The sequence below is a fragment of the Canis aureus genome, chromosome 30, assembly GCF_053574225.1.
Source record: "Canis aureus isolate CA01 chromosome 30, VMU_Caureus_v.1.0, whole genome shotgun sequence".
In the NCBI taxonomy this organism is placed as follows: domain Eukaryota; kingdom Metazoa; phylum Chordata; class Mammalia; order Carnivora; family Canidae; genus Canis; species Canis aureus.
The window spans coordinates 5,705,276-5,777,364 of record NC_135640.1 but is presented as its reverse complement, the minus strand read 5'-3'; the positions used below and the strand labels follow the sequence as shown (position 1 = coordinate 5,777,364).

The 72,089-nt window shown below is 38.1% G+C and overlaps 1 protein-coding gene and 3 long non-coding RNA genes across 8 annotated transcripts; 3 read left to right on the top strand and 1 right to left on the bottom strand.

Annotated features, from left to right (window-relative positions):
• Window positions 1-15,206: 15,206 nt before the first annotated feature.
• On the bottom strand, window positions 15,207-62,433 carry VGLL3 (vestigial like family member 3). 4 transcript variants are annotated; one of them, XM_077878751.1, is made up of 4 exons: window positions 62,235-62,433; window positions 48,943-49,228; window positions 39,926-40,459; window positions 15,207-21,391 (listed from the first exon to the last, which is right to left on the bottom strand). In XM_077878751.1, the coding sequence occupies exons 1-4, from the start codon at window positions 62,358-62,360 to the stop codon at window positions 21,348-21,350; spliced, it is 990 nt and encodes a 329-aa protein (XP_077734877.1). In that variant the 5' UTR covers window positions 62,361-62,433; the 3' UTR covers window positions 15,207-21,347. The 4 variants fall into 4 exon arrangements, with proteins under 4 accessions (XP_077734877.1, XP_077734878.1, XP_077734879.1 ...); XM_077878752.1 differs by having other exon boundaries at window positions 48,943-49,225; XM_077878753.1 differs by having other exon boundaries at window positions 48,943-49,060; window positions 62,235-62,429.
• Window positions 39,980-43,542, top strand: LOC144301708 (uncharacterized). The gene is made up of 4 exons (XR_013368437.1): window positions 39,980-40,118; window positions 40,576-40,592; window positions 41,173-41,218; window positions 42,281-43,542. It is a non-coding gene; the product is annotated as an uncharacterized LOC144301708 (long non-coding RNA).
• Window positions 44,717-57,086, top strand: LOC144301710 (uncharacterized). Of its 2 annotated transcripts, none has more exons than XR_013368439.1 (3): window positions 44,717-44,825; window positions 56,239-56,321; window positions 56,499-57,086. It is a non-coding gene; the product is annotated as an uncharacterized LOC144301710 (long non-coding RNA). The 2 variants fall into 2 exon arrangements; XR_013368440.1 differs by lacking the exon at window positions 44,717-44,825 and adding an exon at window positions 52,708-52,763.
• Window positions 61,393-66,400, top strand: LOC144301709 (uncharacterized). The gene is made up of 3 exons (XR_013368438.1): window positions 61,393-61,968; window positions 63,480-63,617; window positions 64,944-66,400. It is a non-coding gene; the product is annotated as an uncharacterized LOC144301709 (long non-coding RNA).
• Window positions 66,401-72,089: the final 5,689 nt, after the last annotated feature.

Genomic DNA, 72,089 nt, shown 5'->3' with positions numbered 1-72,089 from the left:
CAAATAACTGGAGACTCCAAAAAAAAAAAAAAACAAAAAAAAAAAAACACTACATTAAGTAAAATATAATGAATTATCTACAATATTTGTGCTGAGAAGACAAGATAATGAGATGACTCAGATTGGAAAGGGTATTTTCTTTTTAACCTTTTGCTTCTACATTTGTATTTAAAGTTTGATGTTTAAGGATTCTATATACTCCTTACTTCAAATAAAACTAATTCTGAAACTCTTTATAGTAGGTTTAATCAATTTTAGGGAGACTAACATATATTAAATGGGTTTGGCATTTTTAATTGCAAGGCATATTTTAATATTTAAGATAAACCCTTTTATCCATACAAATTCATAAATTTAGTTTCAGGAAGTTGAAATGCCATTTCCACTAACACTCAAATATCATTGCAGAGTTGAGATTGTGTCAGAAGCTAAAGAACAATATCCTTCAATTATTAGAATGTTTAGATATTGGAATGGTTCTAGAATGTGTTTGAAAGAAACTTAGAAGAGCTGTTCTAGTACTAGTAGAACAATTTCTGTAACTCTAGTACTAGTTATATAAAGAACTATGACTGGGACATATTAGAATGGTAAGTCATTGGCAAGATCTTATAATATTTAGTATCTTGAACCATAGAAGCCATGTTCTTGTCAAAAGTACAGATCATTTTAAACTCCAAAAAGTAAATTTCCTTAGTAGTTTAAAGTACATTAGATCTAAGGGGAAAAAATCCAGAAATACATTAATTCTTTATACTTTCTAGAAATTGTAATGCTTATCTATATTTCCAATAATGGTCATTCTAAATTTTAAAAAGTCCCAAGTAATTTAACCTTGCTTTGTAATAATCTAGCTGGTCACAGATAGTTCTTTAAAATATATGTATATACTAATAATGACTTTGGAAAAGTCATTTACAATCTAGAAATGTTCCATTTAAAAAGGTAATATGCCCCTTTTATAAAATTTCCCACGCAAATACAATCTTAACTCTAAGTAATTGAGCATGTAAAGCTAAGTGAAACAAAGACATGTGAAAAAAAACCCTTTGAGATAACAGTACCAAAATTATTTTCAAAGAAGACCTGTGGGGCACCTGGGTGGCTCAGTTGGTTAAGCATTTGACTTTGACCAAGGTCATGATCTTAGGCTCCTCTGATGGAGCCCTGCATCAGGCTCCCTGCCAGGTAGGGAGTTTGCTTGTCCCTCTCCCCCTGCCCTTTGCCCCACCACTTGTTCTCTTTCCCTCAAGTAAATAAAATCTTAAAAAAAAAAAAAAAGAACTGTAAGGAGTTTTCATATAAAATATCTGTGACTATAAGTTAGGTTCTGTAAGTCAGAAAAAAACTAGTGAAAGGTCAGATTTTACATAAAAAAAACAAAAGCAAGGATGATTTGCGTAATCAATGTAGGTGGTTAGCTCTAGACAGAGTATCTTCATTAACTGAGGGACAATTTTAAGGTGCCATCTGCAGAAAAATAATAGTTTATATGTGCATAGCATTTTAGTGTCTCAAAAATGTGGGACATATATTCGTTATTAATTAAGAGAAATGTATTAAGCATGCACAACCAGTAAGTGATGAAGACAAAGTGCTCAATGCACAAAGATGTTAAAATGCAATTACATATGGTTCTGTCCTTAAAGTCTAACAATAAGATAGTAAAATAAGACAGATATGAAAATAAGAATATGTCTACTTTATTTTTTTATTTTTTATTTTTTTAGAATATGCCTACTTTAAACTGTATACTAAAGAGCTATATCTTAAAGATGTTCATTTATTTTAAAATAAGTGTGAAATAATTTGAGGGAATAAAATGAGAATTTCATTTATGTTCAAGTCCTACTCATAGGACAAGTATTGGTAGAAGAATCTGTTCCAGACAGACAAGAAAAGTTTTGTCTAAATGAGGAGGATAAATCCTAATTTTTTTTAAAAAAATAAAATTTTAATTGGGAAAAATTACATGTGTTAAATCAAAATCATGAAATGGAGTCAGATCTACATAGCTCGTTATCTGGTATCTAGAAAATCAGAAGAAGAAGTGAGCTTTCCATGTAGGGCAATTCATTCAGCGGTCTTAATAAAAGTCTGAAGACCTTAAGGTCTCTTACACGATGTACAGTAAACGCAGCTTGCTTCAAGGACTGAGCTGAAGTGACCACAATGACCCTCTCAAGTTTGGCAGATAAGAAAGCGGAAAATTAGATATTCTCTCCTATTTTACAGATCCTGAGCTCCCATGAGATGAACTCATGCTTGAATCATGTTTCTTTCCTGGGAACTGACCTCAAGTAGCTGTAACTTCACAGACTCCCCACATAACGAGCACTAATGAGGGACGCCAGGGTGGCTCAGCGGTTAAACGTCTGCCTCTGGCTTAGGTGGTGATCCTGGGATCGAGTCCCACATCATGTTCCCTGCAGGGAGTCTGCTTCTCCCTCTGCCTGTGTCTCTGTGTGTCTCTCACAAATAAATAAACAAAATATTAAAAACAAAAAACAAGCACTAATGGTACCACGTCTGTGGTGCTCGGGGGCTATGTTATTTAACCCTTATGGCTGTTACTCTTGCCCTTGGCCTACACCTCAGATGGTCAGGTTTATCACCTACTGGGGTATCAAACCTACATTTCTGAAGGGTCTGAGTTCCCAGGCCCTGCCTCTATAGGTTTTGTATCATCTTCCATTGATCTTAGTATGAAATATGGAAATACTAAGATATATTCTCTAAGAATCCCCTGAATTCCATACACATTTCTTCTTACCACAAATTACTAGCAATCTATTTCCTCTTGGTTTTATAACCTTCCTCCATACCCATTGGTTCAGTACCATGAGGAGCTCAAAATAGCAAGGTGTTAGTCTCCACTCCCAGTTTAATAAAAGAACTCTTGCAGCCCCTGGTAAAAAAATGTTCCTTCATTAGGGACTGAGATCATCGCAAAGCAGCACTCAAATCTGTAGGAAGGTAAAGCAAAAACTTGTAAAGTGGATTTTTTATTGCAAAGAAGTCACAAATCTGCACCATGAAGAACACATGTGCTTACAGTGTATACAGAGAATTTATTAGATGTGTGTGTGTGTGTGTGTGTGTGTGTGTGTGTGTGTGTGTGTGTCTATGCTCTCATTGGGGAATAGCACTTATTGGGGAGTAGCTCATAATAGAGAAACAGTACAGCATACACTGCCTCCTGGATTTAGGAGCTTCTTCTGAATTCCACACTTAAGCAGGGTAGACATGGCCCGGATGCACCCTGATTACTGTCCCCCAAAGGGGACCTGCCAGGATAGAAGGCTGGAGGAGCAGAAGAGACCATGCCAAGACAGCAAATGAGTCCCAAGCCCACATCACATTGCACATTTATAGGTGAGTCTAAGAAGAAATAGGAAAAAACCTAACTAGACTGAACAAGAAATACATCAAGTTATCTCTGGGCCCAAGTACAACGTTACCGAGGAGGCATTAAAATGATTCCGAGGCCGCATCCTGAGCACCCTGAGAAAGTCTTGCATGCCGGGAGTGCACACATAGATTAAAGCCTTTCTTGTTTCTCTGTAGGCTTTTGCTCCTGCTGAGCCAGCTCTCTGCTAAGATACCAAAAAGGGAGCGCAAAGGAGCCTCTGGTCCATCTAGATTGGTCTCTTACCAGGGTTACTCCTGCTTCCCTAAGCTTCCGCACCAGTGTCTTCTGATGGTGGCGAAGACGGCACCACATAGGAGCTATGATTTCAAAGCAAGTTCAGCAAAGCTCGTGAGAGCGTGTTGTGCAGGTGGCCCCCACATGGAGCCCGTGGCCACTCCGCTGCTCTACCGCGCCGGTGGGTCCAGGGTTCAGTAGCTTCGGGGGCTGTGGCCGCGATGGTTTTCCCGGTTGGCAGCAGGGACCGGGGGCCGCGGGTCCCGAGGCTCTCCTGGAGGAAGCAGCAGGTGCCCCACTGGGGTAAGTCAGCTTGGGAACTATGTATCCATTTTTCATGGAAATCAATTTTGCTCCCCAAAAGTCATTTCTTCTCCTGAGAGATACACTGTGCAAGTTCCAACAAGCCGCCTTTCACCTTTGAACTTTCCGACACGCTTGCAGAAATGCTGCTGACAGGGCGGAAGTTGGAATCTTCACTTGTTTTGGTTCCTGCTCCCCACACACAAATAACTTCCTAGGTTTTAGGTCATGTCTGTGATGCCTTCCTCACCAGACGCAGGCGGCAACAGTGTCATGGACTAGTGGAGTGGACTGTGCTAAGGAATACCCTGGTCAAGGTCTTGAGGACTTTCTTATAAACAGAAAACAGGAAAATTCAAAAGCCCCAAGATGTCGCAGTGCCTGTACCCTAGATTATATATTTATACATTCTGTACACCGACATCCCCGACAGGTGAAATTCTGTTAATCCTTGCAAATTATTACGGAGAAGAAACAATCTGCCAGCCAGCTTAATAATTGTGCACTAAGTTCCAAGGGCTGCTCTGATTTATTGTGCTCAGGATACGCGCCTGGAACAGGCGTTACGACTGGAGCCGTCACCTGCTTAAGTTTATGACAGACCACAGCTGGGCTCCAAGGCCCCTCCTGCTTTTTGTAGATGAGTTAAATATAGGAGTCGGGAGAATTGCTATTGCTTCATCCTTTATTTCTTTGAAGGGAAAACTGATACATACACAGTTCCTCAAGAGTTAGGGTTTGGCTTCTCGTTAACTTTTTGAGTCTGGATGGGCCCTTCCATGAGCTGACAGGTGGCTCTTCTTATCAATGGCCACTGCAGGGATTCTGACATTTGCGTCTACTTTACCCAATTATGTGAGCAGGAGCCTGGATGGTAACCAAAGGATGGACCGAAGGATTTCATAGGCCCACTGTGAGGTAGCTTGGGGCCAAAACCATTCACCAGCCAACTTTCATAAGCTTCACATAGTGGTTCACATAGTGGCACTTCAGGGGCACAAGGATTAGGGTTTACTCAAGGTCAGTGCCTGGGATTTTTCCCTTTCTCCAGTGCAGACTGTAGGAAAAATAGCTATGTACCATATCAGGAGATGCTTAGATGTTTAAAATCTGTTCACATGACAGTGTTGCAAGGTTTTCTCAAGGGGGACCTAGTCTGTCCTTCAATCAAGGGGTTCAGGTTTACAGACTAGCTTGGGTGGAGGAATTGGGTAAGAGACCATGACTTGAGGCAGTGACTCCCATAAGATTTCTGCTCCATAAATTTCCCATAATATAGATCAAGTTATATTTTATTATTATTTATTTTCCTGGGACTCTGTAATCTATGAGCCATGCCCCAGATCCCTAATGGTTTTAATGTTTTACATTATGAATGTCAGTCCATCCCTACAGCAGTTACAGTAATTGAGCTGTTCCTATCTCTGATGGTTAAGTCCTGCCACCTGGCTTCTGTTGCTCTGGGATCCCACAATTCTCATTAAAATCATGTGAACTACGTCAAGGGTGGCAACTCCCACCATCATTCCCAATCTATGGGTGACAGCCAGCATCAAGTTTCAAAGATTCTGCTATTTCTCTCATAACACATTTCTCAATGCCCCAGGAATAGGAGTGTTTTCTGTAACTTTTAGGTAACATTGTCAGAAGGAGAGAAAGTAAGTTGTATGTAGTAATAAGTTTATCAACATTATCAAATTTGTGATTCTGTTGGATTCCTTACTTTAAATAATTGCAGGGAAGTTCTGGCATCTTGACCTCATTAAACCTAGCCCCTGTGGCATCCATGCCTTAGTCAGTCAGCCAAGCAAATTTTGGAGCCATTTCCAGCCAGTCAAGTTAGTATATGAAATCTGGTATCCAACAGATCTAGCCAACCTGACTTTCTATTCCATCTCCTTGGGCTAACATGCTAAGGATCCATTCTTTTGCATGCTTCTCAGTTTCCAAATGGTAAATATGAGCAAATTCTTACAATCCTTGTGATGTATAGGCTGTCTTCTCCCAGGATAACTAGCGATTCTCCCCTGGGTCTTAGTGGAATCTGAGGAATTGCTTCAAGTAATAAATGAATTTTAGGATTCAATTATGGAATTTATTTAATTATATGACTCCAGAATTTCCAGCTTCATCTAAGAACACCTAAATGTTTCAGCTGGCATCTAAAGGAATCATTCCTTCCTTACTAAATCCCCTAAGGTTAATGGAAAACACTTGTTAAAGTTGTCTGACCATTTTACTTCCTAATTCTCCAAACTGTACCAAAAGATTTTAGTCTTGATCATCAGCCATGCTTCCTCTGTGTCCATAATGAATAAAAACACTCATTTAAATCCGTCATGAAGTTTTCTGGGTTTCTCCCCTTGTATTTTGACCAACTCAAAAACTTGGTCCGTCCTTCCTTCCTTCCTTCCTTCTTTTTTTCTTTTCTTTTTATTTCTTTCTTTCATTTCTTTGGAAAACCTCAGTGCAGTCTCAAATACTTTTCTAACCTCTGCAGTACTGGTAACCATTGTCACTGCCATAGTAGCCAAGTTCAGCAGACTTCATTTCTTAGACTCGGGATGGTTCAAGTGCTTGTGATGCCATTGCATATCATGGATTACTAAAGTTCCTCTCTCTGCCTGCATGGGGTCATTCCTACACTCATGCTCTAACCTGGAAACTCTATGCCACAGATCTTTCTTGAGAATTTGTTTCCTGGGACTAATCCTTATAGGCAAAGTGTTCCTGCCACATTCCAACCAAGTAAGTAAAAACCACTCTGAGTACTTAAAATAGCAAATTCAACTTAGAAATATGGTTACACAGTAATAGAAGAGGTAAGGAGATGGTGAAGCAAACCAAAGAAGATCAATGTCAAGGCCATTCCCATGTGTAGAGGCAAGAGGAGAAGCAAAATTCAGAGAGCCTAGGGCCAGGGCACCTGGCAGGAGCTAGAAGGCTGGTGGGAGCTGAGGCCAGACAGGAGCCATAGTCATTGCCAGAGATGCAGCTACTGCCAGAGATGCTGTCCAATTGCACACGGCAGGAGGCAGCAAAATATCATGGCTTCTCTTCACCTCCTGGTTCCATGCTTTCATCTCCTGCCAGTGCCACGGGTCAATCCTTCTGCAATACTGAGTAGAGCATTGGAAGATCTAGGAAGAGATCTGAGAGCACACAAACATGCAAAAAACAATGTGGTTGCCCTTTCTAGACCTGAGTGGTTTGCTCAGGAGGAGAAAATCTTCTTCTTTCCACCTCAGAATACACTCATGGCTCTGTCACACAGAAAAAAAAAAAAGCACTGCCCAGTGAGGAGAGCATCAGGCTCCCTGTGTGCAATCTACCTACAATTAGAAGAGTGAAAACCAACCAATGATGCATTAGGATATTTACTAGGGGAAATAAATTTTTTTTTGTATATTTTCTTATTGGAGTTCGATTTGCCAACATATAGTATAACACCCAGTGTTCATCTCGTCAAGTGCCCCCCTCAGTGCCCGTCATCCAGTCACCCCATCCCCCCACCCACTCCACCCTTCCACTACCCCTTGTTCGTTTCCCAGAGTTTGGAGTCTCTCATGTTGTCACCCTCTCTGATATTTCCCACTCATTTTCTCTCCTTTAAGGGGGAGAAATTGAGGATAAACAGACATTGACTTATAGAAATGAAGGAAATAAAATAGGATTTATTTGGAAAAATTATTGATAGAACATAATGTGATCGAGATTCAAACAAATGGTACTTCCAGACCAAGGAAGTTGAAAATATTTTTAGGGCACAGGGACTGTGTTCATTTAACTCATTTTATCCAACATGAGACATGGCATCATGAGGAGATGTTAAATGATTTCAGATTATGGTGATGAAGCATGAATGGCTGTAGGTAATTACATGAAATTTTGGACAAGAGATTTAGTCAACAAATGTTTATTGATATTGAAGTGTATTCAATTATTAGTTTCCAGTGGAAATCATAGAAGCCAACATGGTTTGTTAAAATTAAGCTGGACATGTCACAAGGATTTTGTTTTTTAAACCATTCAGAGCTAAGTACAGGGTAAGACTAGATAACTTATTATGTCTTTAATGATATATGTCTGTAACTTCATCTACTGTGTTGGACATAATTAGTAATAAGAATGCTGTAAGTGAATTCTTTTTGATTTGTACATTTCTATTTTCCCCAACTGAATAATTCAAACCAGCAAGTGGAACACATGGGATGAGCAAAAACGTCTAAATTACACACAGGTTTGAATTTTGGCTCCTTGAGGGATAAACTGTGTTAGAAATACAAATTCCAGAATGTTCAATTTCTAGGGGAATTGTGTCTCTCGCTTAAAAAACAAAAACAAAAAAAAAAAACAAAACAAAAAAAAAAAACTTCAGATTTATATAAATACCAATGATTTGTTACAAAAATATTTTTTGGAATTTTTCTTTGTTCCACTCTGTACAATATTGTCATGATTGAATTTTTCATAGTTCAGACTTACAAAGTGACATCTGAAGAAGTTGTCAAATAATCTTTTCCAATTAGGTTGTTCTTTCCAAAGTATTTTAGCTCCAGGAAAATTTTAATTCTAATGTCTAAATAGGTTAATGTATTTTATTTAAAGAAAACACGTGTAGAATCTCAGAACTTTTAGAACTAGAAGAAGCTTTAAAGATTGTCTCATTTAATGTTGATTTTACAGATGAGAAAACACACCAAGGACATTTAGTGATTTTTACAGAAGCACATGAGTTGTTAATGATAGAACTAGGTCAGAAATTCATTTTTTTTTCCTCCAGATAATCTAAGAAAGCATTCTTTGCTTCATTATGCAGTAAGACTTCATTTTTTTGAACATGCTATATAGTGGTCATGAATAGTTGCAAACATCATATAGTCTTTTTTTTTTTTTTATTATCCTTAAGAAAAACAAGACTGTTTTTTCTAGGAGATAACTCATTCCTCACTGTTCTCAGCTTCAGGTTATTTGTCCATAAATTCTTCAGTTCAATCATCTTGCAAACTATTTTCTCCTTTGTTTGTCTATGTTGAATTCCTTCCAAAAAATTTCAGCTTTTTCTTCTGTCTCCCTCTCTCAGACTGAAGCCTTTTAAAATCTTGGTTATTCGGTATGGAACTCTTATCTTTGGATTTGTAGTTTAATGTACTGTAACAGATAGGAACCAGAAAATTAAAAGTGTGAAGCCACATATCAATGTTTTTGTAAGTAGGACTTCTTTTCTTTTTCTTTTTTTTTTTTTTTTTACCATGGAAACAAATTTAAGAGGTGTGATTTGCTCTAAGCTTAGGAGGATAAAGCTTTTGGGTCCTTTATTTGCACAGGCACCCTCCAAAGCTCTGAGATGAATCCTAGCATTCATCTTCACATAAGTTTTTGCAAATTAAAAAAAATAAGCTAGTTTAACCACAATCATATAAAAAAAAAACCTTTTCCCCTCGGATGTTCCCTCCACCACCTTTTCCTTTGTGGGGTGGGAAAGATCTACCAGATACATGTAGTTTGAATTTGGATTAGGGTTTAGTGGGATATATTTAGACCATTCTCAAACACTTACAGATATAAGTAATCATATTCTAGTGAAAAAATGGTGTCGCGGAATATTGTAATCCCTCACTATGTTGTTTCAAGAGCGGCTGAGAACATATTACTCTATAAACAGAACCTACCTATTCTACCACCAAATAAGCATGTTTGAAATATGCTAAGGTTAAAATGAAGATAAATGTGCTAGTTGCTGGAAGAGTAGTATGTTATGCTATCCATGTAGCTTAGGCACGTAGTTAATACAAATTCACATGATTTTTCTGAATTTTGTATTTATAGTATTCATCAACTTTTCAAAATTCTGTTGTCTCATACATATTCTAAATACATACTCACTTTCATAATTTAGTATGCTTTTCTATCTTCTTTCAAAGCTCCCTTCTGGCCCCCTCTCTTCCTCAGTGCTGCCTGCCGAGGTGGCAGCCATCTGCTACTGGATGTCATGGCTGCCCTCAGACCTCTGGTAAAGCCCACGATTGTTAAAGAGGACCAAGAAGTTCATCCAGCCCCAGGGAGACCGATACGTCAAAATTAAGCGCAACTGGCAGAAACCCAGAGGCACTGACAATAGGGTGTGCAGAAGACTCAAGGGCCAGATCTTGATGCCCAACATTGGTTACAAGAGCAAGAAGAAAACAAAGCCCATGCTGCCCTGCGGCTTCCCAGGTCTCATTGTCAAGGAACTTGAAGTGTTGCTGATGTTCAACTAATATTACTATGCAGAGATTGCCCACGATGTCTCCTCAAGAACTGCAAAGCCATTATAGAAAGAGCAGCCCAGCTGGCCAGCAGTCACCAATCTAATGCCAGGCTGTGCAGCAAAGAAAATGAATAGACAGCTTGTGTGCATATCATATTTGTGTAAAACCATAAAACTACAAAATTTAAAGCTCCCCCCTCCACAACTTTTATAGGTTTCAGATCCTAGATCAGCCCTTGGGTAATGAACTTGCCAAATTTAATCCTTTCTGCCTTCAGGATAAGCCTGGTCCTGACATGCTCCAGGAGCTAGAATTCAGTAGGCCTGGTGGAGGAAAGACCTATATGAACAACCAAAGAAGTCAAAACAGACAAAAAAACTTCTTCTGAGAAGTACAGGAAAAAGATCAACATCAAAACTATTGAGTTCTATTGACAGGTGTAAGGGCATCATCACGGGGCCAGGAAACACAGGTTAAGTTCATAAGCTTCACAGGTAGGCCCAGACATACAAGCAGAGAGCAAGAAGCAGTAGTTGCATCTAGGAATATTTCCTTGAAAAAGCTGGCTTTCTTAAGACTTTTTATGAATGCGCGCTGCCTAATAGGAAGGTAGTTTGGTTTAACTCAAATAGTACAGATGCTGTATCCAGTGTCAGCTGTCTAGGCTAAAGAATTTAATATCCATATAACTTCAAGATCATGGCCTCTGGGGATTGAAATCATTATTTTACTTGCATATAGTTGATCTTGTAGAAAAACTAGATGCAGAAGAAAAAAATATGTTACACACACACACACACACACACACACACACACGGTTCTGGAGTTCCAGGAGCAGAGAGATTTCTACTGCTCCATTTTCATAGGATCTGGATGAAAAAGAAAATGGGAATTATTCCAGTTGGCTAAGGAATTATTAAAAGATGCTCACAGAAAATACCTTCAGATATGACAAGAGCAAGAGTTTCAGAGGGTAGTGTGGTGGTTGTGGTGGTCTAAGATTCTTTCTTTATGTTTTGTTAAATCTGGCTTGATTTGGTTGGATCCCCTGCTCTGTTACTTCTAGTCAAGTACCCTTGGGCAAGGGCTTGACTATTTTCCTAAGTCCCTAAATTCCTAAAAAGTAAGATTAATAAAAAGATAAACAATAGTATTTACAATTTTATTTTATTTATTTATGATAGGCACACAGAGAGAGAGAGAGAGGCAGAGACACAGGCAGAGGGAGAAGCAGGCTCCATGCACCGGGAGCCCGACGTGGGATTCGATCCCGGGTCTCCAGGATCGCGCCCTGGGCCAAAGGCAGGCGCTAAATCGCTGCGCCACCCAGGGATCCCTGAAGTACTTTTAATATCTTCATTTGACCTAAACTGGCTTAAACTTAAAAGAAACTTAAAGAGGCTGAGGAAATTGTCGAAGGACATCCAGCTTCTAAATAGCATGCTTTTTATATTGCTAACTGCCTCCCAAATAGTGCTGTCTACATATTGCTATTTATGAGAATTCTTTAATATAAATTCATGCAATGCTCATGATATATAGAGTTTTAATAAATACCAATTCCTGTCTCTTTGTACAGTACTTTTAGTTTTCTCAAAATAGTTTACATTTATTTTATTTGATCTTTATGTTACTGATAGGGAAACTGACTAAATGATATCAACAAATTATGAGTGGAACTGGTCCTAGGTCCCAGGGTTTCTCGCTTCGCATTTGCCACCTTTTCATCTCCAAACTTGTCAAAATGCTGTAAGAAGAGGCTTTCATTTTTTGCCTCTTTTGGGTCCTCCCTTCCTTTTTTGGGCTGTAGGTAGAAAGGCATATGCTTATTTTGCTAAATGAATGAGTGCCTTGATGTTACAGAACCTGATAGCATGCATTTAAAATGATTACTTTGTGTTCTTTGGGAACATCATAGCAGAAAGGACACGCAAAACCAGACGTTCCCTCCCCTTGCAATGACAAGCCTTAATGGAATCTGGCCTGCGGAGTGTCTGGGCTGTGTGCGAGGCTGGTGTCAGAGCAAGTGCAAGCAAGTTGGCGATGCTCATCTTTTAAAACATCACGTAACTCAAACAGTCCTTCAAGGCACCACCCACCTTTTCCAGGGGGAATCTGCTGAAATGATTCTCTTGGAAGCAGCATGGAAATAGGGGGGAAGGGTGTGAAGTATGTGCTTTTATTTGTGGATGGGTGAGTGGGTGGGGACAGGGGTGGGGGTGGGGGTAAGGGAGATGGAAGCAAAGATGGAAAAAACATCCACCACTGCCACCAAAATATTCTGCTCAAGGATGGGGTTGTACACCCTACAGCTGTTAGCACTGTTTAGCATATTTTGCATATTTACATATACCAAGTATTTCCAAACAGCCTTGTATTTGTTTTAAAATCCCACACGAAAATGTCTGGTAAAGCTGTCACTGGAAAGCTTATTTTCTTGGTGATGTTTGGAAAACTGTTTTCAAGATTCTGTGTATATACATCATAAACCAAGCAGAAGAGTTAACTGTCATTACCAACATTATACTCTAGACTAGTCCATCTACTCATCCGACAACACTCAGAGCAAAATACCCATGTTCTAAGGCAAAGAAAACACCATTGGTTGAAGAGGATTTTTCACAATTACTTTTTTGGTTCTGTACAAAGTGAAACACAGAACATCACCCAGTGATTCTCAGTCTCAAAGCCACCAAAGTGTGATTTTCTTATTGCTATTGACTTTCATCTTTGATTTAGAAATGTTTTATTTTGGGGACTTTTTTTTTTTTTGGTAAGAAAGATGATTAATACTGGATGGATTTCTCATATAGCCATTTTTTTTTAAAGAAACATTAAACCACACATAGCCCATTTGAAAAAAATTAAGGAACTTCCAGCAGAAGGAATGGGGTAGTTAAAGGCTATATTTTCCTTCTAGCAAGATCCACAAGAAAAAGATAGAGTGTTGTGTTTAAAGGGGAACAGATTTTGTATTTTTTGGCATGATAATAAATCCTCTGTTGCTATATTTGGCTCCCTGCAAATAGTCTCTTTTACAAGTGCAAAGCAAAGATCAATGCTGGTGTTCTCCATTCAGCCATAGCCAGACTTGGGATGGAAAGTGAAAAAGTTGTGCTTGAGTGTTGTTTCTAAGACAATCTAGCTCATTTACTGATCAACAGCATTCCAAAGCATAGGTACCTACTTTACACCTTAAATGTATCAAAACATGTTTGCTTTCCGTAACGGTTGTTCCACTGCTTAACTGATAACAGATGTAATGATTCACTCTGGACAAAAATGTAAAAGCTTTACCATGTCAATGTGGTCATATATATTTTGTCAAATGTGTATAAGCAGGTCAAATGAGATGCTTGGAGACTGAGGACATCACAGGATGATCATACGTTCCCCAAAAAGGAAGCAAAACAATTAAATGGTAGTTGATTATCCCCAGAGAAAAGACACTTCAGCTAGGAAGAATCTGCACCAGATGTCCTGCTCTCCACCCCTGCGAGTGCTCGTCTGCCATAAATACCGCAGAGTCCTTTAGAGTCCAAGGCACTATAATAACCACATGATATGTTTGAAATAACAACAGAAAATCCCTTCGTATGCAATTATTTAAGTGAATGAAGATGAATCCTACACAAATGACCATTGCAAACATAGAATAAGCCTTGCTGGTTTCAGTGATATACTAAATACTCCCAGATGACAGGGCTGATGAAAAAATACGCCGAAATCTACTACTAATTGTGGTAGTAGAATAATGCCCCTTCCAAAAAAATTCCTAATCTCTAGAACCTGTAAATAGGTTACCTTATGTTTAAGGACTTTGCAGATGTAATTAAATTAAGAACCTTGAGATGAGGAGACAATCCAGGCAGACTCAACGTAACTACAAAGGTCTTTAAACATGTGAGAGAGGCAAAAGAGAGAGGGTCAGAGTGATGCCACGTGAGAAGGATCTGACCAGGGGCTAATTGCTTAGAAGATGGGGAGGAAGAGTGCCATGAGTCAAGGACTCCAGAAGCTTGGAACAGCAAGGAAAGAGATTCTCTCTTAGAGCATCCAGAAGGAATGCAGCTGACACTATGATTTTAGCCTGACAGCAGTGCTGAATGTCTGCCTACAGAGTGGTTAAGATCATAGATTTGTGTTGTTTGAAGCTATTACGTTGTAATTTTTTATAGTGGCCAAAAAACCCTCATAACACTAGTCTCGTTTAAATATAGCATACAGGGGCACCTGGGTGGCTCAGCGGTTGAGCATCTACCTTTGGCTCAGGTCATGACCCCGGGATCCTGGGATCAAGTCCCGCATCAGGCTTCCTGCTTGGAGCATGCTTCTTCCTCTGTCTGTGTCTCTGCCTCTCTACCTGTGTCTCTCATGAATAAATAAATAATCTAAATAAATAAATAAATCAAACAATTAAGAATGCCAAATTATATCTCCTGTATGTTGGAGGGTCTACTGATTTAAACACTTATTTCTAGATTTTTGCACTTTTATATGGAAGATTCCTCTAAGAAGAAAGTAGAGTCCACTGTAGGGAAACTCTAGCTTCCTTCAAAAATATAAGGTCTTGGAAATTTCTTCTCCAGGTGCAGTTCTTTGGTGCCAATGAATTGTTAGGAAAGTTTTTTTTTTTTTTTCCCATAACAATTACAGCAGGTTCTGTATCAAGTGTAAAAACAAAGCAACACAAAACTCATAAAGAGTCAACTGATAAACTTAGAAGCATTGTATTAAAAAATTCATTCTCGAGCTTCCTGCTGTTACGTAATGAACATAGCCCATTTCACTTGCTCTTCCATTATAAACACCTGTTTTATAACCCACTCCTCACTGTAACAACTAAATTCTTTGGCCTTAGAAATTAACCTCATAAAAACAGACAAGTAAAACACTAGATGTTTTAATTTCCAAAGGTATTTATAAATTGCTTAATTGGATAAGAAAACAGAGACTTAGTTAATTGTCAAGAAATGCAGACCAAAGCAAAATGCTACATTAAAATATAAGCATTAAATTCACATTATTTATTGAACAAATTGAAGATGACATTGTTTTTACTACAAAGTCCTCCACCATCTTTTATCATTGACACGTAGTTATGCGACCTGCATTTGAGGAGTGAACAGAAATATGAAAATGTCTTTTACCCTAACCCCAAGAAAAGTAGAAGAAAAATTAATATTTTATAATTAGCTTGTAAAGCCAAAAGTTTTATGAATTTTGTAAATTAAGACTGACAACATGGGTAAGATTAGTTAATTAGTCTTTCTTTCTGAAAATGTAAAATTAAGATAGCATAAAATTTGTTCATGAAACTAACAAGTCTGGAATTTCATTATATTTCAATGTTGTAAGATAATATTTCTATTAGTAGTTTTCAGTTTACCTAATCAAATGACAAATGTAAAGTCTTTCACACCGTTAATTTTTTTTATAAAATTACTTCACCTTACCTACATTTATATGATAAAAACAAATTAATTCATGTTTTCCCTTTCAATATATGCACTTTAAAATGATACAAAGAATTCACATGAAAACCTTTCCCTATATTGTATATCCAGAAAAATGTCTGGAAGAGTATTTTTAAATCCTATATAATATATAAGATTGTAAATATCCTAAGAAATTAAATCATGTGTGTAAATAATCATTATTAATTTTTGCCTTAGCCACAGCTTTAAAAAAATGCACATCACTATTAGTATAAAGGGATATCGTTAGAAAAGTTCACATCTTGTGCATACATCAAAAAAAAAAACCCTAAGAAATCTTATATTCTAAAAGTTATTCTTAAGTCAAGATTTAGTAGTCCAGAAATTGTTAAAAAGAAAGCTAATTGATATTAACCTGCCCTTTTCTAGAAGGTATCCTCACTTCCTTCTTCCTTATACAATGGAATTGGTAAATTACACTTAATTCAATTAATATTTCTTGGAACTTTAAAAGTAGATTCAGATAAATTTATTGGATCAAACTAATTTGCAATTTCAAGTGAACACTAGTTTGATCAATTATTTGAAACTAAAAATATTTTTCAAACAAACAAAAAAGCATAATGGACAATAAAGGAAATAAGAAAATCACGATATTTTAATAATAATGGCTATTTCTTTATTTTGGAAAAGTGGATAGGGTGAAACTCCCAGAGGCACTAAAAGAAAAAAGCCTGCTGAAAAATTCTAAAAGTTTGTTCTGTGATCAATGTCCACGACCATGTTGCCAACGTAATTAACGTTTTGAAACTCTTGAGAATGAGGCTTCCCTGCAGGGCCCACCCCATACCCCAATCTTTGATTATTCATTTTTGTATAATTTACACACTTGTCTTCCACATACATTTTTGAACTAAAAGTATAACCTTATTTTAATACTTTAATAAGATATTTAAAGAGCTCTTAGGCCATGTTTGTAGGGAATAAATTTGAATTTTTCAAAGAAGCCTTCAATTTTCTGAAAGATGTGTCTTTTATCCTGGAGGAAAGAAAACATAAAGCAAAACGAAACCGGGTCCTTAAGATCCTGTACATTAAAATCGGTAGGCTGATTTCAGTCTTGGTCTCATAGAGTTTCTGCTTTTCTGCTGTCTTTATGTCTGCTGTGAAGGTGATCGATCACAGGGATTCTAACTGACATCAATACTCTTTTGCAAATGCAATGGTTCAAGTGAACTCTTTCCATCTTCAATAACTGACACAGTGTCAACATCTGCTTCCAATAAAATTGTTTCTTTTTCTCTCAAGCAGAGTAAATCTGCTGAGATCGTAAAGGGATTTTTTTCCCTCCCCTTTTCATGCAAACGATTTTTTTCCACCATATTTTGCAATTTTTCCTCCAAGGCAAGTAAAAAAAAAAAAAAAAAAGAATAATTTCAAAAGAGATGTTTTCAATTCCAGGTGCTAAGGAAGACCACAATACAACTGCAAAATATAAACTTTGGTGATTTAGTAAAGACGTTGCCTTAATTTGGGAGAAAATACTACATAGGATCCTGGATGAATGAAATTTTGAAATATGTAAGAAAACTCACAGTTGGACCTACATACCACTAAAAGGTTAATTTATTTTACTTAATAAAGGACACACTAAAGTAACAGAAATAATTAAGAAATTTGCATTTTATCTTCAACAAATAGTAGTGGACAAAGATTTTCTTGCAACAATTTGTTATGAAAAAGCAGTCATATATCTATCTATTTGATTGCTGCAGAAAAGGATATGGTAAGTATAAAGAAGAGACATTTGGGAGCTCAATTTTATGACCTACTTACTTGACAGACATTTGTGGTACCTGTCATTTATTGAACATCTACTATGAAACAGATATGATTGATCATATACATATAGATAGGTAGATATGATTTCCACACTTTGCATCCTACTGGTTAGATACTATTATCTCACTTTACTCATAAGATAAATAAACCCCAAATGACACATATCTAATTGTGGCCAGGCCAAAATTCAGACCTGATGCACAAGCCAATGCTCTTTTCCATGAATTCATTCTGCTTCTCTATTCATCCCGCAGCCAACACTCCAATATATAAACTTTCCTTTTCCACCACTTAATGCCACTGTCCTATTGACTTAATGTGGCAAATATTATGTAACAAAGGGACACTCACTAAGAACAGAATTTAGTTTCTTGAAATAGAGTTTCTGACTGCAACTTTAAATGACAAGTATAACATTAAACCAGATAGCAAATGCAAAAACTAGATAGATCCTGCCCTATTCTGCAGGTCTTAGAATAGGAATAGGAAATATGAGTTTGCAAAATGAATAGTGAGCTCCTAAAGGGCATGTTTTATGCCAGTGCCTAGAATGTTTTTTATTTGTTATAAAGTTAAAAGAACTAATTCCTTAATTATTTGCAACCCACTGGTTCTCATTTGCAAAATGTAGAGTAATCCTGGACATTTTGGCTTAAAATAATAATGTAAATAATTTTAAGAGGACAAAGAAAGAAAAAAAATTGGAGATGAAAGTTAGGAGGGGAGAGTTAACCTTCTTAAAAAAAAAAAAACACTGGTTTTTAAAAACACTTAGAGGCTCTTTTCAAATAAACAATGATGGACAAAATAGCCTGTTGATATCTAAATTATCACTTTAATGCTGTTCCCTAACTCATGTTAGTTTAGTGGTCCAAGCCTAGATTAGAGGTCAAATAAATGAGATGATTTCATAAGGTCTAGCTCACAGACCTTTAAAAACCTTGAATGAAGTCTGATTTTTAAAATAGTCAAAGGTGGAGTGCTTCCAAATGACTTGGGGAGGAAACTAGTAGCCCTTGGTAAAGAAGTATAGAAGCTTCCAAGTTCAACAGCATCATTCTGATGTGAGAAAAGCAGACCCAGAGAGTGACAGCATTTTAAACTTAAAATAAATTCAGAATATCAAGCTAAATTGCAACTCATCCTCTTTCATAACTTCTGGTGGTAAAGGTAATATGATCGTAATAAGGGGATGCCAGGCAAAACAAATGAACCAACAAACAAAAACCAATAAAGAAAAAAAAAAAAAAAACTAAACAAGGGAATGCCAGGCAATTATAGAGACATTAAAGAGTCTTTTTACTTGGACTTTGATCCATTCCTTGTCTGTGCAAGGATCTAATCGTTGCAATAGGTCAACAATGTCTTTTCTCAACAGGAGATCCCACTTACAAATCTGTCCTGAATACAGCACAATTCAGGCCCCCAACTTTTCTTGGGCCCCAGAACCCAGGAATGTGTCACACTAGAGTTACCAGGGGTATCACAGAACACAGTCCAAATTCAGGGTGAAGTTATTAGCCAGTTGTCTGTCTCTCTCCTTGAATTCAATTCAATGGAGACTAAGGAAAGGAGCAGAGAATTAATAATTTTCTTCTCCTTTAATTGGGAAAATCCAGTTGAATGAACTGAATGAATTGGGCCACAACGCTGTTCTAAGAGAAACGGCAAAGGAAGTTAACAGGTTCCAAGGGAAGAGGAGGAAAATAAATAATCCCCAGTGAGTCATCCCTGGGAACTGCCGAATACTTGTCTTTGAAAACTTAGGAGTACACAAGAGGAAACCAGTTTAGAGATTCATTTAACTTCATGCTCCACGGATTGGGCAAAGGACATACAACCGTAACAAGTCAAATTATAGATCAAAATACAGAAAATTTAACCAAGCCACTCCCTAGAAATCTAAATTCATATCATTAGTAAGTTGAAAATTCCTTAAGTTTTGACCTCACATTAGGTAAAAATATGCATATTGTGTTAAGAAGAGTCTGATTAAGAAGAAGCAACTTATAGTGATAAGAACACAAGACAGTATAAAAAAAAAAAAAACACAAGACAGTATATAGACATAACTCACCAGAGGCACGGGAGGCGGGGGGGAAACTAATGTAAAAAAACAGAGATAAGGGAACTACTTTATATTATCTGTAAGAACCCTGCTTAGCTGAGCAGAGGTACTGTTCTTATACCTAAAATGTTTATGCACAAGATATACAAATTTAAAATGGAAAGCGGTATGTCATTAAACACTGTATTTCATATGGGCAAAGACAAGGATGGGGCACATTTAAGAAACTTTTACCGAACTAAAACTTCTATGTAACACTAACTTTTTAATGTGGCCCATCTCTGGAAGCAGCTGTAAGAAAATGGACTTTGCATCAAAATCCTTAAAATATTAGTAACTGCTACTTTTATAACCCTAATCTTTTCCTAACAGGGTCTTAATGATAATTCCAATTTCATCTTATTTAGATCCTGAGGGTCATGCCAAGTTGAATCCTGAGTTTTCAAGAATAAATTTCTAAGAATAAATAGTCAATTTATTATCTCAATTTAAGTACTCGTGGCATAAATTCCAATTTAAATTTCATTTTGCTCTAAACATTTTTCTTAAAAGAGTTTAATCTACTAAAACCAGATTTAAACAAAGAAGACGGGAAAAAACTTGCATTTAAAATATTACATGCAATATACTATTTTTCAATTTACAATGATGAGTAACATTATCAAAACTAGCCATTGAATTAAAGGCTTTGTGACGTGTCTAGTACCTTCCCAAATATTACCCTTCAAACCATCTCCAGGGGAAAAAAATCCACTTAAAATATGACCTTCAAAATTGCCATGACTGAATAATTAGAAACAAGGAAACTAAGCCATCGGCAATCAAAGGTAGCACGGATGGGTAAATGCGTTTATTTTCCAGTAGTTGGATACAAACTGGTTCCATTTATAAAGTTGGATGGGCTAGAAAGACAATTATATTCTCTAGGCAAACTCTCCATCTGACTTCCATGTTTCTGCAAACTTTCATCTTAGCCAAACTCCAAGTACTCTTTCGGACAAACTGAAGTAATGTAATACCCTTTTTTTTTAGTGAGGTCATTAAAACACTTCCCTTTCAAGCTATACATATAACTAAAAGCTAAGTGAGCTAGCATGGAATTAAATCTTCACTGAGATTTAATGTAGAACAATACTATATTGGCTTGGCTACGGTGCTACTTTTGTAAAAAAGGAGAAACTCTCAAACACTTGAGGTAAGCTAGAAAGCACAGAGCATATCACAGACATCTTAAAGACAAGCATTTTCAACATTTTTGCCAGTGCTTCTCTGAGAGCAAGTTCTTTAAACAGAACTTAACAATTTTTACAATATTAAAAAAAATACATCCCTCAAAAATAGCCCATCAATGCTAAAGCAAATTTTTTGTATTTCTACAAAAATAGATACACATAGAGCTACAAAATTGTATTCCTGAAGGAATGGGCATTTTCATTTGTGGTTCATCTTTTCCTGACAAGGCTGGTTGGTTCAAAAAGGAAAACAAACAAACAAACCCCAAAACATCAAAATGAAACAAAAATTAAACCATGTATTCATAAAAGCAAGACAAAAAAAGAGAGTTGCACAGTTGGCAAAGGCTCAGATGAGGGGAAAATACAAACAAAAATGCTTTTCTTCAATGTCTAGGACCCACTCTGCTTTCTCAAAGAAAGGCTCCAAACCAAAGTCAGCTGGCTGATGCATCCTCTTCTCCTTCCATGTCTATTGTGTCCCACTGCAGAATGGAAAATCCTGGCACCATCTTTTCCAGTGGGCCCATGGATTCACACTCCAACCTGACTTGCTAATACTGTATTTCAGTACCAGGGTGATTCCTTGTTCTTGTCTTGATGCTGTAGACCTAGAAAAGGTAACAATGAGAGAAACAGAAGGCCTTAATACAGGAAGCACTCGAAAATGGGCATCATCTACAATCCACTGGATATAGAAACCAAAGAGACAATCTAGGCAACTGTGGAGTATGGTCAAAGGATGACCTGATCTCTAAAGAAATTCTGTTTGAGCTCACAATTTTATTTTATTTTATTATTTTATTTTATTTTATTTTATTTTATTTTATTTTATTTTATTTTATTTTATTTTATTTTATTTTATTTTATTTATTTTTATTTTTATTTTTTTTGAGCTCACAATTTTAAAAAAGCCAACAACACAGCAGTTGGCAAAAACTCTAGACTAGCATAGTGCTATTTGTACATTAGACATTCTTCTTCTTTTTTTTTTTTTTTTGACACAGTAGAAATTTCTTACTATGGTTTTTATTTTCTTGGAGTATGAGTGATAACAAATAAAATAAAATAATATGAACAAAACCTTTTTATTTCTAATTTGAAAAGGAGCTGATATTTGGAGAAACCAAGTTAACCAATCTTTGGGGCATTTCAGTTAATACTTTTCAGCAATAAAAATGATAGTTTTGAACTAAAATTGTGAGTAAATTCTGGTGCCACTTTAAAATATAATCCATACCACAGTGGTATTGCTATCAAATCTGATGAGGAATTAGACATGGTTCAAAACTGGATCTAATAGTGTAAGTAAAATAGACAACTGGTTCATAAATAATAGCATAAATCTATATTATTTTTATAAATTTATTTGTTTTTTTTAATCTTCCTCCAGAAAATATTTAAGATGGCTTACAAAAATTTATACTTCATAAGAAAATAAAATTTGCAGACAAGTTTTTAAAAGTAGTGACAAAAGGAAAACAAGTGAACATGTAAGAATTCCAACTCAAAGCTAAAGTGATTAAGAAGTTTATCAAACAGGAAAAAGAAAATGTGACTCTGATTTGGTTCCAATTGTCAGTTGACTAATTTCTGATGTGGACAATTAGCATAGCAACTTCAGCTTATACCACTTGAAATCACTTACCTCAGTTTCCTTTATTTTTGCCATAATAGTTTGGAAGAGGAAAGACCAAGTAATGATTGCCTGTAAGTTGTTTACAACCAAATACCAAAACATGAAGGAAGATTACTGAATAAATGGGCAGAAATGCAGCACGACTGGGTGCTCAGATCACAGGATATTTTCTTGATCTAAAACTGTTGTAAGTCTGGGCTGGATGTCACAAATGGAATGGTTAAATTATAATTGTTACTAAAACAGTTGCAGTGATTTCATTTCTCGTCCCTCCAACTTATCAAAGAATTTTACAAAACAATGGGTGTCATTACAAAACAGACAAAATTATTTAGTCATTGATGGAAGACATAAAGACCATCTATGAAAAGACTACATAAAGGAAGAGAGAATAAACAGAAAAAGACAATGAAGTATTTATATCCTATAGCACTTGCATACTGGGGGGAAAGCAACACTTTCTAAAAAAAAAAAAGATTAGTTCCATCTCAATTTTTTTTTCTCGTGCAGCTAGTATTTTTTTTCCATGCAGCTAGTATTATGTTTAGATACAAAGTCAACAGTTTTCCTTTCAAAAAGAGAGGAGACAGAGGAGAAACAGAAGAGGGGAAGGAAGAAATAAAAGGATTTGGGGCATACTAGTTCCCTCTAAATTTGCTCTACGCGTTTTCAAATGATTTTATGGTTTGAATAATTTGCAACCTGACACAGTCTCTGTTTGGTGACTTTTATAATCTAAACCACCTTAACTGACAATCTGCTGACTGCATAAATATTGTTTTCATTATTGAAATGTCTCATCTTCTGTATGACTCAGTATTTCCACACTTGAAGACTCCATCAATCTATAGAATGTCAGCACGGCAAGTCATGAATAGTGTTGGACTCATCAAGTGGTTTGAGTGTCTTTCTTTTCCCCCTTAAATAAAGGCAATCCCTAGTTTGCTTTGCAAAGACATATGACTTTCAAAATCATGTTAGGCTTTTTCTGCAGAGGAGCATTGCATTACTTACCATACCTCTACAATCTCCAGCCAGAATAACGGAGGGCATTCTCTCATTATAACTTCATCTTTTCATTGTTTTTATTCCAAGTCTTTGCATTACTTGAATGCAATCCTTAAAAAAAAAAATCAATTCATCTATAGCCTAAAAAAGTAAATATTTAAGTGGTCCTTATACAAGGTTTAGCTTCTTGGTGATGGTACATTAACTCAAGCCTTTGATTTAATTACCAGGTATTTCAAAAATACCCATAAAATTCCACAACAGGCACTAAAAAACACAAGAAAGTGAACAACCACAAACAAAAGACCCTAGTACTAAATAAGTTGCAACAGAGAAGTGGTGCTAGGGTTTTTCTTGTTAGACAACTGATGAAGACAGACCAGGATATTTAAGAGTCAGCTGGTACATTTAGTTTTCTCAGTAAGGGTTGAAGAGGACAAAATCATTGACTTTTATCCTTATGAGGTCTACATACAACATTTCTTGCCAGAACACAAAATCCCTCTGCTATATTGCTCCCATTCAGGCTTGTTTTGCCTCTCACTTTCCTAACAAAAACCTATAGAAAATTGGTTCATAGCATATCCCGAAATCTCCCCACTGGCTGTCTGAAATCACCCATGTTTATCTTCTTGGTATCAGTAACTCAGTTTTAATTTTATTGTTTAGTCTGTGAGATTTTTAGTAGAAGACAAAATAAACATCATAAAAATGTCAGTGAACGTTTTCTTACAGCTGAATATGACAGACACTGTGTGAAGTGCTTTTCACGAAATATTTTATTTAATGTTCCCAACCATGCTACAATAATATTTATTTTACAAATGAGAAAATTGAGACTAAGAGAAATTATGGAACTATTAAGTGGTAGAACTAGGATTGAAAACAAAGTAGTCTGGTGTCAGAGTCAAAGGTCTTAACTATAGCGCATATGGCTCCCCCCCAATCTGGACTATATTTGCCAGACACTATCTCACTATCCTACACTACCACAACTCCGCAAGTCAAAATCCTTTCATTAAATCAACTTGATGAAAAACACATTTTTATATTCCTTTTTGCATTGTTTAGAAATAACCTGATTTAACAGAAACAATATCAGACTTAACAATAGAACTCTCTTACTAATCTTTTTAAACTATACATCTGCAATGTTTTTTCTAAGATGCAGTAATTGATTGCACAGTAGTTTATTAGACTTAGATGAAGATTCTTTCAGTTGTGTAAGTGGATTTTCCTGTGTTTGACATATAACCCCCCGGCCACAAAAAGAAACCTTTCCCAGTCTGAATGCTGATGGCAAAGGGTGGCATTTGGGTCATGAAGTTTTCAGAAATGGGACCAGAAAACAAAGACATCAGATCATTGGCTTTTCAGAGTTTGAGAATCTGGGATTCAGTTTGGAAAAAAGCTTGAAGGGAAATGCAAGCCCACAGACCCAGTTTCTCAATTCGATTCCAACACCACTAACACCTGACCACCAAAAGAACAAGAAAAAAAAAATCTAGACTTAAGAGAGCAAAGGAAGAAATATGAACACAGAAAAGAAGTATATGATAATTAGAAGCAGGAGAGAAGTCTTAGTCAAGGAAAGAAGATTATAACAGAATTTCCCTTTAAAATTAGAAGTATTTGATTATATAACAAAGCATCATAACTTTAAGATTTTTTTAAAGATTTTATTTATTCATGAGATACAGAGAGACAGACAGACAGAGACAGAGAGGCAGAGACACAGGCAGGGGGAGAAGCAGGCTCCATGCAGGGAGCCTGATGTGGGACTGAATCCCAGGTCTCCAGGATCACGCCCTGAGCCAAAGGCGGCCCTAAACCGCTGAGCCACCCAGGGATCGCAGATTTTTTTTTTTTTTTTGAGGGTAGGCAAGGAGGGGCAGAGGGAGAAAAAAACTCAAGCAGATTCTGCACTCAGCACTGAGCTCCACGTGGGGCTCCAACCCATGACCTTGAGATCACAACCTGAGCCAAAACCAAGAGTCAGACACTCAACTGACTGTACCACCCAGGTGCCCCAGAGGTTCAGCTCTTACAAAAGGCTCCAGGAATAAGGAAGTAGAGATGGCAACAGCGCTTGTCTAAGGAGGAAAGGCCTGGATATTTCCAGCTCTGTAGTTTCCCTCCACTCCTAGGTGTCTTATAAAAAGATCCTAAAGTTTCCATAGGATCCCCCAAAAAAGGCACATGAGTGAGCGCAGAGAAAATGCTGGCAGGCTTACTAGTTTGTCTGATAGCTATGATGTGGGTGCCCCACAGCAGAAGAAATGGCACCAGCCACCCCAACTGAGAATCTTGGAGGGATCACAACCACTAGAAGCTGAACTCAAATAGATCATCACTTGAGGGAGTACTGTACAGAAAATGAACTGAAAAACAGAGTTGGTGGAGGGGATAGGTTTGGAAACAAAGGCCAAGATAGGAAGGAAATGACAAAATCAAGAAGCGATCAGCAACGTCTTGACAGTTTTTGTGATACAATTGATCTGAGAAGAATTTTCAACTTTAGAGTGGACATTTTACTAAATAAACTGAGAGCAGTGGAGATGCCATTAAGTTGGACTAAGAATACTCAGAATTAATGAGGTTAACTTTTCTGCTATTGGGTAGAAATAAATAATTTAGGTTACTGAAAAGCTACACTCCAGCACACCTAAGTTTTAGGGAGTGTTTGCTTGTTGCAGAGTCATATCCATTAGAAAAGTATGTCCTACTTCTAAGCAAGCATAATCACCTGACCACACCATTGACTATAGCTCTTAAGTAAGTTGAACATGGTTCCAATTAATTTTATTGCTATAGATAAAAGAGGTAATGTGGTAACCATACACTGGGGAACACACTGCTGATAAAAAAGGAGAAAACATGAGAACACAAAACCTGGAAGTATGAGGAGAACATTTTACAACCTGAAATTCAAGGAATACTTCAATACATAAAAATAAATTTTTCATATCAAAGCTATTAAGAGTCTAGAAACTCTTTACGGTCAAAATGCTTGCCATTAGACCAGTAGAAGCTGATAGCTTATTCCTTCCTTAAAAAAAAAAAAAAAAAAAAAAGAAAGAATCCCCTGCTCCATCCCTGCTTTAATAAAGATAAGTCATATTTACTACAAATATAAGTATATACGACACTATGTTGGATACTTTATCAAAATATCCAGCCTTTACTAATAATTTGATACCTCACACTTACACAGTGACAAATGATCACAAAGTGATATAAGAGACAGTCATATTCTCTTCTCTTACTTTATAAAATTATCATTGGTAATGATCATACAACTGCATTTGTTTGTGCCCCAGGGCAATCAGTTTAAATGCTAGTTAAGAATTTCCAAATAAGATCTAGGTGGGGGTAGCACCTTAACACTAAATGGGGGAAAGACAAAAGTGGGGGGAGGGGAATAAGAATGAGAACTATCCATTCAGGAACTACCACTTCATTTCAAGTAAATATTTAGACCATGTTTAACCACCATGGACACCTTCCCTCATTCTTTTTAAATATATCTTTCTTTTTCAAATTTCAAAACATCATAGATTTCTTGTTTAATAACAAGTCATAGGGTATTTAGAAAATGTAAGTTCTACATGACATCCCTTGTCAAAACAGAACTCACTGGATATACTTTAGATGTATGTACATACACCACTGTTTATACTATGCTAGAACATGTTTATTTCATTAGCAATATTAGCTTGGAAAACCGTTTATTCCATGTCAGTCCATGTAGATGAGCCCTTCTGGAGGGATGTATAATATTCATTCTACCCTGCAGTGTGAATTACCCAATTCTCTATAGATGTACATCATTTGGAGACACAGACATGTGTACAAATATACTTGTTATTTATGTGAACATGTTGGTAGATAAGACAAATTCCTGGAAATATGTTTGTATAACTGCTGAACCTCAGCATATATGTACACTTACATGTGCATACTTCATTGTGGGTGCCAAGTGTTTCAGCAAGTGTGTACCAATATTCGTATGATTTTTTACTACTTATTATTATAGATTAAAAATATCTATTTCAGTTTGTATTTCTTCTCATATTAGTGAAGGTAAACATTCTGTGATTATGTCATTTCTTCCTCTGTGTTTTATCTTTGGCCAATTTCCTATGCATTTTAGAAAGCAACTTCCTCATTTATTTCTAACTGCTTTTTGTATGGTAGCTACTCAAGTATTCTTTTTCTCGTATTTTATAAAATATTTTAGCCAGTTCAATAACACTAAGCATCTTCATGGTTAGGACTTCAATGCTGGACAATAATTCTTTTTAAAGTCATCACAAACAAAATGTACTCTTGAACCAGACCAAAGATTAAGTTTATTATGACACGTGATTTACAATTACCTCCTTATCATCTTGCACACTAAAACAACTCTTGCACACTAAAACAATGGTAAAAGGTATTTAACTATGGCAGTGAAATAATTTATTAGCAGAGGGATGTCTTTCTGTGTATAAAGATATTTTCTTGAGGCACTTTTAGAATTGACTTAAAATTTCCATGTAGTAGTACTGTCAGAAACAATGAGGTGAAAACTGTCTAAACTTGCCAAAGTATCTTTAAGTTCAAATTCAAAAGACAAATAGAAATGTAAAACCCGCTGAACCCAGTAGACAACAATTTACTAGGTTTTTGTAAAGAGCACAGCACCTGCACACCTGAGGCAACCAGTGTAGGTGGCCAGTGGGTTGGTGCCCAGGTGTTCCCCGCTGCTCCTGCTTACCCCACCCCAGATGGCCGCCCTGCCAGTCTGCTGCCCTGCCTGCCAGCTCACCACCTCCCTTCCTCCAAACCACAAACTCTTCCATGGGCACCACTGCCAGCCCTTGCCTTTAGCAACATCCACGTCCTCAGACTTGAGGAGGTTTAAATGGCCAGCTAGACGGAGACTGGCAAGTACTTAAACCATCAGGACATGGAGTTACAAATCTGAACCAGTCATTTTATAATTGACCTTGTGGGGGCATCCAGGTGGCTCAGGGTGCAGTCCCAGGGTCCAGGGATCAGTCCCGCCTTGGGATCCCCACAGGCCTGCTTCTCCCTCTGCCTGTGTCTCTGCCTCTCTGTGTGTCTCTCATGAATAAATACATAAAATCTTTTTTAAAAGGATTTTTAAAAAATAAAAATAAAAATAAATAAAAGTGACCATGCAGACAAATACAAAACAGAAATTAACAGAGTTGGGTTGTTTTTGGTCATAGTAGCAATTTACTATGCTCAAAATTTGAATATCAATTCGATAATCTCTTAGGTGAGAGAAACTGGGAGGTACAATATAGAAATAGACACTGCTCACCAATTCCAAAAGCAGATACTAAAAAAACAAAAACAAAAACAAAACATTGAAGACAGAAACAAAGAATAAAGGAAAGGGGGAATGGGGATGAGGGAAATGGAATACCCTCTGTAATTTCTTCTATAGACTTTCTCCCAGAACTAGAGAGGATCAGGACCAAAAAATGCTTGGATCGCTAATTGTAACTGAAACCACAAGTTATAATACTCTCAAGAGATTCTAACTATCCAGACATCTGTTGGATAAAAATGCAGCCAAACATGCATCTTTAAAGAAGTTCGTAGATTATGCAGTGACAGGTTTATGATCCAGAAAATAGATAATTCAACCAGAGGAAGAGCTAATCTGGATTCACTGCTTACCCATAAAAACATAATTAGGGATACAACACCAATACAGGAAACACCGTACCTAGAGGTAGGAGTTATTTAAAGACTCCAAATTTTTAAAAATTACTTCAGAACCACAGAAATACAAATGTATTTTTATACCCATTTGATTTAAGTAATCAATCTCTCCATTAAAGCTAATTATATTGGAAAATATTCTGTAAGAATGAGATATATTGCATATCAATTATTTCTACATAGACATCAGTAATTTTTCATCTTTCTTATTTGTGGTATAAACACAAGTTTGTTCTGACATTTTCCAGAAGAGACTGTTGATTCCAAGCAAACATAAATAGGGCATCAAAGATTCTGAAGATGCCAAGCACCACATGATACTGCCCAAGCAAAGTAGCCATGAAAATGGGCATTATAACACATGCTTACAGCTGACAAAAATTATGAAAGTAAATACATAGTATATCAGGCTGTATCCAAAAAAAGAATGGCATATTTTGCCTCTAGCAGTCTCTCATAAGACTTTTGTTATCTTTTTGCCAAGGAATTCACAACATGTTGGCCACAGACAACTGTTTGTGAAACCTTATACTGTTGATAAATAAGAACAGAGTTAGATAGCCTGGAAAGGAATAAAAAAGAATCTGTAAATTCCACAGGCCGTATAGAATTTTTGTATATAATTTTTTCATCTTATTTGAAAACTGATGTGAAACTGTCTGGGACAAGTTCTGAAACAGATTTCTTCATTCAAGCTGTTTCTTTTAGATGTACCCCTAGAGATGTGATATAAGAATTAGTAAATCATTACTGAAAAGATAATTTGTGAATATAAAATATACTGACCCTGAAACAGAACTTTTAATGCTTTGAGTGGTTCTCCATTCAGAGTCACACTAGAATATCCTGGGAGTTTTTTTCAACCTCTACACCTCTCCTCTCAGATGAGAACAGAAGTTTCTCTTGAGAAGAAGACATGGTGTAGTTTGAAAAAATACCCAACTCCCAACCATAACTAGTTGATGAGGACTCCTTTAAGAAAACAGTCAAAAGATGATGGTGTTGCCTAGTTTTGTTTGCAGTTTTGGGGAAAATATTTTAGAAAGCAAGAGATGCTACCCGATTTATATAGCAATAAATAGCTTATTTACAAAATTAATACTGCAATGGAAAATGAATCAGTTTTTAGTTGACAACTTTTAAAGACTAGCATGTATTAATGGGGTTTGGGTGAATTTAGTTATATACCATCTAACTGCCTCATTCTGTGCATAAAATTTGTTTGATCTATATAAGTGATGAGGGCAAATGTCTCACTGAATGGTGAGACAAATAATACTTAAACCCAAGGGGATAGGATCAATTTTTTAGTACCCTCTCATTCCACAAGGCAGTGTTATAGACAGGAAAAAAAAAAAAACTTGTTTAAATATATCTTGAAGAGGCACATCCTAAAATTCTTTCAAATCCATTTCCTCTTGGTTCTTTACTACACCTCTCCCACTGTCTGTGCAACCAATACAAAAGCACATGGTTTTTATTGTATGGCCAATACCAGCAAACAGCAGTATTAGGAAATTTAGCTCTAGCAAATATCACAGTTATTCTTTTTTTTTTAATATAAGATTTTATTTATTTTAGAGAAAGAGAGAGAGAAAGAGAGACAATGGGGGGAGGGGTAGAAAGGGACAGAAACCAAACCAGACCCCACAGAAACTGAACCAGACCCCACGCTGAGCATAGAGCCCTATGCAGGGCTGGATCACATGACCCTGAGATTAGACCTGAGCCAAAACCAAGAGTTGGATGCTCATCAGAGTGTGCCACCCAGAAGCCCCAAATCACAGCTATTCTTGAAGAACAGAAGCCAATCAAGGTAGAGTCAGGGAGTGCCAGAAGCATTCAAGGCTTGCATCTTAATTATTCATGATGTCTCACATCTCCAGTTTGAAATGCAATGTATTCAGTAAGAGTACTGAGAACTTTAGTTCTCCCTCATGTGCACCATCTAGAAAACACAACCATGTGCAGTAGTTCATTGGAATCTCTCAGCTGTGGCAGAGTAAGGAGTATCATCTCCATTCTGCATCAGAGGAAGAGGAGGAATGTCAGGTTATGAAACTTGCCCAACAACAGACAGCTAGCTAAGTGGTGACGTGGGTCTTAGAATTTAGTTTTTGGTCCTCTGCTTTTCCCATACACATCTCTAGACACACATTTCTACATGTCTGCAAAGATTAAAGTTCTCTATAATGACCAACATTTTTATGAGCTCCTAAGTGGGGGGAGGGGTTACTAAACTACTCTCTCATCTCTCCTTGTCTCTTTCTCTTGCACACACACCATTATTTGTATTATTATGCAAATGATCCTGAAACATTTGGAATCCTCTCAGAAGCCTCCTGCATTTGCTGTATAAAGTAGGAGGAGGACCTAGGAGACAAAATCCCCACGCTTTGGGCATTGTAACATGATGGCACCATTCAGTGGAAGAAGGCCCAGAAGGCAGCATGGGCAAGATCTACAAGACTGTGGGAGTGCAGGGGAAATTCATTAAGGCTCCACAGAATCCAGCCATGGATACTTGAAACTGACAGCAGTGCTCTGGAATGCATTTCTCCCTCTGAATCACCATCCAGTTACTTTTCATGCAGATCTCACTTCTGGCTGTGATCTCCTGATATTCTGCATGCATCTCAAAGATGGTTTCCATTACCCTTCTGGTCACAAAATTGTCATTCTGGACATATGCCCTATACAACTAACACCATTCAGGAGTGTGTAAATATTTTAACATACTTCTGATGTTTTGTTTTGTTTTTTTTACTTTCAGTGGAAAATAGGATTATGATATATGCCAAAGGAAAAGAAAAAGGTTTGCAGAAAGCGTTAATTAGTTGTTAATTATTAGAGTCTTTATTGTTACCAAATCATAATAAATTCTAAAAAACAGTCCAGAGAAAGTATTAGTTCAAAAACATCCTAAAATATTTTTTAAAAATCTGCAACTATTGCTTTGTGACATCTGAACTATCCTAATTGAGATGATGTTCTCAAGGTAAGTATCTAGAAATCTATAAATCTTTACTGAATAGCATGATTGCCACTGCAGAATCACATAGTCCCAGGGCTGGCTTCTACATGATATGGTATTTAATATGTCTACCTGCTGAAATCAAATGATTAGAAGAAGTAAGTTTCTGTGCCTATTCTATTTTAAGACACAATTGCAGCAAATTTCCTCATCACTTACAAAACTTACTAACAAAAAAAAAAATTACTAACAATGTTAGGAAAAGTTTCAATAAATCACTAACCCCATAGCCTTCAGAATTCAGACAATGTATATGCTCCATGAGAAGACATGAAAAGGAAAGGAAGGAAACTGCTTTTAGCTGAGCACCTACCACGTATGTTGCTTTGATGCTCTCTTCTCTAGAATAAAGACTATCTTAGTGCTTTAATATTTTATATAAATCATATTATCCTGTCAATTATTACTTTAGCTTTCTGATGATTTGTGTCCAAAGTTACCACCTTTCTCACTCATTGTAAAGCCTGGAACTGTGGAGCATTATGATGTGTCATGTAAATATCCAAGTGCACTGGGTTGGTAACTATTGTTTCCTATAGTCTTTTTTTTTTTTTTTTGTAAATGTATATATTTAGAGAGAGAAATGGTTTCCAAGAGGTCAATGGATATAAAGCTCTATGATTTTAATCCCTTTGATATCTCCAATGAAATTCAAAATTTAGTAACATTTTACAAGGGGATGTTAAAATAGTTTAGCATGGTTATTTTTGAGAACTTTCATGTAATCAGTCTCCGTTGCCCAGGCTTGTCAATGCCAGACCACCTACAAGAAAGCGCAGGTCTTGAGATGTGATCTAGAGAGATGGCAAACTTACAGGATGAATGGAAAAGCAAGTAGTAACTTGATGCCCATTTCTCTTTCATGGAGAGAAATTGCATATCTGCTGCTCTAGTTCACTTGTGCAATGTAAAGCACCCACAAAGTATTAAACAAGAGTGACCACCATGGTCTTAACAACTGAAGTCATTTGATTAGCCTATTTCAAAGAGAGAACTATATAACAATTTTGAGCAGTAATGGCTTACATTGCTTTAAGTTACAATTTTTGCCTTTTGTGAAGGAGGTCCGTTGCACAAAATATTCAGACTAGGGGATTCAAATTAAATACATTTTATAAAATGTAATATACAGGCCTTATAAAAAAAACAACAACATGTAATTCTTTCATAATATTATCAGATACTTGATGTCTGAGGGGAAAAATATCAATATAAAGGGTATTTGGCTACTCCTAACTTCCCCATCGGTACCCAGTGCTCCTATCCATTATCAAAATTTAACTTTTCAAAGAATTTTTTCCAGACTTCTTAACAGTAATTCTATTCACAGGTTAATCAGGCCCATTATTATGAAAGTCTCTTCAGAAATAATTCCAGGGCAGCCCAGGTGGCTCAGCGGTTTAGCGCTGCCTTCAGCCCAGGGCCTGATCCTGGAGACCCGGGATCAAGTCCCACGTTGGGCTCCCTGCATGGAGCCTGCTTCTCCCTCTGCCTGTGTCCCTGCCTCTCTCTCTCTCTCTCTCTCTTTCTTTCTGTATCTCTCATGAATAAATAAATAAAATCTTAAAAAGAAAAAGAAATAATTCCATTTATGCCTTAACATATGAGAGAATACTAGAAACATAGCTTCTTGTACTTATGGAAAAATTTCACAGCCTGTATCCAGCAAATTATGTTAAGATCTAGTAGCTATTGTAGTTTCCTTTTTCTGTCTAACAAGGGTCCGTGTCCCATTCCTGTAATACATAATTTCGACTTCACTTGATAACTGTAAATATGCTCATTAGTGAGAGATAAACCAGATACTGTTTAATATTTGGCTATAATCATAGGGTAGAATCATATGATGATTTCCTCATCAAATCTACTACTTATACAAATGTATGGCTAATGCTTATGTGACAAATTTTTTAAGAAGCCATAAGACACATCAGTATATATTAATTCCCTTTTAGAGCCCGATTTCCCAAATCTGTGTTATAGTAGAGAATGTTGTTTTGTTTTCTAATGTTAGGCCACTTAAGTGTATTTTAGCAAAAAGAAACTCTTTATGTATATTTTATATTGGTCATTATGGCATTCCTCAAAGTAAAAAATAAATAAATAAATTTGTAACAAAATTGTAGCTAAAATAACATGAGGAATCCTAAGAAAAATAAATCTGTGGCTCTGCAGATGAAAACAATCTCAAGCCATGAGCAGCTTGTGTTTATACAGAAGTCATACCACAAAGCATGATCCTTTTTCCTTTTGGTAAATTTAAATATAGTGGATGAAGTGGAAATTATAAATAAAACCAACTTTGTATTTGGTAAAAAGGCTTCACTAACAAATCTTAACTTGCATAATTAGTTCAAACTAGTTGGGACGAATTACATATATTTTACATTAAGTAAATTATTGGCAGTAACAGGAAATAAGAATGACAGCATTTCAGTGTAATGAATTGCATGGTAATGGTCACTGAAAAGTGAATACTAGAACAGAATTTATTTAATGTCATCATAAATATCTGAGTATGATAGAGATATATCTTATTTATACATGCATCTCTAATAAGCTGTTGTATCATAATAAATAAGATAAAATCAAGAAATATAGAAGTATATAAAAGTTCTCTCAACCCCATAATCTCATCCCTTGGTATATACCCAAAAGAACTGAGAACATCAATTTATAGAAAGGCCTGTACATGAATTTTCATAATAGTATCATTCATGAATTAGCTAAAAAGTAGGAATGAATGAATGAATAAACAAAATGTGCTATATCTATATAATAGAAGAGTATCTACTCCTAAAAAAGAATGAAGTTCTGCTACATGCTACATTGATGAATCTGGAAAAGATAGGCTAAGTGAAAGAAAGAAGATACAAAAGGCTACACACTGAATGACTACATTTATATGAAATGTCCAAAGTGGAAAAATCCAGGGAGGCAGAAAGTAGACTAGTAGTTGCCAGGGCACAGGAGGATGAAAGAATATATATTGGGTATATATTTTATATCCCTAAAATATAGGGATTTCCTGAGGTGATGGGAATGTTCTAGAATTAGATAATGGGAATGGCTGCACAACATCATGAACATACCACTGAGTGGTACCCTTTAAAATGGTACACACATATATAAAGATTTATTTGAGAGAAAGAGCTTACAGTGGGCAGGGGCAGAGGGAGAGGGAGAGAATCTCAAGCAAGCTCCATGCCCAGCCACAGAGCCCTATGTGAGGCTCAATCCCATGACCCTGAGATTATGACCCAAGCCAAAATCAAAAGGCAGAGGTTTAACTTACTGAGCCACCCAGGTGCCCCTCAATAATATATTTTTTAAGGATTTTATTTTTTAAGTAATCCCTATACCCTCCATGGGGCTCAAGCTCACAACCCCAAGATCAAGAACCACGTGTTCCACTGACTAAGCTAGCCAGGTATCCCATCAATAATGTATTTTCTAAAGCTATAAAAAGTGGGGGTCTGGTCACCTTCCTTCCATATCTAAAATTTATGGAGAACCTATTATCTGCAGACCACATTTGTAAATGATTTACTTCATTGATTCATTTAATCCTCAACACAACCCATCTTTTAAAGAAAAGGAAGTTGAGGTACAAAGAGGGTTAAATAATTTGCACAGAGTCCTGCAGCTACTAAGTGATAGAGCTGGGCTTATAAAACCAGGCAATCTCGCTTCAAAGCTCAGGCCACACACTAATTGCCAGGAGCAATGACCATTAAAAGATGTGATATATATTTCCAGCTAATTTTTATTGAGGGAGTGCAGGCAGACACATGTATATGTGTGGGTGTAGACCGATAAGAATTATACATGTGGAACTATACTAGAGGTCAGCAAACTATAGCTCACAGGCCAAATCAAGCTTGCTTCTGTTTATATATAGCCCATGAGCTAAGAATGAAAGAATGGGATTTGTATTTTTACATGATTCAGAAAGAAGGGGATACAAGAAAAAGAGTAGTGTTTCATGACAAATAAAATTCACTTTTAGTGTCCATCAATGAAGTGTTATAGGGACACAGACATCTTCATTTATCTAAGTTTCATCTGTGGCTGCAAACACTATGCTATAAAAGCAGAGCTGAGTAGTGGCAACAGAAACAGTTGGACCCTGCAAAACATGGAATATTTCTATCAGGACCTTCATAGAAAAATTTTGCTGACTCTTGGATTATACTATAAATGATACTCTAAAATTTTGTCACTAAGCATTATACCACTTTGAACCTTCCAGATTTCCTTAATTTCTTTAATGGCTGCGAAATAAAAATGCACCTAAAATTATTAAACCTTTCCCCTACTGATGAAAATGTCATATCCTTTACCAACCACATTGCTCTCAAAATAGTTGGATTAATTTATTTGCCTCCTAATGGAATGTGAAAATGACCTACATTTTGGTGGCCTTCATATGTACTTCGAGAATTTTCAGACCTGTATCACCTGAATACAAGCTCTTCCCTCAACTGCTCAGTAGCCACCCAACGTTGATGCTGAGTCCTGAGCTAAGCCACTATTTTAGACTACCTGGTCTAGTCAACTTTGCATATTCTGTATAGAGGAACCCACTTCACATTCTTTTCAACTGCCCTACTTTCTTGGCTTAGGCATGTTACACAGAAGCTTTTGTTCTTATTAAGTAGTTAGAAAAGTGGAAGGGTAACTACTGTTCTTTAGTTGTTCCCCTGCAGTGGATACTGCAGTGGACTTCAGATCTCTCCCCATTCTGTGTTGAGACTTGGGAATTGCCTTCAGCAGAACAAAGTCACTTTGCCTAATGTCATGTCCCTTTTCCAGAGACAAACACATCCAGTAGCTAACTGGTTAATGCAGATGTATAAAAGCCCATCCACCTTGACTTAAGGAAGGACAATTTAAAAGTACCACCCCAACTCCAGAGCTCCTTACAGAATCCACTAGGTTCAGCTGAACTTAAGCAGAGCAAGACTTCCCTTACACAATTCTCTCACTGCACAAAGATGTTTCCCTGAGAACAATACACCATAAATTGTCCACAAAGAGAGTCTGGTTTTCGGGGAAACTGACCTAAAACACTCCTCTTTAACTGTTCCTCAACACAAGAAAGAGAGATTTGATATTTGATATGACTCCTAAGTTTCGGGGAAGAAAATGAGTACATTATGGCTCAGCCCTCCCACAGTCTCTTTGGGCCAGCATCCACGCAGAGAGGTGCACACTCCTCCTGCTACTGTACTTGCCGGGGTAAGCACATTGGGTTCATGTCGCAGGCTATGCTTTCTGATTCAAGGCAACTTTGGGCAACCATCAATTTCTTTTCATAGTAATGAGGCTTTAAACTATGTGACAAGGAGGGGGTCTAAGGGAGTCTTCTCTGAGGTCTCGATTGTTTCTAGGATTGAATCTCCCAGAACCTAAACTTAGGTGAAAATACTAGAAGTCCAACTGTGAAAGTAAAGCAAATTGAGGATCTCTAGCTCAGCCTGATCAGTGATTAAGCCAATGATGTGATCTTCATCTGCTTATTCCTAAACCACACTGACGAAGAGCAGCACTACATGCTTCCATAGGTAAACCTTCATTCCTTATTATTAACTATTAACAGTTTAATATAACAGTCTTAATATTCAAATTTATCTATATTTACAGGGAGGTAGTACCCTAGAAACGTCTTAGATTTGGGGCAGGTTTTAATTCAAATCCAGTTTGGGCATTTTAGATTTAAGAAACAGTTTTCAAATAGGAAAACTGAGACTTGCTTCCTTATTGTTAATGCATCTAGGAACATCCAGCTCAGATTTAGTTTAAGAATTAAAAGCAGTAATACAAATAGCATGCCTCTGGCACTATCTTGTATGTAGGTACTCAATAAATGTTGATTCACAGCTTAGTAAGTATTAAGAACTATTTATATTATGCCCAAATGGGCCCACTGTAGGTTTTTCAAAAAGAACAGAAATCATCTCTCCTCCACTTCCAAAAGGTAGGATGACTTTTCATACTGAAGAGATCATTTCAAGTCAAAATTCCAAACAATGAGTAGGTAAATAAAGCTCACACCAGAAGTAAGGATATAAAAGAAAGCCCAGAAAATTCCCTTGTCTCTTCTACTATTTGAGGAGACACTGAGAAGATAGTGTCCATGCACTAGGAAGTAAACCCTCACCAGACACTGAATGTGCTGGCACCTTGATGTTGGCCTTTCCAGTCTCCAGCACTGTGAGAACTAAATGTGTGTTGGTTAAGTCAGCCACTATATGGCATTCTGTTATAGCAGCCCAGACTGACTAAGAGAACATTTCCTATGCCTACTAAGAGCACTGTTAGCTTTGGCCCCACAGATACCCCAGAAGAAAGGGAAGAGCCTCCAAGGACTGGTTGCCTACCATGGCAGTTACCAGATTCAGTCTCTGATCAGACCTAGTCCCAGGCATCAAACAACTTAAGAATTGCCTTTATTCTGCTTAGTATGTGGCAAGGAAGGGAAGTGTGCAATTAGCCCCGGCACACTCTCTTCTCTTAGAGAGAGAGAAGCAAGTACTCTGATAGTTTGTTTAGAAAAAGCAGCTTGAACCCAGGGACTTAATAAGAAGCTGAAATGAGTGAGTTGAAGCAACAGACAACAGTGGAAAGTTCGGTGGAGAACCAGTTAACCAAGATAAGAATGTTCACTTATTCAGAGTGAATGCAACTTGATGCGAAGCAATGATCACTCTGGGGAGATTTCTGCTGTGAACCAGCATTCAGATGAAAGACCTTGCACATTAAGAATAAAACTAAGCAAAACTAGAAAAACTAAGAAAAAAATGAGTTTCTATAAATTCCTGGAAAGAAAGTCCTAATAGATCACAAAGTATTCCCGAACAAGAACCTGGAATCGGGGGTGGCTTTGGAATGTAAACTCTGGGGATGTAATCAATGACTTGATTTGTATTTTTAGCCTCTGATGCCTCTGATTTTTGTGAACTCAGAACTATTAATACAATTAATATGAGTAGTCTGGTCTAAAAACCAAGATCAAACATTTACCACCATGACCTTCAGAACCAGCAAATTCCAGAGAAGAGCTAGCTGACTGCTCTGTGAAGAAACATTTACCTGGCCAAATTTATCAAAATCTGTTGAATATAATCTTTATAGTCATCTTTTGTCTCATGCTATTTAAAACAGAGATAGAGCAAGAGAGGGAGAAGGAGGTGGTAAAGAAAGGGAGGGAAGACAAGGGAAATCCATTCCTTTAAAATACAAAATACGTTCCCTAATTCTTTTCAAAGGACCATGATTATATTCCATGGATTATATTCCAGAAAGCTGTTTTATTAATCATATGTAATACCTGACAAAAAGGATAAAAGGTAAATTTACCAAATTTCTGAATTCTACTAGGCATTATACATTGTATAGGGCACAGAGACAGGGGAGATTTAAAGAATGTGCTCAATCCTTTGTAAACATAAGGTTAGTAGAGATTCCGGTTCTAAGGACCAGATTACTAATTTAAGACATGGGAGAAAAGTTCCGACCCCTCTCTCAAGCTCACCATACTTGTTTCTGCAGGAGTGCAGGAATTATCGCAAAGTGGTTAGTTCTCTAAACATATTGTCAAAGCTTAATTTTACACAGAAGAGAAAAAATATTTCAAAGTATTTGAAAACATCCTCCATGTCTTTGTATTTATTTCTCTACTTTTCTTTCTTTTTATGGAAAGAAGAAAATTTCCCAGCTCACCTGTTTCAAACCCCACACTTGGCACTAAGTCCATGGTTCCATGAAAGGCTCCGGCCCATGCTGAGGTAGCAGTGGTGACTGTAGTCGGATCTGTCTTTGTGATGTCACACTGGGGAGCAGGAATCCTGGCTGCACGCACTGATGGCATCAGCAGGGGCCCATAGGACGGATCCAGGGCAGAACCAGCAGAAGGGTGATGGTGGTGGTGGTGGTGGTGATGGCGTTGGTGCATGTGGGCATGGGGGTGGTGGTGCCTCATGTACACGTCATGCATGTGGCTGTAGGACGGGCTCACCTGAGATGCCAAAGGATAGTGCCAGGACTCGGATGCAGGACGGGGAGGGGCTGGGCCAGTCTGATGTAGCCCATGTCCCGGCCAGGGGCTGGGGTCGGCTGCAGTAAAGGTGCCAGGGGGTGCAGTGACCTGGAAGTCGGGATGAACCCCACCTAAGCAGGGTGCAGATGGGGGCTGGTAAGAGCTGGTCCAAAAGGAAGTCGGGAAACTACTCCGCTGGTTTGAGAGAGCTGAGCTGTCTGAGAAGACAGAAAAATTATTTACATAAGATTCAGTTCCAGGATAAGACTTGCCTCTACTTGTTCAATATTTTACAAGCAGACTAATTAGTATGCACTCTTTTCTCCCCACACAGAGGTAAATTGATAGCAGGTAAGTCTCTCAGATCCCATACCAAGTCATTGCACACAGTTCAAGGTGCTGAATGAGTGCCCCTATCCCTTATTTGCTTAGCTTATGTAGTCACAGTCTAAGCTGAGGTTTGCCAAGTCTGAGATTGAAAAGCTTCATTTCCTGCTGGGCGGCTTGCTGCCCTCGGGTTCTCTGAGCAGAGGTCACAGGTACATACATCACGAGGAAAGAAAGCTCATGCCATAGGTATGATGCAGGAATGTTGGAAATGTTGATGTTTATCAAACTTCTCACAAATGCAAATGCAATTTTCATTCAAACAACATTTTAATGCTGAAAGTAATAAATGGAAATAAGATCATACTGAATTATGCTCACCAACACTCATTTCCCACCAAGAAGAGTGTAACCGAAGCTTTTTTTTTTTTTTTTTTTTTTTTTTGGTAGAGGTCTGGGAGTGTCTGGACGGATAATAATAAATGTTAATATTTAGTTACAGCAACCAAATGTCCAATCCTAGTCCAGGGGCTTTTCATGGATGATATTATTGGATCCTCATTCAAGCCCTCTGAGGTAGTTATTGTTATTACCCCCATTCTAGAGATATGGAGATTGAAGCAGGGAAGAAGCCCAAGATCTCACAGCTGGTAAGAAGGAGATGAAACTTTGAAAACAGGTAGCCTGCTTCAGTGCCTGGCACTCTTCCTAACTGTGGCACAAAAGGGCACAACTGCAACCGGGACAGGAACACCTAGAATTTGGTGGGGATTCTGTGGAGACTTTTGAGGGGAAGAGATTCAAGTAAGGCTGACAGACGTGAGAGGGTTTAGGCAGAGGAATAATAATAATAAAAAAAATAGCTCTTAGAGATAAATGAGGGAAACTGCCCCTCTTCCCCATCTTCAGTTGAATTTCTCCACTCAACCTCCATAACATATTTATAGATGACTACTACATGCCAAACATAGGTCAGGGATGACCAAACAGATATCACTCTTAATCACAATCTAGCAGGGGACAGGTAAATAAGTAAACCTGTGCAATGTGACCTGATAGGGGCTCTCATAAGGAGAAAGCATAGAGAGAGGGCACAGAAGCAGCCTAAGAAAAAATAAAAGGGTAAGAAGAGTTAGCCTTGTGAAGAGGCAGGGAAGAGTGGCTTAGGCAAATAAAAAAGTATGTGAAAAAGGCCAGAAATTACACAAAGTAGCATAGGAGGAACAAAAAAGAATCGTGTGGGCAGAAGATGGCAAAAAATATTAAACTAAAAAGTCAGACTGGGTCCAAGAAAAGATCCAGATGGGCCTTGCCAACCATGTAATGAGTGTGGGCACTATCCTGAGGAGATGCTAGTGACCTTTCAAGGGCTTTACTCTAGGGAATTATACAGTCAGATCTGTGACCAGAAAGAGCCCTAACTCCAGCGATAGCCTGTCTAGGGTTTAAAGAGCAAGCCCTGGACTGGGAGTCTAGGGAGCCCGGCAGAGAGCTAGCACCTACCAACCACCTCATCTGATTTGACCTCAAATGGATCTGTTGGTCTCTCTGGGGCTCAGTTTCTTCCATATGAGGTATTTGAATTACAATTCCAAATATCTTCTGGCTCTCTATCATTCTGTGAGGTGGCCTATGATTTCTATCTAAAGACGAAGAGAAGGTTCCTTAGCACATGAATCATGCATGTGTAATAAGATACTATTTTCATACAGGGTTCCACACGAAAGAACCTAGCTGCATCTTTTCACTGAGTGAAGACTAGCCTAAGAAGTACTCTGAAATATAAGTATTCAGAAGTCTGACATGTCCATGTTCTCACTTCATGAATTTCCAGGACACAATTTTCTCACCACAGAGGAAAGCTGCTGTGACTTGAACCAGGCACCATATACATAATTTGACTAACATATTTAGGATATTGCCATGGTGTTCCAATGTCTCCTTTCTCCAGCTTCCCTGATGACTCTTCCCCTTGCTCCCTGTTAACCCTACACCAGGGCGATCCTCATTCACCCCATTCATTCTATGGATGGGCAGCTCTTTGGTGTCTCACATTCAAGTCTGTTCCCCAAAGAATCTCCAAGGATCTCAAAACCCTTGGGGGAAATTAAAAAAAAGAAATTCTCCAGGAGGCAAAGGATGGACGTGCACATTGTTCTTCAAGTCTTCAAACAGTCCAGGCAAACTTTTGATGGAATGACTTTGCCTTGTCACCATCACATCCATCAGAAAATAGTACTTAAAGTCAAACTCACTGGCATCGGGGCACGTATGTTTTCTTTCAGAATTGTCTCCCTTTGATATCTAAAAAGTAGCTGCTAATGACCAACAAAGAAAGTCATGTAAGCTGTGAGAAGAAAATTCAATTTGCCTTCAATGGTGGCCACTTGTAGAATTTTGTGTCATACCCACCACGATGGCTGCCAACATTAAAGTTAGAACCCACACAAAAAGTTACAGAGGCTCGTTACATGCAGCTTTGCTGCCCTGAACCCGCCACTTTGCTGTCACAGATTGAATCTCTGGTACCAGACTGAACCTTCATTCTGCTTATAACTTTCATCGCCTGTTGGAGCCAGAATCCCATTATGAAAACTACTAATCCCCCCCCCCCCCACCTCCAGGTACATGCCAGAGATACTGAGCTGCCCTTATTAAAATCCCCCATTAAAATGTCAAAACTACAAAGTATATGTCATTTTCCGGGATGCTTTCCTTATAGTTCCTTTTATTTATATATACGTGGACCCAATTTTATTTTATATAAGCTTATGCATTTAGAGATGCATGCACAAATGTGAATAATGGGCAAATTCCTTACCCAAAATATTACCCTATTTATGAATCATTGTATTGTAATTAGTGAACACATTGTCAATGATAGTGGAAATCTATTTTTAAAAACATGCTCCATAAAGACTGAACAAAGCTTTAAAATGCCTCAGCGAAAAATAAAATTAGAAGCAATTTAATGTTTTCCCAGTTCATATGTCTCCCAAGATTAAAGTCTGCAGAGATCTCTGTGGCCCTTTTCAAAGACATTGTTGCATTTTACAAGTAAATGAAACAATATTGAAGAGAAAATATGTTTATGGATAGTCTACACTTCAAAACCACTATTTGGTATCTTGGTTGTTAAAAAAAAAAAAAAAAGATCTTGATACAAAGAAACATGATATACTTTGTTTGAAGCCTGGGAATCAGTGTGCTTATTTCATATGTAGGTAAATTCTTTTTCATTACATGACTTTTTGTTTAGGAGTACTTAATCAAAGCCACATTTGTTTGATGAAAAAGCATATGAAAAACTTGTGTACAAACTATTTCCATGGAATTTTACTTTTCAGGTTAATGGAGGCAATTTAGAACTGTCAGATGTTACCATTCTGTGGTGACTTTGGATTCAATGGTACTCAATATTTGGATGATGTTAACACTGACATTATGACACATGCAAAAAAATCTAAATACACTTAGGTTCAATTTGCATTTGGAATTAAAAGTTTCTCTCTCTCTCTCTCTCTCTCTCTCTCTCTCACACACACACACACACACACACACACACACCCTTATTTCTAAACAACAAGAATGACAAAATTGTTATGTTGTCTAATACAACCTACCCAAGGCTTACTCAGTAATTTCACTGTGTGAATTATACAGAAAATACGTTAAAGACACAGAAGAGTTCAACATGGAACATCAAGCTATTCCTTCAATTTCATAATAGATGGGATACTTTTTGTATTAACTCTAAATACTAAAAAAAAAAAAAAAAAAATTCTCTAAGGACAAACAAGCCAGAGAAAATTCAAGATTTAGTTTAAAAAATCAAACATTTTATTATTCAATTTTGAAAAAATGAAAACTATATTAAAAGGAAAATGGGACAATAGAATATTGTAAAACATGTATCTTAAGTCATCTTTAAAATCTCCAGGAAACACATTCTTGGGATAATGATACAACACATCGTTAAAAGACAACATTTACCTTTTTATTAACTTAAGTGAAAAAATGCAACTCAGCTCTTAATCCAAAGAGTTCCCATCCTCTAATTTAATTCCCATCCTCTTATTCTGCTTCCCGTGAAAACAAATGGTGGGGTCAGAGGTGAAAGAATATATTTTCCAATGTCTTCTGTCCCTCAGGAATAGGCATCACCAGTATGTTCAAAGACTGTCCTCTACTTACTTGATTCTAGAGTTGCTCACAATGGATGCTGTGACTAAAATGAGAGTTTCAAAGAGTCGGGAGGTAAGTCAGGCCTCACTTTCCTTCCACGTGTTTGTCCTAAACTTGCCAGCATGGATTCCCTCCAGCGCCTCCTGGAGATGCAGCTCAGCTGTCTTTCCCTGTGTCACCAGCTCAAGACACTGGCCCTCCTTTCCTTTCCCCTCTCTTGCTGTTTTAGGTCGATCCTCATTTTGAGAAGTCTTTGCAATGAGAATGAGTTGCTCTAAGCAGACACTATATGTCAATCAAGCAATAATTATTTACCTTGTAGCAACAACAAACTATCAAGTTCATCATTCAGCAAGGTTTTTAAGTTAGTGGTATTTTTATTTTGTTAAGGCTCAGCTGCTCCATTTCCCTGCACATAGGTGCATACGCACACACAGACACACTTCCTGTAATAACACTTGGGCACTGAGATCAATGCATAGACATATTTAAAGCCAATGCTTCTATTTAGATGGGGATAAGAGGGCAATCAGATCCTCAACGTTTTCTCAACTGAGAAGCCCTATTCAATCCCTATAAGATTATATACTGGGATAAAAGGTAATTGAAGTGATATTGTGCTAAATGAAGTACAAATATTTCCTACAAATTGTTTGCCTAAAAGCTGCAAAACACCTAAAGAGGACTTTCCTAACACCCATCAAGACACACACTTAAAATATGACCATTATTCCATTATTAGCTGACATTCTATCTTTGTCTAACGATTTACTGTGGACATATATTCTGAAATCAAACATAACTCAGTTTTAAATTCCTTTGTAGCACTATAGCACTTGTGTAGCACTGTAAAAACTTCATGCCATAAATTAGACCCTTTGACTTAATACAGCTGGCTAGCAGCTCCTAAGTAAAGTATCACCACCAAGGCCATCAACATTGTCAATAGCGCTGAGTAGCTACTTTATCCAAGACACTGTGTTTTTAGCCAGAAATGCAAACTTCCAGAAAACAATGTTTCGGATAAAAACCCAAGGTTGGTTTTCTATGTGCCGAATGAGTGGAAACTTACTTAAGGAAGAGAGAAAAGGCATCTATCTGATCATTGAGCACCTTGCATAAAGCCCTGTGCCACAAAGGATTCATACACATTATTAGAGAATCTTTATGATAACCCTGGGAAATGTGCATCAGTAAATACGCATTATAGTTGAAGTTGAGGTTGGAGAGATTTAAATAATTAATTCAAGGTCATGCAATAGTCAGACATACTAAGACCCCAAAATCAACAGAATCCAATGCCTGCATTATCCAAACCTGTGTTACTTTGGCAATTAATACAAAATTACTAGCAACTCTCTTCACCAAACATGGGAATCTCAATTTATTATACCTCTCTTAAAGATATTACTTTCTAAATCTTAAATTACATTTTTGTAGATCTCCTTTCAATCACATCCAAGTATATATGTTTATCAAAACTCAAGTAATTCACAACTAGAAACAACTACAGCAAAGTTCTATCACAAATAGAAAGTAAATAATACACTTAAAATCACAGAACTTTACAGAGAAAAGATTTTAAAGTTTAATACAACCCCCTTATTTGACAAATAAGGAAACCATAGCCAAAGATTTCATACTTAATGCTCATAAATCTTATACTGAGAAGTTTTTTGAGTTCTCATCTGGGGTAAATGGCATGAAATTGATTCATCTAATTGAGTCATAATTGTTCAATTCATATTTATTCTTGATTTTCTAGACAGAAATGTATTATCTTGAGTATCAGGAAAAATGAGGTGAGAAAACCAGGTATGTAGTATGTAGTCTCACTGGGAGAGGAAGAGATGAAAATTGAAGAGTCTGCTGGGTTTGCCTGCATTGCCGTAATACACCGAATTGAAAATCCTCGTCTCTACCAAGCACTCTGCTTTTCCTTCCACTCTTGGCAGCACTCTTGCTTCCTACTGAACACTCTAGGCTCAGTCCTTCCATAGAGCCTTTGCACTGCCTCAAATAACTTCTCCCCCAGGACACTCTGACTTCCTTCAGGTCTGTACCCACATGTAACAGACTCAGACCATCGATCATCACTCAAAGGAAAACACCTAGCATTTCATTATATACATACTATCTGTCTCTTCCACTAAAAAGATCCATGAATGTAGAGGCTTAGACTCTCCTGTCCAGTAATATATTCCTACTCCCTAGAACATAGTGGGATCTTAATATTTGCTGCTTATGTCAATGACTGAAACAGGAGGTAAACTTGAAGGCCAAACATAGGAGAATCCCAAGAAAAGCGTAGTAATAGTTACAGAAACATTACCATCATCCAGCCTTTCTATATGGAAATTGAACATCAATCCAAAGATCTCGCTATTCAGTCGCACAATTGACGGGAAAAACACTGGACTGTAGAGTTTTTGCATATACACAACACCTCACTTGAAACTCTCCTGGTTATAATGCTATAACCACATCTATCTGTAATTTCGAGCTCTTGTTTCTACATTCCAGATTCAATGACTACTAGGTCATATATGCCATTATGCTTACAAAAAAAAGGTAGGCATTGTATTTAGTACTTTCATAGGACAGATTATCCTGGTATGATTTATTATTGATAAATCAGACTAATTTATTAAAGCCAGCTAATTTATTGAATTTTTCCTGTTTTCACTTCCACACATATTAAAAGTATTTACCACAAGCTACCAAACAGAATATTGGTTGATTTCACAAGGACCTTAGGCTTCCAAAGACTAAGTTCTCAGTTTTGTGGAAAATCTGTAAATTTTACTAATCAAATAAGCAATTATGCTCCCCAACTCATTTCTATCAAGGCCTCCATCATTTGGGTTTGTATTCCACCTTCCTCTTTATAGTCACTACTATCTCAGTGTTGTTCATATGTACTAAAAAGAAAGAAAGAAGGCAGGCGGGCAAGCCAGCAGTTGGGTCAGGCCTGGCAATGTCCTACAGCCATGAGCTCTCCCACCATAGAGCAGAAGCATTCCTCTAACGCTGAAAGGGAATGACCATATATCACCTCTCATCTGCCCTCTACCAGAGGTGGCCTACCACAGATGGCCAGCCTTTCCTCACCCTAGGATCGCTTGTGGGCACTTGCTAAGATGTGATTCCCAGTCTCCCTCTGGAGAGACTGATTTACTAGGTCCAAGTTAGGCACCAGCATCTTTGCTTTTAAAGGCACTAAGTTAACGATTTTCAAACTTGAGCCTTTATGTGAATCAACTGGGAGGGCTGCTTAAAACACAATTTGCTCTGCCCTTGAGTTTCTGATTGAGTATTTCTGGGGTGTGGTCCCGGAATCTGCATTTCTAGCAAGCTCCCGTGTGATGCCCATGTTCTCAGTACTGGAAAGCACACATGGAGAATGATTTTACTAGAGGTTTCTTATAACCAGGTGAGTTCAGAACAAACTTCCATGACATATTTCTCTCAAACTATCATTGAAATGATGTGTTATTTCTCCTTGACCTTATAATTTGTCCAATTAAGATGTCATCCAATGATTTTCTGTGAGCCAGGAATCAGATGCAAACACATCTCTGTGACTTCCATAGGGAGGGAAGTAGAGAAGAGGATGGCCAAGCAACTGCTTTCCTTTAGTAAGGTAAAAACAACAGTCTAAACCCTGTAGACAGTCAATAATGTCTGGACTATAAAGGGAAAGAGCTCACACCACAACAAAGCAGGACAGAGAGAGCTATCAAGAGAACACAGAAGGCTTTCAAAGTTTGTACTCCCGGGTCAGACTCAGATTTCTGCTATGTCACCACGTAGCACCTAGTGGAATGAGCAAGAGCTGATTTCTAAAAGCTGATACGGGCACGCCTTTTATTTAGAGATCCAAATTGGGCCATTGGGGCTTAAGGAATGGTGCTTCACAGCCCCATCCTGCCACTACAAACTCAGGCTGGTTGCATCACTATTTTCCATGAGGAAGTTAAGGGGTGTGACTGCATCCTTTCCAACCCTGCATTCCACATGTGACAAAACTGATCCAGCTGTTTGTCTGAAAGAAATTCCTTGCTGTCCTTAAAAATTAAAAAGCAAGAGGATATCCATCCTCCAGGGGCAAGTCTCCAGCTGGAACCTGGTATAGGCAGTTGCGAAACAGAGACAGTGCCCTGGAGAGCATCTGCTTTTGAATTCTTACCTCGCCATAGGGGGGTTAGCCCCATCTTGCTTTTTGAAATGGCAGATTCTGGATGGAGGGTGCTGGCTTGGCCCAAAGCTCTTGAGAAGTGTTCATCCACTACTGACCCAATGTCTCCCTGGAAATAAGTGAAAAGGACACAGCGAGAGTTAAGGTACTCCATCTCGGCAGGCTGGTCTTTCTCCTCCTCCTCCTCCTCCTCCTCCTCATCCTCCTCCTCCTCTTGTTTGCTGGGAAGGGTGACTTCCAGAGAGTCCTGCATCTTGCTGTATACCGCTAACTTCTTCTGGGATGGAATAAACAAAACACGGTATCAAAGACAGTTTGGAAAAAAACCGCATTAACTACTTAACTTTTCACTTTAAAAAAGCTCAATATTAACATATGTTTGCAAACTGATTCTTCTTTGTCTGCTTTACTCCATCTTTCCCCTCCCCAAACCAGTCTTCAACCTTCCCACCCTGAAAAAAAAAAGCCTGTTATTTCAAATTTGGCAAAAAAAAAAAAAAAAAAAAATTATCTGACAATATATTTTCAGAGTGTAAAAGACAGGTTTGTTTGGTTTTTCTGTTTCGGAATCTAAATATACCAAAAGAAGAATGACTTTTAAAAAGGTCAAATTCATTCCAGTTTTTCATCAATTTTCTATTTTAAAGTTTTAATGTACGTCAACATTAAAGTTTGGGACAGGGAGGAATGGGGGACAAAAGGGAGCCCCTGGGGGAGGGGTGAAGAAGAAAAGAGTTTTCCATAAATGAAATAAACTAAAATAAAAACAGGAATGTAGCATCTTATAAAAGGATTTGGCAGATGTGCCGAACTCATTTCTCCAAAATCAAACTAAAATGACAAAATAAGTCTGTGTGAAGATCCATTTTGCATGGAACATATTTTGCAGATGTTCCAATTGCCACCATTATCATGGAAGGGAAAAAATATATTATGGCTTATTGAAAATAATACAAGGTGCCACCAATGGCTAGGGTGGCTTTCAAACAAAAATGAGAACGTTTTGATAATTTTAAAATGTTTTTAAAACATACAATCATAGCTATAATAATCGTTAATAGATATGACATCGGGCACTCATAAAACTTTGCATTTACTACCTCATTTAATTTTTATAATTCTGTATTATCTTTATTATTACTATTTGTATTTTAAAGGTGAAGAAACAAAGACACAGAGAAGTGAAGTAACTTGCCACAGATCACAGAGCGTAAGAGTGGTAGAGCCGGAACACATAATAAAAACACACAAGTATATTTATGTGTGTTTAGAAGGGGAGGGAAGGCCTATCTATTGTGCGGGGAAAAAATCACCAAAATGATACGCTATTGCTTTCTGGCTGGTAGGTTTTGAAGTTGTTATTCCTGCTTTTCAATATTTCCAAATGTTTTTCATTGGGTATATATTATTTTTATAAGCAAAACTTCAATGTGAACTATATATATAAGATAATGCCAAAGATTATAAAACTTATGATCCTCATGATGAAATGAGCTCTCTATCATCTGTATATCTGAAAAATCTGATTCTTTGTTGTACCATTTTTACTTCAGAAAAAAAATGCATGCTGGCAAATGAATGTGAGTAGAAAAAAAAAATCAATCATTCTAGAATACTCAGTAAGCACACATAACATTTGCAAATGTTATCAAAACACATAACCCAGAGTCATATTCCTAATGTAATTACTAGCTTCAAAAATCTATACCCCAAATTATAAATGCATCATTCAATAAATTGAACCCTTTCCCCCTAGCAATGAATATGTCATTCTTGTGTGAGGTGGGCCCTAAAATGTTCAGGCATATTATGAGCTGGTGGTTATTATGTAGGGGCTGTTATTTATAAACATATGTATTACTTTATATTTAAAATCTGTGCCAATGTGGTTATCACTTGTTGATGAATAGATAATTCATTCTTGTGAGTGGAATATGCCTCGTTGATGAATAGGCGATTGTAATGACTATGTGGTTATATTTATTACAATCTGTTTTGCACAGGTTTGAACATGTTTATATTTAACCTCAAAGGTAAAAACACCACAGTAACAAAGGTTATGTATACAAATAAGAGGATTGAACTACAGGCCTCTAAAGTTATTCCTGACTTTAAATTCTATTACAAAATAAACAAATATTATAATTTATTAGTCAAATCACAGTACTATTCCTCTGTGTGCATGTATATTTATCTGAAGTTATGCCATTAAGCATATATACACACTTTCTGCCAAGTACTCCAACATATTAAAAAGAAGCACTGTTTTTACATAGGAAAGGAGTTAAAACTGATCTAGAGAGTGACTTCACTGTCCACTGGTGTTCATTACTATCTCCGAAACTGATTTTTTTTTCTCCCTGTTAATGTCTAGCTCAGCATCAGTTTGTGAGAGTCAGGTTTTGCATCTAATTGTTTCATTTGTTCAATTTTAACATTTATTCTTTAAAGGAAAGAGCGCTGGGATGTACTAATTATCCAAGGAAAGGCAATGTTTTATTTTATCCCAATTAGCAAATAACTCTTAGATGAAATAAAATTAAAGTTTTATATATACTTAAAAGATTTACAGCTACAAATCTGGATATAAAGGTAGCATAGTACTACCATGACCAATAATAGCAGTCATAAAATATCTTTATTAATTGATGGCAGTTGAATTTAACCTATAGATTTTCAATTTATTATACAATTTTCTAAATGCTATACAATTTCACGCTACTCTGTTTGACCAAGTGTTGAATGGTTGGATACAAATAAGTCTAAAATTTACATGTGAAAAATTCAATATGAAATGGGGAAAAAGTGAACAAAATCAGCCATTGTATCAAAATACCTTTTATTAGTCCATTTTCTAAAAATGATTCTCCTGTCTATGGATGCATTTATTCCCAATACCCTTTATATTTCATGGATATGTAATATATGTCTGTATATACACATATGCTTTTACATAAATATATACTGATATATTATTTATTTTAATAGGAAAACACCTGTGATTTTATAAAAATATATGTATCCACTCTATTTAAATACAGTTTTTTGAATATATATAAAAGATGTTTTTTTTTCTCTTCCAGCTCTTTAAGATAGGTCTTCTATTAAGTAAATAAATTTGCTTGGAGACTATCAAACAAATAAAATGGAGAGGGAGACTGTGATACACCTACCAATAAGCAGGATATAAGGCCTATCATTCTCTCATACTTTTTTCAGATAGAGTTGAGTCAATTTTTACAAATTATAGTGAACCAATTTATATATTTACATTTACCCCCCCCCACACACACACACACAGAGGCACACACATTTAGCTTCACCATCAATACACACTGGTCAACATAAGAATTCTAAAGTATTCAAATAGCCTGAAAGCTCCCTAAAATGCATACTTTTAATTTTTTTTATTGGAGAACAATATAAACAGAAAAGGCTACACATCATACATGTAAACTGAGTACATCAATGAAACTAGCAACAGATCAAGGAGAGCATCCTCAGTACCCCAGAGGCCCCACTTCCTTCAAGCTACTCCCTCTTCAACAGCAACCACCACCCACACTTTCTATCAATGTCCATTAGCCACACGGTCTTTTGTACGTTACACAAATGGACTCATACAGCTCGCACCCCTTTGCATCTGGCTTCTTTCACTCAATATCACGTTCGAGATTCACGCATATTGTCTCATGTAGTTGTAGACTGCTGAATCTCCTTGCTGTGTAGCCATCCATTTATCTACTGTACCACTTACAGGCATTTGGCCAGTTTCCAGATGTGGGCTATTATGAATGGTACTCCTATGACATGTGAGTATGTTTTCTGATGAATATATGCCTGCATTTCTTTGGGGTATGTAGTGAAGAGAAGATTGCTGGGTCACAGGTATGGATGGAGGTGGTTCACAGATAGTGCCAGTTTCCTCAAGTCACTTTAACCACCTGACACACCCGCTGCTAGTTGGTGAGAGTTCCTGTCGCTCGATATCCCTGTCAGCACTTGGTATTATGTGTCTTTTGTCACTTTTTGCTCTCCTGATAGATATCCCAATTTTTTTAACTTTTTTTTTTCATTGAGGTGAAATTAACATAAAATTAACCTTTTGGAAGTGAATGATTCTGTGGCATTTAGTATATTGAGAATGTTATGCAACTACCACGTCTAGCTAATCCAAAACATCAACCCAAAAGGAAATCCTGTACCTATTAAGTATTAACTCCCTATTCTCTGGCTCCTCCCCATCAGTCCATGATAACCACCAACCCAATTCTATCCCCATGAATTCATCTATTCTGGATATTTCATATAAATTGAATCATATGTATGTGACTGTTTTGCTTCTAGAACTTTGCTTTTAGCATGTTTTCAAGGTTGATTCACATTGTACCAGTACCTCATTCTTTTTATATATAGCTGAACAATATTTCATTGTATGTATATACCAGTTTGTTGATCCATGTATCCATAGATGGGCATTTGAGTCATATCCACCTTCTGGCTACTGCAAATAGTGCTGTTATGAATACGTGTATACATGTGTTTGGTTGCATACTTCTTTTCAGTTCTCTTGGGTAGGTATATGTGAGAGCTGGGTCATATGGTAACACTATGCTTAACTTATTAGGGACCTGCCAAACTGTTTCCACAGCAGCTGAAAAATTTTAGATTCCTACCAGCAATGTACTAGGGGTCCAATTTATCTACATCCCTTGGGAGAAAAGTAACACTTGTTATTTTCTGGACTTTAAAAAGAATTATTATTACAACTGTAGTCATCCTAGTGGGTATGAAGTGGTACCTCACTGTGGTTTTGATTTGCATTTCCCTAATGGCTAATGATGTTGAACAATTTGCATACATTTAAAAATATTAACTGTGAGTACAAAGAAAACAAGAACAGAAATTAAACAGCAATTGACTCATATGCTGACAATCACGCCACCTTAATATTCTCCTCTATAGACTCCTAAGCCTTAGCTACTTTCTTATATCTACGCCTTGGTGCCTGTAAATCAATTCTTAACCTATTTTTAACTAAGTGAATTATTTATGTGAGTTTTGTCATATTCTGTATTCACTTGGTGTTTGCTCATTGGAATGAAACTTGCCTGGCATTACGTTCTTTCTTGAGAAAAATATATAACATCCAAAACGCTGAGATTTGAATAAATCTCAAATCATCAGAACCTAGACTTCCCGATTTGAGGTCAAAAGGCAATCTAGTTCATATTTTTGTTTTGTCAAAATGCACAATCCCTTCCTAAAAATACGCAAATCTCAGAAATGTTCATGCTTTTCTTGCGAGTCTCTGAAGAATTGTTAACCAAAATAAAGACGTCATAAGCAGGGACTTCAACACCTCCAAATTGGTTTATTTAGTGTACCTTAAGTGGCTCATCCCCATTTCAGAGTAATGACAATTTTCCCCCAGGCGAAATACCCCTGCGCTGCTGAAATCACAGCCACCTTCTCCTCCGAGAACTCACTCTCTAAGAAGAGAGGTCGCAGCAGAGCAGGGCAGCAAACCAGACCAGCCACCTCGGCCTTGGCCTCCGGCCTGGAGGTCCACAGGAACAAATGGTCACAGGGACATGCAGGGGGAAGGGCTGCCTGACAACAGAGACTTCCACGTCAGGAGCCAAATACCACTAACTCCCCAAGGCTTACGCTTACAAAATGCCAAATGATTACTGTGCATATGTGGAAACTTCTTTTCTTAAAAAACTAAAAGTATTTTAATGAATCATTGGATATTTGGAAACAGCCCTTTTTTCATTCTTTTTTCTCTTTTCTTTTTTTCAATTTTACTGGCTCTCTTCCCTACATGCAAGGATTCTTTTACGTTCAAAGACACGGTTGGCACCTTTAAGAAAGGACCACCAGCCTGCAGTAAATGTTTCAAAGTGTGAAGTCCATAAAAGCAGCTGATTTGTTCTTGATCATATTTTTCCGAATTTACTTGGTAACAGATTTTTTTTTTAAATATCTCAGAGAGACTTGAAATTTTGATCCTTAGCCTGCTTGGAAAAGGAGGAATCAGGTGAAGGGAGGATGGGTCAGGATGAAGAGCTATGCCACAGAACTTTTACACATAGTATTTTGCTTACCTCTCTCAAACACACACACACACACACACACACAAATATTTTGTCCAAATCATTGTTTCCAGTGTACATATTCAAAAACTGAATAGCTTAGCTAAGATGATCTAGTAAATGGCAAAGACAGGCTTAGAACCTATTTCTGTCTGACTACAAAGCATGAGCCAAGAAAATAGACGAAAGGAAACAAGACTCTATACATTTATTTTAATTGAAGAAATAAACAGAAGCCCACAATCAGCAAGGCATCAAAAGGCATCACATAACTAAGGAGAGCCAAAGTTACTTATAAGATCAAAAAAAAAAAAAAAAGAGATGTAAACATGTATCAGAATTACGGGCTGCACTGCTGTTCAAAATATATATACATCTACATTAAACTGAAGTCTGTATCTAAAAAGATACTGTCCCCTTGGCAAGTCAGATACATAATACAATTGCCTCCATTTTTCTGGAAATCCTGTTCTGAAAATGTAAGCCGAGCCAATTTTGTGAGAAGCAGTCAGAACTTGAGATTCTGTTTGTTTTGTTTTTTTATTTTTCTTAACAGTAGAGAGGGACAAACCAAAAATAATATTAACTTGATCAGCTATTTTTGAACACACTTGCCTCTCGGTGATTCTGGTCATTATAAAGACTCAAACTCATCCTTTCCAAGGATAAAAAGTTTCCAGTTTTGAGGATGTTCAAAAAAATGTGCCACATGCTTAGAGAGAATTTCAAAATTTGCATTCCCAAAATACTTTAAGCAGTGATCACATCATAAGGGTATGCGTTCTCTCTTTAACTACTTTGAATGAAACAAGTTTCCAATGTGTGAATTTCTGATATGTCTTTATAATCCTATTACTAGACATAAGATATGACTTCATTTTTAAAAATTCATCTGTTATTCATCGAATTGCTAATTAACTCCTCTCTTCTATCAGTATCTGTGCAAAGACATGGAGCCACAAGATTAAAGTCGTAGCCTATCACTGAACTCAAGCTGCTCATTTTGTTTGAGCAGTTTGAGTTTGTTGGAAGAGCTTTGTACGATCAACAGTAAATAAGGAGAACCTCATAGTTTATCCATCTGGCCACTTGTCTAATTTCTCCAAGTAGCTAATACTTAAAAATTTTTAAATAAGAAAAGTAAGAAGGTATCATTAGGTAAATTACTTATTATTTCCTTGTTTCCAAGGAAATCTGGACAAGAAGGGAACACAACAGAAAGACAACTGGAATAGGAAGGAGGATTTGACCAAAATGAGTTCATGAGTCTGGGTAAGTCACCAAACTGTCTGGCCCCCAGCTTCCTCTTCTGAAAATGAGGAATTCTGAGACTTGATTATCTCAGAGGTCTCGTCCAACTCTATATCCTAATAAGCAACATGCTGGAGCTCTAGACAAATTCACACTTAATTTTGTTTCTTACGTTGGCCGCCTCTTCTGATTTTGCAGGACACTGGCCAAAAAAACTCTACAGACCATCGAAGACTAATTCATTTCTGGACACGGGTCATCTAGCCCAATTCCTAGGAATTAGTTTTGGTATCTCCTTTATCTATGTTCACAGTAACAAGAAAGGATGCATCCTTCAACCCCTTCACCCCTCACTCCATCCCCCATGGACAAGTGTTTTGGCATACTAAAACAATATAATTCTACAAGAAGAGGACACCTGTTTAAGTCATTCTTTTCTTTCTTTTTCTTCCCTTATTCCAAAGCACAAGACAAATGAAAAGTAGTCCAGTTACCCCAGTTCGGACCACACTTTTAAATTTTGGCATCAATCTGGTATCCACTGAAATATCTAGAAATATGGCATATATGACTCGTTGTTAGCAGCAGATGCTTGGGTCTACTTATTAAAGGCACTATTGGGTCTTCCTAAATGAATAGTTAAAGCAGAAAATTAGCTGCTTAAGAGCTGCTATTTGAAAGATTCAGGGCGAAGTTTTGCCCAAAATTATTTCCTTCACTGTGTCTGCCAGAACCTGAAATTCAAGTATCAGACAGCTTTTGTTTCTTGAATTAAAATATTTTTCTGAAAATAAAATAAAATAAAATATTTTTCTGGAGATAATACCTTAAATGATTATCTATTACTAGATGAATAAGTTTGGGATTTTTTTTAAGCTAGCTGGAAACAGGGCCTATGGATATAAGATCCAACTTTAGCACCCATGTTTTAGAATGACAGACAACAAGACTGGATGCACAAGTTTGCTTTAGGATCTGCCCTGAGCCTCCTGAGCATAATATTTTTAGTCTCATTGAACATTTCCCTTTGCACAGAAGGATACAAGACAGAAATATATATACTACCCGAAGAGGTCAGTTCAGCATCTTTGCTGCTATCACCCAAAGAGTCACTGTGCACGATCGTAAGCTTCTACCCTCTGAACACCCTCGTTTCCTTTGCTGCCATTCCCAACTTCGTGAGATGGGAGACTTTATTAAGTACTGGGTGAAGCAGGCCTTCTTGGCATTTGTCCAAAATACCTCTTTCTTTCCAAAGAGTGTCACCTTGTCTTGGCATTTGGTTTCCTGGTCAACATATCTTCACTACGCATGGTTTTATGAATTCCAAGCCTTCCTTTCTAACCTTATTGTAATCTCTCTTCTGGTTGACTACCAGAGACAACAGTTTAGTTTAGTTATTTTAAAGTTTAATTTTTTTCTTTAGTTTTGAATTTTCTGGCTGGGAAGTTATTGGGAGCATAAAACTCTGGGGCGCATTAAGCTTCTAAGCCTCTGCAGTCAAGTTAAATTCTGTAGTGTGGAAGGCACAAGGGCTGTTCTTTCTCAAAGAAGTCCTGTATGAATCCTCTTATAAATCCACATAAGTCCTTGCTTACAGTTGCAAGAAATTTGGAGCTTCCACCTTAAATGAGTTGGCTGTGTACTGAAACTACTTACGATATAATTGTATTCTTTCCATTTAATGTATTTAAACTTACTTTGGAGTAACAGTAATATATGTGGCACTTAAAGCTGACTGTTAATACCACTTCGTGAAGATGATTTTAAAATAAATAAATGTTCATTTGCTAAGTGGATATTTAGCCCTCATCAACAAAGGACACAGAATGGATAGCAAAAGTCATCAGCATAATACAAATAAATGCTTTCAAAAGGACTTTGGAATGCCTAAACTAAAAAAGTACACTACCAAGGACTTGGAAAGAATTTCAGGCTCCAAGGCCAAAGAATCTACTGCATATTAATCTTCTTTATCAAAAAGTTGATTTGGAGCATTAAAGACAAAAATAAGCCTATTGTGCAATAGTAAAAGAAAAAAAAGGTTGGGAGACTGCATGGCACGGTGGAAAGATGGGGAGCAGGGGATTTGGTAGTCCTAATTTTGTCACCAATGAGCTCTTAAATCTTTGGCTAGCCACTTCAGCCCTGTAAGCATCCATTTTCCCATTTGCAAAAGGAGGGGGGTTGAAGTATGTTTTTTCAGGGTGTCTTCTTCGACAAAAAATAAAAAAAAAAAATTAGAAAGCTTTTTATGACCCAACCAAAGTGGCAAAGTCCAGAGAAATAGTTTGAAAATAGTTCTGCCTCCTAAAAGCATCTGATTCTTTTAAGTGAAAGCATGCAGACAGATTCACCCAGCTGTCACCCCTGAAGAGGACACAGTAAATATGCTCTAACTTACATGAAATCCAAAGTGTAATTGTTAAGAACCCCTATGCACAATTAGAAAACTGGAGATTTTGTTTTCTGTTTTCACCACCTCATCAACAAACTACACCATTCTGAAAGCTTTAAGTACCTTTCTACTGTTGACATTTTGAGTACATGGGGGGGGGGCAGTTTCAGACAATAACAGACTGTCTATATTTAAGATGAGAAGTCCCCTGGGTATGAAGGGAATCTATGATTTCATTTCATATCATTTCCCTCAATTTTTCCTGACACATATTTGGAAATTTCTTTCTCTTAGTTCCTACTTGTCACTGTTAGAATACAAGCACATTCCTTTCTGGACACGTTCTGCAGTGTCATCATGCCTTTGGAGTGTGTGCTGAGAGACTAAGTCAAGAGTTCTCTTGAGGAGATGTTAGAGAGATGGTGGGCATGGGGACCAGGGAGCTTAGCATCTCAGCCGATCCTGGCTGGCTAAAGCACACTGTGAGACTTACAGCCATGCAATTTCCAGGAATTAATGTCAGGGACTATAAAATGTTCTCTGAGACATCCTTACCCATCATTTTGCTTCATGAGCCTACTGTATGCCTAAGTAACACATCACAGTACACCCTGGTATACATACAGTTAACTATGTCTTTAAAACACCAACCTATTACCCATCTACAATGCATAATATGCTTGACGAAAATCTGAACTTAAAATTCCAACCGCACACTTGTGCTTTTAAGGGAAAAGCAGAGTACACATGCCTGGAATATGGTGCTCTACTATTTCAAGAATAATTTTCAGCTATATGATCATACATGAAAAAGGAAAAATATACCTATGTATAAGATTCATCCCATTATGCTATACTAACTTAAAACGACTTCTGAGCTATACAAATTTGAGGGGGAAAAAATAAGTTCAAAGATACACCACTACAATTGATTACAGAAGTAATACAAAGCTGAAATGCTCTCTCTTCTAACATTTTATCAATGACCATTAACCTTTCTTTAGAACTCTCAACCTTTTTTTTGCTATTCTTTTTTCTGCTCAACAAATCAATTTTTCAAATGCAGTAAGGAGTGGTAGCCTTTATTTTTGTCTCCCAGGCAAGATGCTATTAGGGGTCACTTCCCATGGACAGAGAAAACAATCTTCACGGATAATAATGATAAAACCTTATGGAATGCAAAAACAACCAAAATATGTATTCTCGGATGACTGCAGTAGGGCCAAGTCAATATTAGTCCCATTTCACCCACGCATCACATAGCCTATAAATGCTGTCAGCCTGATAAGAATTTCCTGATTTACTCTTTTTTCCAATAGAAAATATAGGTCATCAAAATAAACTCCTGACAGTAAAAGAACAGTAGTTACACTATCAAGTCCCTTTATTTCGCTAGCCCAGTTATAGTCAGTTACCTTACTTAACAACCACAGAAAAAATGACCTCCAACAAGCCATTTTAGTAAAAGGAACATGAAAATTTCCAGGCACATCTCTCAGCTAAGTTCTTAGAGTCAACTCAGTCTAATTATGTACTCGAAAGACACCTATGGAACCCTAAAGCGTGGCAAAGTTGATATTCACTAGTAGCGCAACTCACATCGTGGACAATTCAGCAAAAAGGAAAGTTCATTCTTCAGTTTGTGGATGGTCTTAGCAAAAGAGTGAAATTTGGGGATTAAGTTGCAGCGCTATTACGAAAGTTAGAGTACTAGAGTTACTTCTTACTGACAACTGAATTTTATGATTAGTAATTTATAATTTTTCTGATGCTGAATTTTATTTTCTACTTCAAGAGTATTACAACCCTAACCTCCACCACAGATTCATATATTAATGGAATTATTTTCACAATTCTATAGAACAAAACATCACTTCTATAGTTCAAGTTATTTTTTAAGGGAAAAATACTTGTCTGTATGCTTAGTAATTTTGAGTCTGTTGCTTGTCCACATTCCAATTGACAATGGAAAGCCTCTACAGTCTCTGAGATGGAGAAAGGAAGGGAGGTAATACGATGGTTCATCTGGGGCTGAGTGTTTATAAAACACATAATAATGATATCAGGAATCTCTTTGCCTCACTTGCCTAATTTGTACCTAAACAGGTTTTCTCCATTACTTAATACCATTCATACCTAAAATTAAAAAAACAGGCAGCACAACCAAAATGTTTAAATCTATCACCTTTGACCATAAATTACAAAATACTTTCCCATTTCTCTTTCCTGAAAGTAATCTTGCTTTCAAATGCTAAAGCTTCTGAATATTGAAAAGAAAAGAAAAGAAAAGAAAAGAAAAGAAAAGAAAAGAAAAGAAAAGAAAAGAAAAGAAAATAGCAATAAAGTGGGGCTCCTTCCTCTTTCGTTCTACTTGGTCCTGTTAAGGTTATACTGTTTAGCAGCTAACTCTGGGGCATGTACTTTGCTCCAGAACCAGCTGAATTTTAGAGTCCCTAAATTCTAAACTGAAGTTATGATTTCTTTTCAAAGAGTAGCACTACAAATCTAAGCAAAGAAACAGGTAAAGGGAATACAGAAATCAAAATGAATTATATAAATTATAATAAAGAGCCAAACCCTTAAGACTACAATAAAATATACAGTTTCTAAGAGATTTTTAAAAAGCCAATCAACAAATTCTGTCGATGGTAATTTCCAAACTGTATCTAGTTCCCTGAGAAGTGTCTCCACCTCGCCGTGCATGACCTGTATTTTTTCACTCTCCCCAAACTAACCCACCGTAACTCCCAGACTCTTGAGGACCCTACTTTGGTGCACGCCGGTGCCGTATACTCACATATGTATTCTTGATAGCACTAACTAAAGCTTGACACACACCCTGTTGGTGTCCAGAGAGGAATGTCCAGGGGTACCTCGCGCCAAATCCCCACACCGAAGTCTCCCTTCTAGGGGAGCGATAGCATCTTCCTGGTTCTGGAACCCTTTGGACCCACCACACTCTGTCATTCTCAGCGTGGTGAAGGTTCACCATCTGGTGGTCCGGGGTCCCCTCCTGAGTGGGGACACACTTTAGCGGACTCGGCTGTAACCTCTCTGCGATTGGACGGAACGAAAAATGAATGAGGAAGTTGGGATCAATCCCTGCCCTCGGCTCCAGCCTCCAGCGAGGGGCTCGGCAACGCCGACGCCGCGCCCCAGACCCCGCTGCGGGGAGTCCCGGGTGGTCGGGCGGCCCCGCGCCGGCCACACAGTCTCCCCTTAATCAAGACAACCGCGGAACACTCCGCCTTTCCAAAGAGCAAGTATTCGGTATGAAGGAAGTTTGCTCACACACTCCTAAGGCAGACGCCCTTGGTGGATGTGGGACCGAGCCCGGGAGCTGACAAGGCGGCCCCGCCGGGCGGCCTCGGGCTCCGGGACGGGCGCTCCGCGGAGCCCGGGCCAGGGTCGGCCTCGCTCCCCGCGCCCCGCGCCCCCCGGAGCCCCGCGCCCCCCGGAGCCCCGCGCCCCGCGCCCCGCGCCCCGCCCGCGCCCCGGACCCCCGCCCCCCGCGGGCTGCGCGGCCGCCGACTCACCTGCCGGCCGGGTTGGGGCGCCGGGAGGCGGCGGGCCGCGGGGCAAGCGGCGGCTGCGGCGGGGCTGGGCGCACACTGGGGCGCGCCATGCGGCTGCGGGGGATACATCAGCTCCGCGCAACTCATGGCAGCCGGGGCAGCGGCGGTCCCCGAGCTGCCGCCGCCGCCGCCGGGGTCGCTGCTGCAGCGGCTACTGCGGCGAAGGCGGGTCCTCGGCGGCCGCGGGCTCCGCGCGGGGCGCGGGCGCGGGCGCGGGCGGGGGCGCGGGCGGGGTCGGCAAGCGGCGGGCGCCCCGCGCGGGCACCTTCATCTTCAGCCGCTCCGAGGGTGCCCGGCCCGCCGCGCGGCGTGGGCGTCACAGGCTCGGCTCCCGCGCACCGCGGCGCCCCGCGCAGCCGCAGCCACAGCCACAGCCGCAGCCGCGGGGGCCGGCGGGCAGCGGGCAGCGGGCAGCGGGGAGCGGGGCTCAGCCTCGCGGGCGCGCTGCACGCCCGGGGCTCGCCCCACGCCCGGAGCCCGCGCCGGGGCAGGGCCGGGCCGGGCCGGGGCGGGGCGGGGCGGGGCGCGGGGGGGCGCGGGGGGGCTCCGCCAAGTCCCTCCACCTCGGCCCGGGGGGGCTGCGGATTGGAGCGCAGCTCGAGCCTCCCCGCCTCCCCGCCTCCCCGCCTCCCCGCCGCGGGCCGAGGGGGAGGGAACCGTGGGCGAGGGCCCCGCGCCCCGGGGCGCCGCTTGCACCCGCCCTGGCCACCCGGCCGTCGGGGGGCGGGGGGGACACCGACGCCGAGACCCGCCTAAGCGAAGGCCAGGTGTGCGAAGAGGTAAAGCGGAGCAGGCGCAGAGCAACACTGGGGTTAGCCCCCGCGTCACACAGGACCCCAAGTGGAAGTTGACTCACTACAAGGACGCGCAAGCCAAGGATGCAGCGCGGTTTCCTACGAACGACCTCAGCTCCAAGTTTACACCTTCACGGTCGGGACACTCCTGCGGGACGTCAGCCTTTCCTGGCTCTTCCCACCTGGTTTCCATAGAGTAACAGACAATGACAACTGGTCAAACCCATTCAGCTATTAAAGGTTGATCTATTTGCAAGTGGTTTATAATCCCCCCCCCCAAAAAAAAAATCCCTTTGTACGAATATGACTGTATTTTTATATAATCAGGTAAAGTAGCAAAGAATTATAATTATTTTCTAAATAAGCAAACTCTTTGAACTTTAACAAGTATGTCTTGTTTCTTTACTTTCAGAGACTATCTTTTGCCTGAGAGAAAGTCAATCGGGATGTCACATGTACTGATGTTATGGATTGAATTGTGTCCCTCCAAAATTCTTATGTTGAAGTCTAATTGCCAATGTGACTGTTTGGAGACAGGGCCTATTAGGAGGTAATTAAATTTGAATGAGGTCATAACTGGAGTCCTAACCTAAAACTGGTATCCTTATAGAAGAGGAGGTGACAGTAGGGATGGCTGTCTGCAGTGGTACAGAGGAAAGGCTTTATGGCAGCCAGTCATATGCAGCCAGGTGCAGTCTATAAGCCAGGAAGAGACATCTCACTAGAAACTAGCCTTGAGGGCAGCATGACATTGGACTTCGAAGCTGTCAGAAAGTAAATTTCTGTCGTTCAGGGCACCCAGTCCTGTGTTTTTTGTTATGGCAGCCCTAGCAGCCTCATAGACATATACACTGTTAATAAATTGCTAATCTTGATAGGAATGTGTATGTGTGATACATAACTCTACAGACTCACATACATAAATGCATGTATATTCTCACGTATATACACTTATACAAATACAGGAACTATAGTAGTTGACAGGAACTCTTTGCTACTCAAAACAGCTCCTATACACTCATTTATTCTTTCATCCATTGAATATTAAAAGCATACTAATTAAGGGCTTTCACAGTTTGGATTTTGTGCTTTTCGTAATGAGGAGGTATTCTTATCAATAAGACATATATGAAATTATTTGAAATGTTTATCGCTGCCTTTTCAAAAAATGACATCCTCTGGTCACCCTTTCCTGTGTTCCAGATTCATCTATTTGGCTTCTACTAGATGGTTCCATAGGAACTTTAGTCATGATAGCACTGATATTTTCCCACAGCCCCACCTGATCCTCCTTTTTTAATTTCCAGCTCAGATATTAAAACTCCCATCTACCAATTGCCAAGCTAGAAATGATCAGACGCTTCTTTCTTCTTTTTACAGTCCCTACGTCGGGTCTTAGAGTCCACTTGATTCCAGCTTTTACACTTCTGATTCTCTTCCTTCATCTTCTGATCTCTGCTGCTATAACCCTTAGTTCACACAGCATCTTTCATCCAGACTCCTGCAAGAGGCTTCTTCCTGATTTCCAAACCCCAGGTTGAACCCTCTTCTGATCCATTCTTCACACAGTTTATCCTCCTACTGTTTTCTGTCCCAGCCACTGCAAATCCAACAGAGTAATAATGTTTTATCCCTCTTTTAAAAACTTTTGTAATATCTCCCCACAGTCCCAAAGTCTTGAACCTTCAAATTCTGGTCCCTGCCTCTGGTCCCTGTCACCAACTTATATAACTATCTATTCAGCCATGTGCATTGAACCTCCCTTTCCAGGAAAGAGCCTGGTGTCTCCTATGACCTTCCTTTATTATGCATGACCAGAACTTCTGCACCAACACACTCTACCTTCTTCACTCGTTACCTCCTTTTTGCTTTTTAGGGAATCATCTTCCAAAACATCTACTGAAGACTAGCTTTGATGCCTCTACTCTCGGCAACTCCACCATACCAACTACTTGATCTGAAATTGTATATTTGCTTTTTCCCCCCGACATGACCATGGCCACTTGAGAATTGGGACTGTGATTTTTTTAAATCTGTGAATCTCAATCATATAATGCCTGGCTTAATAAGCATTCACTGAAGAGTATTTTAAAAAGGAGTAAAAAAATTCTTCAAAGGGCTTAAAACTTTGTGGAGGATTCACGCCCATCAGTGAAGGTCATAATTCAGAACATGGGGTTTCAGATCTTGCATCAGGATTTCCACATCAGAATGAGAAGATCCTTGTGAGATGAGAAACTTTTGGACCTGGAGTGGAAAGTGACTAAATTAGGCCACAAAGCTAGTTTGCAAGGGCACCCTTTCCTCTATTGCAAGCCTCCTGTTTTAAACACTTAACACTTCCAACTATATCTCCAAATAACTTAATTATCTGTAGCTCATTGTTTTTAGTATAATTATGTGTTCAATGTATCTCCGACAATGGATTTGCAGAGAACATTTAAATGTGAATGCATAGTCCACATTTAGAAGATGTTCAGTATATATCTGTTGACTTAGAAAATGAAGCCAAAACTAAATCCAAAATGTCCATACGCCCAATTTCTGCATCTTCCTTGTTCCCCATATGGCCTCCAGTATGTTGCAAATATTTATTATATGACAAAGATGTAGTTCTTGGATACTAATAAGTCATGGACTCAAAAGCCTGGAGGTATTTGGCAAAATCATTCTATAATGAAGTATCTTTATTTTGATACCTTTCCATTTGTATATTGTACTGATGGGGAAAAAATGAGAGACTAACAAAAAGTTCTGCACAGAATTAGAATCTAGGAGAGACGTGGACTGGACAGAGAGGGAAGATAAATTGTCAAGGGCTGGGAATCTTGGTTTGCTCATTAATAGAATGTAGAATAATTCCTGTTAAGGAAAGTTAAGTTGGAGCTCTGGTAGGAGAGCACATATACCTGACTTCCCAGGTAGATGTTTAGGGTGTTAGAGTAGAAAAGGATCAAAAAGATCATCTAGTCTAAAATATCTTCCAATGATAAGCAAACATGTGGTCTGATTAACATCTACAGAATTGGAGGCACACTACTACCAAAATTATAGGCATAAAGTGGTATGCACGTGTATGTGTGTGTGTGTGTGTGTGTGTGTGTATCCTTTTAAGCATATACATACCATAAAAGAAGAGTTTTTAGATCAGATCATTTGGTCATCTTGGAGTTTTAGAAAAGGGGTGGGGAAGAAAAAATGTAGGCCAATTGCATTTAACAGTAGTGAGTCACACAGATCAGAGAATGTGATCTGATCACTGGTGTATTCATTGTCATGTCTATTACGCTGAGGTGTCACAATTACTTGGAATAAAATAATAATGAAATGGAACTTGATTATTTGTACTTCTGAGCTAAGAGCCCTTACATTTTACCCTTTTATATTTTTTCTTCCTTCCCAAACTGTTCCACCTCCCTTCTGGTTCAGTTGTGATGTAGAACTAGATCTTACCCACTGGTGTTTATCTTCTTACTCTTTTCTATCCCAGCCACTACAATTCCAATAGAATACCAAAATTACCTTAAATGTTCCCAACTTCTCTGAGACGGGTTTACAGTCACTGTAGTTTTGGCTCCCCTCACCAAATTTCCCAGCATGTTTACAATTTTATAGCTGGAATTTGGTGGTGTGCAATCCACAAACCAGTTTTATTTAGAAGGGGTAACATGAAATGGGTTTTTCCAATATCTCTTGGAATGAGATAAGGCAAAAAAGAAAGCAGCTTTCTTTCTTTTCTTGAGTGATGATGGCCAGGTTCGTCTTTAACTTGGGGAACCAGCATAAGGAACCATTGGGAACCAACAGTCCAAACACGTGGATTTCTCAACCTGTGTATCTACACCGTCCTCTCAATTCACCTTACAGCTTATTCTTGACTCACCCTCTGGCCTAAACTGAGGCCCCTGATAATGCAGCCCATTCTAGGAATCATGGCTCAGAAAGTGGACTTGGGTCATCTGCACAGGGATTTCCCAAGTCTTTAGTACAGAAACATGGTTGTTCTAGGCAGAATAATGCTTCTCCAGTCCCTGAAGATGTTAAATTCTAATCTCTAGATTTTATGAATACTCTAATTTCACATGGCAAAAGGGAGCTAAGATTGCTGATGGAATTAAGGCTACTAAGGAGCAGGTTTTAAGAAAGGAAAATTATTCTGGATTGTCTGAGCGGGCTGGAGGCAGAAGAGTGAGTGTCACATTGATCTGAAGTGAAAAGGACTCTACGGGCTCTTGATAACTGAAAATGAAAAGAAGCAACAAGCCAAGGAATATAGGCAGCTTCTAGAAGCTGTAAAAGGCAAGACAGTGGCCCGAATGCTGCCAGAAGGAACAGAGCCCTGCCAACATCATTTTGGACTTCTGACCCCCAGAGCTGTAAGATAATCAATTTGCATGGTTTTAAGTCCATGAGTTAGTGGCAATTTGTTACAGCAGCAATAGGAAATTAATACAATAGTTTAATGTGGGAAGGAGGGACTAAAAGGAAGGCCTTTGCCTTTGTCCCCTTTGCCCTATAGATTCCCATGAGGAGAGGCACAATAGGAAGAGGGCCAGTGGGAGTAATCTAAAACTCAGAGGCCAGAGGGGGGCTCTGGTTGCCTGGATCTAGGGGTGGTGCCTGTAATACCACTGGAATGGTTGTAAAAAACAGGTCAAAACTCACATGTAAAGCAATAAACCACTTTATTCAGGTGATCCTTTGGGATCACCTGCCTTAAATGGGCCTTCCTCAATGCTCAGCAACTTTACTATGTATATCTAGCATGATTACCCACGTTGCCTTACAACTCTTGCCTCCTATCTCCTCCACCATCTTTAAATCCCTCAAATTCACTTTCTCCATGTTCTCCCTTTCCATTACCGTTTTAGTCTGCTTGCAAACAGATTTCTGTCTCATCACCCCACAAAAATTTTTTAAAGTCTAATAATGATGACACTTACCAGTTCAAAGTTCATTTTAAAACTGCATCCTCATTGATGATTCATACATTTTGACATTAAGGATTAATCACTCCTTAAAATTCTCTCTTCTCTTGACATCCTTTGATGGCATTCCCCTGTCTGAATCTGTCTACTAACACTTCAGCTATTCTTTCTTGGCTTCCTCTGCCAAGTTCTCCTCTACTTCAACTCTAAATATTGAGTTTCTTGGTTGCTTTGTCCTAGGACTTTTTCTTATCTTATTCAAGCCTCTCCTCCTAAGAGACCTCATCCATCTTCAAATCATCTATATATACAAATAACTCACAAAAATTTACCTCCAACCCAGAGCACTTCAACAGAACGCAAGACTTATAGAGTGGAGATATATCTTACATGGAACTCTAAAGTCAATAAATAAAGCAAATGAAACCATATGCAGCCCAATTATTACTGAAAACTTCTTCAGTACCCTACAATAAACTGGATGCACATGTACTGAGTCTTATTAAGTTCAACACAGATACTTTGAGCTTGAGCATTGAAAAGACTACCTTTTCTTGGATTGAACAGATGAAGTATAGTCCATGTTTAAGGTGTCATGTCATTTATGCTAATTTTTAAATGCTAGAATCATACTCAAATTCACAAGATATACATAATATGAGAGAGGCATGTGGGAATTAGACCAACTCAAGGAATAATAGATTCATGTGTCCCATCTTACCCTTACTCTGGGCTAGGTCATCGTCCACCGAGTTGAATAGTGAATATAGTGCTTCTTATAAAATTATCTCTCCGTCTCCCTCCATCTCTCTCTGTTTCTGTTTCTCTCTCTCATTTCTTCTCTCTTCCCCTGCCAACTTACTTCCATACCCTTCTACCCATTCCATCCCCACCCTTCTCTCCAATAACTGCCTGCTTACCACCTTCCTTTTGAAATACAGGTTTTTTCCTAACTTTCCCCCCTTTGTTTCTCCATAATGATCCATACAGGCATAAAACATATATGTTTTCTTCACTATTGTATCATGGTACAAGTATTCATTAGAAATTTATTGGATGAGGCAATTATTTTGTACTTTATTAAGGAATACTTTCCTCTGGGGTTCAACATAGTCACAGTTGTAGGGATAGGCTTAGTTTAAAAGTTGATTTTCACCACTTGCCATGTAGGTTATAGACTAGTTAGATGATTTAAAGCATGTGCTTTTATAAGAGGATGAAGGATAATGGAGGGGTTTATATAGATCAGGTATTTATGATTTTTGAACTTCCATGGAGGAAATAGTGATAAAGAGAACTCACACTTTATAAGGCTCTGCGATGGGCCAGACATTTATGTTAAAATTGTTTTTATCTCACTCATTTAATTCTCACAACAATCCTATGCAGTATTTGTTATCATCACTTCAGATATGGAAGAGCTGAACTGCAGAAAAATTAAAAATTAAATATTTTAAATATCACCTAGCTCGTGAGTGGCTGAGCCAGGATTTGACTGCAGTGTTTGATTCCAAAACACTCCAAAAAAACCGTATTAACATATTACCGAATAATTAATGGGTACTAAACCATTATATAATATATATAATGTTATATAATATATATAACTTCATATATATGTGTGAAGGACGTAATAAGATAGATTCACCAAAGAACTGACAAGCCTCAGAAAAGACTTTCTAGATTGATTGTCTAATGGAACAATTTAATTAAAACTTCTGCCAAGCATGGGTTTCCAGCTTTAAGAACTAGTTTGGAAAGAAGTGGAGGAACTCCTGAAAATTCCCAAGTGCAACAGAAGAATGAATTGTAAGGGATTATAGGAGCAACTTATAAATTTTCTTTTTGGGTAGAACTGAGAACTTTTATCTCAAAAGTACTTTTCTGGTTAATTTTTCTTCTTTTTGTTTCCTTCATAATGTACTAAAAATTGAATAGATTGTGATATTACCAGAATCATGGCCGTGGTTCCAGGAAACAAGGACTTTCAGTGGAGTAAAGAAGAGTGGCCAGAGTAGGCGGGTGGACAGGACAGCAAGTTGTGTAGGAGAGGGTGATTAGAGAAGTCACCTGTATTCCTGAAACACTCAGCATGCTCTCTCTGCGGAGGTGTTTTTTGTTTGTTTGTATCAATCTTGGCTGGAATTGTACTCTTGATCTGGTGTATTTTATAGAGATTTAATAATGGAGGAATCGAAGTTGGGAAACAGTGAGATGAAGAGTATCAAGACATTGCTTAGCCTGTACTAAAAATTAGCAAAGAGAACATACTTAATCGTGAAATAGAATCATCTGTCCTCATGGAAGATAATGATAGACCATTAGCTCATTGTGTACCATGAGTTCCTCGCCTGCTTCTTTGCTGGTTTTCAGGGTAGTGATGGTAGATCCGAACTAATTTAACTACATTGTCTCTGTCAGCCTCTGACAAGTGGAATATAATCACATGAAGTCTGGCCTGGGGTTGGGTATAGTCCTATCCGTGGAATGGAACAAAGCTAAGTAGACCAGGGAAGATTAAACCCTTGATCTTGGCATCATTAACATTCTGTTCTAATGCATTGGGCTAACTAGCCACAGACAAAGACCAATTGGACTAATAACTCACAGCAGCCAGAACAATGTGGTTTGAATTTATTTCTCATTTTTAATACATTAGTTTTATAATTTGATTTAAATATTTTAGGGTTAACGAAGCCAAAGGCCCATGTTGCTGTCATTCAGAAAAGAGAAAGCAGAGAGGATAAGCTATGTCGCACAACTTCCCACGATCACTAGGCACAAAATGGCACAAAGGACTGTGCTGTCACTTTGTAAGAGAGGTGTCAACCTGGAACACTGAGAGTCAATCACCATTTTTGTAAATAATTACAGTTAACAAACACAAAAGAGGTTTTGCATTTAAAGAAGCCTTTTTGAACCACTTTGAAGACCAACAACTTTTATGAAACAAACAAACAAACAAAAAATCCTCAACTCTTTGTTGTTTGGCTTTGTCAAATTTCCATGCACTGTGCTTGATAAAAAAAAAAAAAAAAAGTGAAGTATGCGTGGTTCTTCAAATCCTGAAAGTAATTTATTTGCGTCCCAACTGCCTATTTCATTCTCATTAAATAAAGAGATCATTGGAGAGGATATCTTAACATTATTATCCCTGTGGCTTTAGATGCCTGGAGTTAATTCAAAATCCCACTTACTTCCAAGGCCCATTATAATAAGTTGTACCTTTTCTAGAAAGCATATCTTAACATTTTAAAACTGGCTTCTTTTATGCCATTATAGTTTGTACTGCCTGCACCTTATATTTTGTGGCTTGATATATGCAATTATTATTGTTATTCTTTATTTTGCCTTAATCATTTCAATTACCATATTTGCCTCCCTTATGAAAAGATAAAACAATAAATTCCCTGGGGGAAAAGGCAGAGTTTGATGTTTCTTTGGTGACTCACACAGCACGAAAAGTAAGTACGGTGTAAACCTGCTGTCATTAATTTGAATTGAACGACTCACTCTGTGATCTGTGAATGTTGTGGAATTGTTAATCTATAATGTTCTTGTTGGTCTCCTTCAACACCAAATAGGAAGAACACAGACACTAGGAATATTTTATGTAAACTTTACCCAGAAAATATACCTTTAATTATCATTTAGCCTAATTTCCCTTTCCTTCTTTGAGAAGTAAGTAATGTCTTCAAACACATGTCTCTTTTCATATTGTCTTTAGAATAATGAGAAAATGTTGGATGTGATGAGTATTTTTGATACTTTTGAAAACATCTTTTTTTTTATTTTCTAAGGATTTTTTAAGATTTTTTATTTATTCATGAGAGAGAGAGAGAGAGGCAGAGACACAGGCAGAGGGAGAAGCAGGCTCCATGCAGGGAGCCCAATGTGGGACTCGATCCCGGGTCTCCAGGATCAGGCCCTGAGCCGAAGGCAGCACTAAACTACTGAGCCTCCCAGGCTGCCCTATTTTCTAAGGATTTTAATGTGAGCAGTTTCTTTAACAGAGTATAGCTGTATTACAACTGAAAAATACAAAATCCATTGAGATTTCAGAGATTCATATCATCTCCACTGACAATAAATTA

Bases quoted from the DNA above. Each gene is read 5' to 3' on its own strand.
- VGLL3 (XM_077878750.1), bottom strand. From the start codon at position 61,665: ATGACAGAGTGTGGTGGGTCCAAAGGGTTCCAGAACCAGGAAGATGCT. The intron at 49,229-61,536 runs GTGTGTGTCAAG...ATTCCATCCCAG, and splicing joins CCTCTCTGGACACCAACAGG to AAGAAGTTAGCGGTATACAG. The intron at 21,392-39,925 runs GTGAGCTGGGAA...TACCTTTTCTAG, and splicing joins AAGTGTGGGGTTTGAAACAG to GTCTACAGCATCAAGACAAG.